The sequence below is a fragment of the Haplochromis burtoni genome, unplaced genomic scaffold (assembly GCF_018398535.1).
Source record: "Haplochromis burtoni strain Fernald_Lab_line unplaced genomic scaffold, NCSU_Asbu1 Contig_37, whole genome shotgun sequence".
Classification (NCBI taxonomy): Eukaryota; Metazoa; Chordata; class Actinopteri; order Cichliformes; family Cichlidae; genus Haplochromis; species Haplochromis burtoni.
Window position 1 is genome coordinate 2043091 of NW_024582398.1, and position 72089 is coordinate 2115179.

Genomic DNA, 72089 nt, shown 5'->3' on the forward strand with positions numbered 1-72089 from the left:
AAATAATATTGACTATGAAAAATAAAATGCTAGAATGATTGTTTTAAAAACTGAAACCTGTCTCAACACTATCTCATAAGTTTACCTTTCCTATGGATTTAACAGAAAAAGAGGTTGCAGCAGCACAAGATACTGTTAGAAATGTCTGTTATCCAATCTTAAAGATCACTAATGCTCATTGATTGCTAATGATCATGCTTTTGTAGAGGATTTCTAAAAGAAAATGTACAGCAATACACAAAAAACTGATAAAAACTCACTGATATTGTTTTTCTTTAAAAGTTGCTTAAGTTGCTCTCTAAGTCACAGCAGTGTTTTTACCCGTTTTTGCATCTGCTGGGGTTTTATCTGTCTTCTTACTGCTGTCTGACTTCGCCTTGCCAGTCTTCTTGGCAGAATGCTCCTTTGGGTCTTCCTCACCATCGGGTATAAAGGAATTTTGCTTCTCCAACACCTGGACCTGGTTGTATTGTTCTCTTATCAGCAGCCCCTGCATGTAGTAATCCTCATCCTCACCGACAGAGCCGTGGCTAAGGTCTGCCAACCCCACAAGGAGTCCCAGCAGGGCCAGGGGGGTTAAGAGCCTGAGGTGTTTTCTTATCATTTTCTGGGGATTACCTCCAGTTGAGAGTCCTGATGCTGTCTCCAGAGGAGCCTGCTGCTGCTGCCATCAACTGCTCGCCTTTCTCTCCCTTCCCACTCCAACAGGAAGAGTTCACAAAGTTTTCAAAGCACTCCTAGTCACTGACGAAAGCTGGGAGCCAGAGGGTCCATGGACGCCTCTGCCTGAGAAAAATGCAGCGAGGGAGGGAGGAACAGAGAGCAGGAGATGAGGAAGCAGAAAGGGAAGAGGCAGGAAGACAGACAATACAGTTCTGTTTAGGATGCCACGAGGCATGGTAGAGACAGAAACTGACACATTTGGGATCAGCTGTCATATTCATCTCCTCCTACCTTCTCTGATCAGAGAAAAGTTTACTCTATCATGTGCGGGGGAAGCAACTGGGAGACCTAAGCAACCCTTAAACAGTTTTCAATTCTGGATCTTCAAAGGAAAAGCAGCACTAAGTATCCTTCTTGTGCCCACATGAGGTCTAAATTGGCACAACACATGTATCACCAAGCAAACAGGCACCGTGATCCACCTTTTTTTAGTTTGACGAGTCGGTTACAAATGTGTGTGCATCCGATAGTAAAAGTGTATTTAATCAGCGACCATTATACATCCTTTGCTTCAGCCAAGACATGTGTGGACTCTTCAGTAGTCTGCACGTTAACAAGCAGTGGAAATTAACAAAACACAGTCTCTGTGGAGCATTCAGGCATGTTCCAACACAGGGATGGAGCGCTGCCCTGTGTGTCACTGCTTATCACATCATGAAGCTTTTCCTCTTTTTTTTCTTCCCCTCGCTCTCCCTCGCTTTCATACAGCCATGACTACAGCAGCTGATGGAGCCTCACTTTCATAACAAGATGATAACAAAGCCTAAAGCGAGAGTCAAACTGGCAGATTCTTTATTAAACCATAATTTGTCCGCTGAAGAGATTTTTCTTTAGGTAAAATTAGAGGGGGGGGAAAGAGATAGAGAGAAAGGTTTTCTCTTGAGTGTGTGCTTTTTGTGTTAATGCTAAGAAAAGAAATGTCTAGCCTTGGGCTTAAAAGATGTAGTCATAAGGAGCGGGGATTCCACCAAGCATTCGCACAACTAATAGCTACAGCTTCTGACATTTCATCAAGCTGAGGCAAGACAAACTAAGGCAGATATAATAATCCCTTAACAAGCCTGGTGGCCTGCCTGAATGCTGCCCAATTTAAATGTGCTGGTTCATTACACATAACTCATGTAGATGGACAGAAAACTGCAAAGGTTGCCTGGAAATCACTCACACCTGAGACTGAGACAGCCTCTGAACGGAGGCTAAAGTGGGCAGAGGCTGCAGGCTAATCACAGAAGAACAGGATCTGGAGTGGGTGGACAGCTCAGGGCTGGAAGACTCTGTTCAGCTGGCATAATCCTTCGCCAGCTAGGCAGCCATTCACTGCTCGCCCACTTCTCATCTAGACTACACCCATCCTGAGCCGTATGGGAGGAAAGGAAGGAGGGATGAGAAGAAGGCATCCAAAAAGGACTATAAAACTTTACTGCACAGGCTTTGAGACAAATGTCAGCCCTTTCTGCTAAAGCAACCACAACTGTCAGTGAGTTTCTCAAATGCAGGACCGCACCGTGGCTGTGATGCCTCTGCAGACAAGAATGTCTTGTATTAAAAGCTGGTAACATGACAGATCGCTTCTTTGAAACAGCCTCTAGGATTTCAGCTTTGATTCTCAACAAGTTGTGTTGCCCAGTTATTTTTTTTGTAACTGAATCTAACTAAAAGGAAGCTATATTTTGTTTTACTAAATGCAAAATAGGCACGCAAGAATTAAACGACCCCCTTTATCCCTCTGCACATCAGCTGAGTCTTCATCGTTATTCTCCGGCACATCTTTCTTTTTATTTTAACATGGTGCACAAAACACGCTCTTCAAATATTTACCACAGGCGTCAGTGCATTATAATATTTGTGACATCAGTGGACAGATCGTTTTGGCAGTTTCAACAGGTTCACCTTGCAAAGTTTCATATAAGAAGCATTAGAAACATTTTGGGGGAAATGGCAGCTTTTAGGATGAGGTTTGATTAAGTAATAATAATTTAATATTATGAGAAGAGAGTGTGTGTATGTGGACTAAAATGAAGGTGTTTGGAGTCTGCAGAATTATCTAGGTACTACTCCACTTGTCTTTGTGTTTTATTTTCAAGCTCCTGTTGTTTGCTTTGAAAATTAGTTTTCGCTGTTGTTGCTGTGCAGCTTTCAAAATGAAATGCTGATAGCAAAAAGGCCCAACAACCCTTATGTAATCTTCCACTTCATTTGTCAGTAGAAACGTGACCTACAGAACGGATATATTAGAGCGTAGACGCTATTTAATCTTGGTTAACATTTATTAAAGCATGAAATGATTTCCTAAACTCGACGTCAAAGTTTAATATACCTGATCTGGTGCCGGCTGATCAAACAGCTGCTTATCAGGCTGTGAAGTATAGAGCAGCTTGAGGCAGGAATGTTGTGACAATAGCTGTCTTTCTCAGTGAAGAACACCCAAGGTAGGAGTGATGGCCTCTGCCTCTCTCCATAATCTCTCACAGGGAGAAAATCCCCTGGCTGAATTCTCATTAACTGGGCGTCAGTGCCTAGAGTGACAGGTTAGAAACTCAATGGCAAATTTCTCCCTGCTGCTGCTTTGTCACTGTGTAACTGATGAAAAAGGGGACACTGACTTGAGACTGTGAATCCAATGGTACAGTAGGGCATGGTAAGGCCAAGTTTGGTGGACAGTGGTAATTGTAATGAGTGCTTAAAATGGAGAGTGCTTTGCTTTTCGTACAAGGAGAGAACCTTATTAATGTTTTAAAGTCTCACACAAAGAGGCTGAAATGTATGCATGCAAACACTTTCAGTGATCATCCATCAAAAACAACCTTGGATGTGCCACACTGGCTTGTGCCCTATATTTCTACTAAATTCACATCCAAAGAGTTTATCCTGCCTGAGCGGGACAAACCCACCTTGACCTATTTATTTATTTATTTATTTATTTATTTACATGTAAAACAAAATGTGATATGACACATTTATAGATTCAAAACAGGGCATATTGCAACCTTGGGATTTACTGCTTTAAAGTATGTACATTTCATTAGGAACGACTCTCAAATCTTGGCACTACGTCTGACAAGCGGCAAGCTAAAGCTGAAAGCTAAATCACTGAAAGGTAAATGTGTTCCACACAAGGATGAGGCTGGTGCTGTCAGAGTTTGAATGTAAAATGCTATATTAACCCAAATGACGCAGGAATAAGTGCAGTAGAGCTTTGACACACTTAAGGCTTGGAATGCATATTAGAATGATCATATTTAACAATCCATAAAAAAGGAATGTCTGCCACATAAAAAAGTTGAAAAAACTGTGTCTGTATCACTTAATTTTTGGCGAAATTAAGTGGTGAACATCTCTCATCACAGCATAGTGTGACAAGAAGGTAACAGCCCAGTGCTGGGTCTTAGCAATATTTCTTCTGTGTCCATGGAAACTGTGAGAAATGTGGCAATGGTCAATTTGCTCGACCAGCACACATGCAGAGCAGTCTGTTTTGAGACTGGAGGTCTGTGTCAGCTTATGTTTTCATGGTGTCCTTCATGGAACTCAGCTTGTTTCACCACTCAAGATGCCAGCAAATTTTTACTGGTCTGATTATAGCCAATAGATCCAATGCTTAATCTTGCTTTAGGTAGTGGGATCACATCTCACAAAAGATGGTGAGATTTCTTTGCTGTTGTGTAATGCTATAATGAATGAATGAAATGAAAAAACACTCCTCTCTATTTTTCACTTTTATTTGATTTGAACAGATGGCTTTAGCCTCTGGATATAAAGACAGTATAGAAATGCTTTAGAATTATATTAATATTTTAATGGCATGTAGAAGATGACTTGTGTGGTTGCAAAGATAAGTCAGTGACAAAATGAACCTACTTCTCAACTGATTTGTGACCTCGGTAAGCAATTTCCTAATTACCTCCACCAAGGAGGTTATGTTTTTGGTACCATTTGTATGCGTGTCTGCATGTGTGTCACACTTTCTGTTTGAAAACAAGGTAGCACCAAAGGTTTTTATTGAATTCTGTTACATCTTTGTTGGGGTATAGAGTGGGATCATGTTAATAATCCACTAAAATTTGACTTACATCCACCAAGGCCCTCAACTAAGGTCACCTTAATGATTTACTGGTTGAAAATTGACGGAAAGCCTTATAACTTAGAAACTATGCTTCTTACAAGAGTAGTGTATATTGTAAACTAATCGAAAGAGTTAAAATGTCATGTCACATTTGACCTCTGACCCCTTTTTTAAGGTCAATAGTTTGATCTGAAGGTCAAATTCATAATAATGCTATACAGAGCTATTTAAAACAAAGTTTCTTACTGGTATTGTTTGTACTGCCAATATATGGGCATATAGGGAATTATATATGTGGGTTCCTCGGATCTCACTTTACCATTTCATATCTGCCTTTCTTTAAAAAATAACTCCACAATGTATTATATGTTTGTTTATGATGAGGTGATTAAGAAAATGGATAGATGGACTGATGTGATGACATTCAAATGATTCATTTCTTTCCGTTTTGTTTTTATTCATATATTAAATCAAATTATATTTAGTGCAGCATAGTGGCATCTTTTCCTAATCTTTATAATGAGAATATTGCTAAAGGAGAACTGCCCCGTCTGGACTGGAGCATGAAACGTCCTGCAGTTTCTATACACAGCATTTCAACAACTTTGAACATTGCTTTGATTGCTTTTTCATCTGGATTATTTCTAGAAGCTGTCAGCAGTTAATTCTACCCGTAAAAATACACCCCATTTCTTAAAATTAGCAGTTAGTTGGTGCAAAGAAAAGTGAATACTCATAATTCATAATATAATATTAGTATTATATGCAATTATACATTGTTTATAGCTTATTTCTACCATGGTTAACTAACTACAATACTTTCAGGGCTAAATATTACTGACCTCAATTAAAAAATCTGTTAAAGTTACTTCTTCTAAATCCTCAAAGCAAATGTTTAAACTGGAAGTGAATAGTGGTTTGTCACTGTGTGTAGTGTCTGGTTTATTCAGGCCAGCTAAATATACTTGGACATCTGTCTTTCACACTGGGTACAAACCAGTCTTTTGGTTTTCTACTTTCGCATTGACTGTGTTCTCATACAACAGCACTGCGTGGTTACTGTAGAAACTATTACATTTATTTTATTTCTGCAATTACGTGAAATTTATTTCTGTTTTTGGTTTGTTAAGCTCAGAATGTCGCCCCACTGGGGACCTGTAAAACATTTTTATCTATTTATCACATACTCAGACCTCAAGCTGTTCTTCAGCAATGTCAGTTTTATAACACAGTGGCCTGGAGCCTGTTGCTGTGCTGATGTGTTTCAGCACAGCCGCCCTCAGTTTCCTCCCAGAAAAGATTCCCTTCCTGAACACCTGTGTTTCTAATTCTTTGTCTAAATCTGCCCTGGCTATGACTGGGGCAGATTCCAGCTGGATGTGACCAAAATAAGGCCAGATGTTCACATCTAATGTCAGTGATATAAAGAGAGAGTTTTTTGAATGAATGAATGACTGAAACAAACTGGTTTAATATTGCAGCTGCATCCAGTGAACTGATACTAAAGCACTGTTCAAGAGTGGGCACCTCTAAGGACATGTGTCAGTTTTGCTTCAAGACGAGGATCCGCCCAGACACAGATGTAACCACATTAGAATTCTGTGCTGTTCTCAGATGCTTGGCTAGAGTCTGATGTGAAAGCTAATGCAGAGCAACGACCATAGATCCAGTGAACCTTGTTGAACAATGACACAATTTCAAGGGCACAAGAGGCTCAGAAGAAGCAAAGAAGTAACATCTGGTTTAACACATTCTCCACTTTTAAGAATTTGCCCTGGTTAAAAATAGCTGAAGTGACAAATATGCCATATGGAGACTTGTCAACACTAAACAGAACCATATAAGGACAAGGAGGTAAACAAGCATGAAAGGCAGTGGCTTCCCTTATTTGTGGAGAAACGGCTTTCTAACAGTGCCATCGTGTCTTAGCTTAGTTTAGACTATGTGGAGAAAAAAACATAACCAGGCCAATCAGTAATAACAATCTCTGCCAAGGACCATTTCTATTTCTATGTGTGTCCAAAACAGATAAAACTGCATAGCACTGTATATCACAAGCAGATGTTTTCAGCTGAGCCCTTCCAACAAAATCAGAAAGCTGAACAGATCTCACAGGACTGTTCTGTTTAATATTATCAGCTTACTTTTGCATTCTTGTGTATACTATTAAAAAAGTTAACTGATTAATATTGCTATATTTTACCTAACTGAGGCAATGGTTTTATTTTAAAGATTGCGTTCCTCAGTCTCTCTAACGTCAGTGGGCATAACTGGGCCTCACACAGCCTCTTCAGATACAACTGGCAGGCTATCAGAGCACTCAATTAGCATGATGGATTGCAAATGTTTGTTGCATAAACTTGTTTATCCAGTCTTTCTTTCTTGTTGTCCCAAGAAACTCTCTGTGGCGCTCTCTCTTGCAGACAATAGAGACACACAGAACTGCGATTCAAAAGAATATACTTTTTCTTTTTTTTCTCAGCTCATTTCAGGGTATGAAGGATGGTTATGAGCAAGAATATCAGCAGTAAGGTTCCTAAAATAATTTTATACCCAGTTGGTCAAAAGTCTGAAGGTCTAACATTAACTTAAAGGACCACTATAGCATTAAGAATCCCGGAAGATCCGTGACAGTTTAATTTGACAGAAGACTAAAGAGAGCTGAGAGGGACAGCAGACAACTTGGAGGACAGCAAAAGAGTTAAGAGATATTTGATGAGAAGAAACGAAAAAACGATGGTGTAAAACAGGGAGCCCTCGCTGCTAAAGCCCTGCTTCGAAGCTTATCCAAACTGACAGAGAAGAAATGGACCTGGGGAGAAAAGGTCTCCCAAACACATCTAAAGTCCTGTAGTGAATATCATAAATGTGACCTGAAACACGATGTCTGCATCGTCATGCTGCTGGCATACACCCCCAACTCCTCTTTTTTCATGTTTTCCTTTTAGTCAACAAATCATATAAAAGAATGTTTTAACTTCTCATTATCTTCCAACCTTCCTAGCCTGTCTGTAAAACTTAGACACCAGCCCACTGATTTATACACAAACCTTTGCTTCTAACACAAAGTGGCAGTGGGGATCTAACATGTGTGCAGACTGACTGAAAATAAGAGAGTGGATGCGTTTATAGTAAAAGACAAAAAGCATAAAAAAAAACAGTGTAGCAACTTGTCTCATTCACATGTTTTTTGACAACAGGTCTCATCATAAAATTGAAAAATCGTATTTTGATGCTGCTACTATACCAGAGCTATATATTCACTCACAGGACATGAGGATATCTGTTTTATTTGTTACACCTTTCTAGTACCAGGATTCATAGACTCAACAAGGTGCTGGAAACATTCCTCAGAGATTTTGGTCCATATTGACATGAGAAGTTTCTGCAAATTTGTAGGCTACACATCCATTATGCAAAAGTTGCTCTGTTAGATTGAGATCTGGTGACTGTAGAGGTCATTTGAGTACAGTCAATTCATATTCAACCTGATGGGTACACAGCTCATAATCCCAATGTCACAGCAGAACTTGAGACTCATTAGACCAATCTTCCAATCTTCTATGGGGTCCAATTTTGGTCAACCCATGCAAACTGTAGCCTCAGTTTCCTGTTCTTAGTTAACAGAAGTGGCACCTTGTCATGGTGTCTAGGCTGGACTCAAGTGCAGGACTTAGAACTGTGCAGACAGAACAAGGTTTATTTACAGCAGTGGGTGGAATAATTACATATGTACAGTGAGAGGGAGGAAAAAGGGTCCAGGGATTCCAGGTGTAGGTCCAGGGTTGGGGAACAGTCACGCTCACGGTCCTCTTCAATCCGCTTATAAAAAACACACACTCAGTCCAGATGTCCATACCGTTCCTCACTCACGCTCTTGCTCAACCAAAGGGTTTCCAGGGAAGGCAGGCTGGGGTCCAGGTAGGTCTGTGCAGGAGGAGATGGAGAACCAACAATTAGCTGCAGAACCAGGGAGCACAAGGAAAAACATCATAGAGAGCTGGGCTACACTAACTGAAAATAGCACAACAATCCAGCAAGGACCAACACTCCACTGAGGCCTTAAATGGTGTCAGGGGCAATTAGCCAGAACCAGCATCAGGTGAGTAGAAGGAGGGTGAGGCTCCAGGAAGGCACAGGTGTCCAGACGCCACCCTAGCAGAGAAGTTGAGAAACACATCTACAGCAAAAGCCTGACACACCTGGAATGGTCTTCTGCTGTTGTCACCTATCAGATTCAAGTTTTGACATTACATACGTTCACAGATGGTTTTCTGAATACCTTGGCTCAGTTGTTCCTGAGCTTTGACATTAACAAGGAATTATCACCCTGAGAATTACTGGCCACTGGATATTTCTCCTTTTCTGACCATTCCATTGACTGTGTGGGAAAATCCCAGATTAGCAATAACGACCACGCCATGTTCAAAGTCACTTGAATCACCTTTCTTCCCCATTATGATGCTCGGTTTTAATTTCAGCAGGTCATCCTGACTACCTCCATGTATCTGCCATAAGAGGTTTAACAGGTGTACCTAACAAAGTAAGTTAGCGTATATCTGCCTACTACATATTTCTATAGTCATTTTTTTAATGATATTGTTCCATCATATTCTAAGTAAACTACTTTATCATTTATGACACTATTTCATAATTAAACCACCCTGCAAACAACTGAGAGCTAATAATGTTGCATCCGGACAGTATGGAGAAGAAACAATTATAGAGCCTTTGATGCTACTAGCTAACTGTTTGCAACATTTCACCAGCCTGGAATCTGATTTTGTTTTTCCTTCCTGGGATTTTAGTGACCACCTTTCCAGAAGGAGCTGTGGGGAATCATGTCTTCACGCATGTAAGTTTATTTGCTAATATTTATTGGTAATACGTGTTATGAGTTTCTTGGTGGCTTAGCTTGGAGTTTTGTTAATAGCCGCTAGCACTTGCAGGCTGGTGTTGCTGAACCTCTTGCATGACGTAATTCTGGGATTAATATTGCAGTCATTTATGAATTATTACACTTATTTTAGTTAACTTTCTATGTTTTGGTCTCCTATTTGTGCAATATAATATTTATGTTATTGGTTTGTTTGAGTATGTTTTGTGTTGTTTAATTTTGCTGCATATTTCCTGCTGTCTTGGGGTTTTTTTTGGCTCACAACACTAAAGGACAGTAATATGTGTTGACTCTAGGAATGGAAATATGACAGCTTGTGCTAGAATATTTCACCTGATGCTTATGTCATCTAAGAATCAGGCAAATAATAGCTCAAAAATCCAACTTAGACCAAAGCTACTTGATACTCTATATTTAGCTGGATTCCTTCCAACCCTCAGTGTTTATGTGCTGATAATTATGCTGATAATATATTTTCTAGATGTTATAATATCTACAGCTGATATTATTATTATTATTATTATTATTATTATTATTATTATTATTATTATTATTATTATTGTTATTATTATTATTGTCATCCAAAACATCCAAATTAAATTCAACCTTGTGCACCCATTTCTTGTTTTCTAAAGTTATTAAAGAAGAATTATTGCACCCTGGAAAAAGAACATCAATAAAAAAAATCAATAAAAGCCCAAAATTGCCTTTCATGCCCATGATAAGTGTATGTTTCATACTGTAGTCTACATACTGTTACATGCCAGGGTCGTAACTTATGACCACAACCCACATGCACATTAGTGCACTGTATTTCCCTTATAGTCTTTGCTGCCCTTTGCCCTGCTATGCTTGCTCTGTCCAGCTCTTCTGCTGCACACTGCAGCACTTCATAAACTCCACAAACATCAGCAGGATTCATCTGTGGGCTAAATTTCAAAGTTCCCCTGAGCTAAAGTTTAAATTCCTCATTCTCCAGCTTCTGCAGTGCTAGTTTTAGTATATACCTGTGGGAAGTGTTGAGATCAGAACCTAAATGCCAATCTGTTCAATGTTTGGTTATTCATTAAGAAAATTGAAATAGTGTGATTTAAGTGTGCATTTCAGAAAGTCCCTTCTTCAGTTTCTTCTCAGTCACTGTAATCTGTATTCCAGATTAGGATGAAAGATACTTTGATAATATTTGTGAATTCAAAGACAACTGAAATTGGTTGGAGGCTCTCACTAAAGCCAAACTCCTTCAGCCAGTCATATACACATCCAACTCTAAACACAGTATGCAAATGACTTGGAGTCACTATTTTTCCATTCAGATTGTCTTGATTTCAGTGAGGATAAAGTAGCCAAAATTGCTGGCTCTTCGGGGTTGCAGAGTGAAAGGGCTGCATTACCTTTTGAAAAACAGCAGCAAGAAGTAGAACATCTCATGTCATTAAACTGTTAAGCTCAAGTTTCTCATAGCTATTTGGGTCAGGTTGTCTTGAAGTTAAGATGGAAAAATATAAATATTGTCAGGAAAGAAAAATTATTGCATGATTGTTCTGTTTTTTTTAACCCATATTCAAAATTGAGGCACATTTTCTTAAAGCATCACAATGTTTAATAATAATATTCTCATTAATGATGGCGTTAATAATTGCTGTAACTTACTAAACGTCCTGCTAAAATCGAAGTTACAATTAGGTATAGTTAAGTCTTGTCTGCCCTCTGGTGTAGAGAATAGATTGTGCTCGAATTTCATTTTCACAGTCTCATATTTTCGTAATTGAAGTCATGCAACATTGTTTTAAAGATGTGAAATATTGTTTTTTGGGGGAATTTTTCTGGCAACATTTTGCTCCTTTGTAGGTGTGCTTCTGTATAAACTGTGAAATTATTTGCATTGTTAAATTAATTTGAGCTATGTGTTTCAGCAACACTCTGCAGCTACAGAAGTCCAAGAATAAACAATGCTATCAATCAATTTTCCCTCGAGTTTGGGCCTTCCTCCAGACGTTGGCAAAGCGGTGACTCATTCAGCACCACTTATTAAAAGAGTATTTTTTTTTACCCTAGAGAAAATCCAAAAGTGGAGGAGTGGACATTGCAATCGTCTACATGCTGCTTATGATACTGATGACCCGACAAGACAGACTGCATGTAAGACTGTGCAGTGCTCTGTATGATTTGGTGATGTTCAGTACAGGAGCTCCACAGGAGACTGTGCTGTCTTCCTGCTCACCTTGCAAACCTCAGAACTTCTTTGTAAGTTTGATTCATGCCACCTGCAGAAATACTCTGATTACTCCGCAGTGGCTGGATGAGGTTGGAAGTGGAATGAGGAGCAGTACAGAGCACTAGTGGATAATTTTGTGGAGTGGTCTTGAAGAAATTGTCTTCTGGATGCAAATAAAGGACAGAGGACAGCTATAGAGCTTGTGGACCAGGATGCTGATGTGGCGGAGGAGCACCTGGACATCCATGTCAGCAGCAGGCTGAACCAATACAGAGGCTGTATGCCAAAAAGGTACGAACAGGCTCTTCTTTCTTTTCTATAGGAAGAGATGATTTTTCAATGTATACAGCAAAATGTTGGAGATTTTCTATCAGTCTGCTGTGATCAGTGTACTGTACTTTGCTGAGGTCTACTTGGGGAGCAGCATAGGAGGTAGTGACTCCAGCACTGGTTAACTAATGAGGTAGGCTGGTCTGTGACTGTACAGAGCCAGCCCAGAAGCTGTGATGGAGAGAAGGTTACTGAACAAACTGTTATCCATTATGGATTATCCTGACTCTCTGCACCTCTTACCGTACAGGCAGCAGAGCACCTTCTCTAACAGACTTATTAAGCTCTGCTGCAACAAAAACAGATACAGGAAATCGTTCATACCACATGGACTATTATGCATAATACAATATAACTATCTGGCAGGAAGTCATCTGCCAGATAATAAGTCCTTCAATTTAATTCAGAAACTATTTCTTTTAATTTCCTGTTAAAATCTCTGCTAACATTTAACATGAGACAAACCATTGTATTAATTTTGAGGATAACATATATTCCATTTCACATCTGTGTTTTTAACCTTTTAGTCTTGAATGAGGCCAATTTTAAGACTGCAGTTACACCTTCTTCACAGTAGAGGGCGCTGTTGTTTCACTAATCCATTGTGCCCCTACAAGCTCGTTTCACTATGCCATATTTACAATCCTTTTGATAAAGGTACAATCAAAGTAATTTGTTTCTCTGAGTATAGCTATCTTGGAAGAAAAGGACCAAAACTACTAGATCTCATCTTTCAGTCCTGTCGGACGTCTTCCTCTTTAAATTAATTAAACATAAAGAGACAACGTAATATCTTCAGTTTCACTATTTAATTTTTGTACATCTGGTTAAAAAAACAACAACAACAATCAGGGCCAAGAACAACTCAACTCTCTCTCACACACTCTCACACAAAACCACCACACTTGCTTGTGCTATTTTTCTATCTTTGATTCATCTCTGCTTTTATAACTTAAAAAAATAATTTAAATAAAAAAACATAGATTTTATTGTTTTGTTTTTTTAATGGGCACTTGAGAGAGATGAAGTCCAAAGGGGCTGGTTGACACATCAGTGGTATTTTTTTTTTCTTTCTTTCTTTTTCTAAAATAACAGGAGTTGTGATGTTGGGGTGTTCAGAGTTTAGAGTTATTCTCCCAGAGGAAGGAGTCATTCTGCAGCACTTTGGCCAATTTTTCATTGAACGGTGTGTAGAAGTCCCGCAGGATGTCTTTAGTGATGGGCAGCATGGGTCCTAGGTTTTTGTCAGCTGGCCTCCTGGTGTTTGACGCCGGGCTTCTTGTGATTTCTGACTCAATTTCTTTTGTCAGCGGCCCTGTGAAAAACACAGAAACATTTCTTTCACACCCCCTCGTTCTGGTCCACTTATTTTGATTTTGACGCAGCACTAAACAAATGGAACAAAATAGTGAGAAAGGCAAAAGATTCTCTGGAAGGTAATCACACCTTAGATGGTGTTGGCAGCTCTTTGAAGAGCTAAGTCTGAGCTTTGGGGCAATTACACTGTGGGATAAACCAGTGAGTTCAGAGGAAGGAAGCTTCCACAAAGCTGGAAGGGGCTGTTTTTGGCTGTCGTATTCATACACTCAAACCTGTGTGCGTGTGTGGTAAACTGTTCACGATTACTCCTAAGTGGAGATTTTATACTCCCGTATTCTGTATTGACAGATTTTAATTATATCGTTGCATGCCATTTTAAAGTGACATTTGTTTGCACAGGTTTTAGGTCGGCGCATTCGTTTTTCTAATAATCACAATCACCGCTACACTACATATCCATATTTGTATGTATCTAGGGCACTGTTTGGAACTGTACTGATCAGAGTCCCCATGACTACACTTACTCACTTGTTCACTTACCCAGGTTAAGGAACTCGAAGACTTGATGCATTGTGTATTTCCTGTTAGAGGCATGGTCTTCCAACCTTAGGACCAGAATTTGTTTCCTGCTGAAGATGGTCAGCCAGTCCATTAAGTACACAATGTATAAGCCAACTTGCAATCTGACCTGAGGGCACGGAAGAAGAAAGTCAACATGAGATAAGAAATTCCTATGCAAGGCACTTTTTCTTAGCAAAGTGGTGCATGCATCCTCTTCTTTAAGGAGATAAACAGGTGGAGGGAGGAAATTTTAACTGCTTTCTTTTTCGTCTTCTCCATGAATTCGGCTCAGTGATGCTAGATGCTGTGTAGGCATGTAAATGTGTAGTGTTTATTATTTGAAGTGAGAGAGGGAGATAAGAAAGAGGGAAACCTGCATCATCATCACAACCAAACTAAATACTTTACGGCCAAACATTATATAGTATTTCAATTTAGTTTTGCATCATAATAAGGTGATTTTCCCTCTTTTGTAAAAGTGCAAATTGAAATAATCTAAAGATTTAATAATCTTTAAATTATTTTCTGGTCAAAACAAGTATTTTAAAGATCTCAACTTGGGCTCTGGGAACACAGGATAGACGTTTCTTTTAATTTTCTGAGGTTTTATTTGAGACGTAGATTAAACCACTACACAATTCATCAACCCCAGAAATAAATGAGCACACTGATCTTTTGTGAGATCTCATCAAAGCATTTGCTCGTAGCCTAACCCTTGTTGAAATTGATTTTTGGATTCCTTTGTGACAGTTCACTGCAGAACAGTAGGTGTGCACAAAATACCCTGTCCTTTCGCCTTTTTAGCGAAAATTGAAAGGCCATTTAGAATCGATGATTACAAGCCAGCTCAGCAATTCCTTCTTTGTTAAATCAATTTGGTACAACAGTTTAGGTCAGACGTGTTCTCATGCTGGGGTTTATTTGTTTTTTTTCTCTAAGACACTAATCCAAGCTCTAAAACCTTTATCAAGAAACCACAGGCATGAGAGTCTGCTGTAGGGACAGCTGTAATGCTTCTCACATGGGCTAATAACTCTTATAGATATTTGCGGATGAACAATTAGGTCATCGCTAGAGAGCAAACATGCTTATGAAGGGCCATAAAGACTGTTGGAGAACCTCTAAATACAAGACAGCATAAAGGGAAAGCCAACAGAGGACAATCCTCATCCCCATCTCACACAGTCTGCCTCAGGGTGCTATGAGAAAAGCTGACCTAACACCGGCCCGGGCACTGGCTGGCACTAATACGTGGTCCATGAGTAAGAAGCAAGTTCACAGGAAAACGAGCTTTTGTAGTACACAAAGAGGCTTGAGGTGTTGAACTGCTCAGTGGTCCCACAGTGCTGCCAATCCTTTCCATTAAGTCTGTCCTGCAAACTTTAGCGTTTGCTAATGAAGCACGGACTTCTCTCCATCTGTCTTTTCTTACTTTCTTCGTTCCCACCACCTAATAAACTGGTCACTAAGTGCCGCTTTTCAGCGGAGCTTTGAGACAAAAGCAGGAGGCGGGGAACACTCACTGGCATGGCGTTGTTGACGGTGGTGTTGTACACACAGGAGCGCATTGTGAACTCTGTAAGGCACCCCTCAAACAACTGCAGTGACTCTGACACCTTCTCGTGGAAATCCTCTGCAGACTTATTGGCACTACCAAAGTAAAGGTAGTCAGAGTACAGCCTGCAAGACAAGAGACAAATTTGAAAATGGAAAAGACATCTCATTATGTTTCAGGTTTTTGTCTTCAAGCATTTACAAGCTGTAATATCACAGATATATTTCCTCTTCTCTGGTATTTTTAATATGTCTCCTAATTAAACTGTAGACAGTCATCATATTGGTCCAGCAAGAGGAATCCCCAGTGCCTCAGCCTCCTCTGACAGCAAATTCTTTTAGCTTGTTAAGCCAGCCAGATGTTTATTGATGCTGGCGCTGGTCTTGACTCTTATCTCTGTCATCTTAGTGCTTCCATTATACTTCTGTTGTTCTCTCTTAAAATGAAAAAAGATATTTCGATTTTAATTAAGCTGCCAGATTAAGTGACAATTAAATGAATCAAAATAATCATTTGGGGTTCAATTTACTAAAAATTGCTACTCTTGTTTGCTTTCAGCCAGCCCTTGTGAAAAATTTCTCTCTGTAATTAATTTGATCAGTCAGTAATGGGTTCCAGAATTGACAGGCCTTCACAGAGAAACCCAGATGTCCAAATTAGGACCTACAATTTGGTATTTTGTCGTTTCCAGTCAGTCTGTTAATGTTTTGTATTTAGGCTTTTTTTTAAGTTAACCAAAAATATTCACAGTGAACTCAACTCAGTTCTTAATGGTTGACTCTATGACTGAAACATGTTTCTGCTGCCTCCTGTCAAATGAGAATGAAAGGGAATTGTGGCGACACTGATCCATATAAACTCTAAGTTGCAATTTAGTTTGAAATGTAAGATCGTATAGAGGAAATGCGGTACAGGGTGTAAACTGATCTCACCTAATAAAAATGACACAGCTAATCTAATTGAGCATGCAACTCATTTTTTCCTAGAATTGTTTCGGGGGAGAGGTTCCACGGGCCACGATTTGACAGACAGAAGCAATTACAGAGCATGCTTAGACATTCTCAGAAGTAAAAATCAACATTAACAGCGTTAAGAACCCTCCCCACCCCCGTCTAAACACATTATCACACAGGCATTCAGCTGTAAGGTCTCCACATGTCTGATAAAGGCATCATAGTGATACTTTTGTAGCAGCCTGTCTGAGTAAAAGTCAACACATCTCTTGTGACAACAGGTCTTTTGTCTCTTATGAACCTGGAAAATGTCTGTCTGTGTCAGCAGTGTAAACACTTATGATAGGGGTGCAAAGACATGCACATCAGAACTAGATCTGCATCATCGCTAGCAAAGCAGATTTCTCCCACCTTTCCACTGGATCCCTGAGCATGACAATGAAGCGGGCATCAGGCTGCAGGGCATGGATGAAGTCCTGGATAAGGAAGGGAGGCTCTCCCTTTGTTGTGTTGTCATAGAAATATACCCAAGCGTTGTTATCCCACATGGTGGATGCGCTGGCTTCTCCTGGAAAATACAGCCACAGTGCTTCAAGTAAAAACATGCACACATACACAAAAATATTGTGCAGTCACAGACACTTTTAGTTTTTAGTGTAAGGCTCATTATTTGTGTTTTTTGTATATTTTTACCAAATATACACAGTACAGGATCCCAGTTAAATTACATCAAATTACTGTTATATGTGTTATCTTACACCTAATAATCTACAACAACATAAAAACATCACACTAATACACTTTTGTATTGTTATTTTAGCGTTACTATTCTTATCACCATAAACGTATTTTATTGTAAAATGTGATGTTGATTGATATTTAAAAAAAACAAACAGAATTTGGTATCTCGTTTGGCTTAAATGTAAACTGGCCAAATGTTATTAATCACTGAAAGGTGGGTTTTAGATGGTGGACAATACAAAATAAACAGTTTGGTTATTAAGAAATAATGGGCATGTATTGGGAAAACCATTGTTGTTGTTGTTTTTGCAACTATTTTTAAGCCTATTTTCATTTTTCATTTCCGTTTTAGTTTTTCATTACCTGCAAATGATTGTCTGAGATTTAAATCGCACGTTGTTATGAAACTTGAAACATACAGCCTCTAAATTAAAGCTTGAAGTAAAACACGAAAGCAAAGGTCAATAAAATGAGATGTTCTAAAGCAAGTGCTCAATGGGAGAAAAAAGAAAGAAAAAAGACAAACAGCAAGGGCAGCTAAATAGTACAATGACTGCAGTCTTCAAATCCTTGTCCAGACTGGTGCTCATACCAAGTCAGAGGACATTGTTTCTCAAACAATTTAGGACCATAAACTTTATCAAGCCAAGCTGAGAAATGATATCCTGGATTCATTAGACTGTCTGCGCCTTCATTATCCTCTTATCTGTGAAGCAAAGCTGTATTTGGAAGGAACACAACAGGAGCCTTATCTGCCTCCCTTCCTCAGAAAAAAGGGACGATAGCCAGGGCCTATTTTTTTGCGATGAAAACGGTGAGAGCGAAACAGGATCACTGTTAATGCTGTTAACACCTAAAATGATACACACTGTGATCAAGTCTATTTAAAGGTCTCTGTATCCATTAAAAGGGCTTATTTTGGTCCAGAAGGAGGGCTGTACAGGACAAACAAATGCAGGAGCCAGACTGGTCTCTCTGGTGTTTCATAGTGGCTGGGTCTTGGCTGGGGGTTGAAAAGAATCAGAAGCCCAAGATCCTGGCCATAGGCCTGCGCCGTGCTGGGCTCTCCCAGGGCATCGTGTGAATACTGAGTGGGGTTTTGCTCCCCCACACCCCTCTAACTAGGATTATTTATTTGAAATCGCAAACAAAACAGTGCAACATGCTAAGCTGTACCCAATGCAGCGAGCCAAGTGTGAAAAGCCTGTTGTTGAAAATTGAAATCAGTTTTTCTTTGCGACCGAGCAATTTCTTTGACACAGTGTTTAAGCGATGGAGGGGGGAAAAAGACAGAAACAGATAGTTGCAGAGGGGCTGGAGACAGGATATGCAGATAGAGGAAGGAGGTTTGTAAGACTTCACCACCCCACTGCAGGTATTATTGCTGTCCTGACACACACACACACACACACACACACACACACACACACACACACACATTCACACACGCACGCACACAAAACAATGATTCCCTTATACAGCACTTCAGTGAAGTGGCTAAGTGAGGCAGACGGAAGTCCAGTATTATTAAGCTGTTAGAGCCTCTCTTTAAGGCTGAGTCACTAGCTCGTTTAGAAATACCTTCCCTCACTGAAGTGAAAGTGGCTGCTACAGAGCGGCCCCATGCTTCATCCTCACTACCTGCTGCTTTAATAGTAGTTTTGTAATATTGGACACAAGATTACAGGCGAAGTTTAAAGTGAGTGTCAGGTCACCCCAGGCCCAATGCTATTGGCTGCAGCCCGACGAGGGCACAGAATGCTGCAGGACCACGTTCTATAGATGGATCACAACAGATACATGACCCAAGTAATTAATAAGATTCTCAGTAGAGAGTGGGGAACAATAGCTGTTCCCTGAAGCAGTGAAAGAAAACAGGAAGACAGAGGTTACACTCAACAGGAAATGTTTCCGCTTAGAAAACTACCAAGAGATGCGATTAGCAAGAAGTCAGGCAATGTTTTACACACTATCGCCTGTATCTTGTTGGCTTAGCTACCCAAAAACATGTTATTCTGATGATAATCAGTCTGTAATAGTTGGGTATTTTTTTGTGTGGGGAAATGCTGATATGCAGTTTCCTGTCACAATGTGCAACTCAAAGTTTGATTTACTGTGCTTGCATAGCACAAAAAGTGCAATATGATATTCAGTGTTTGCATTCTGCGCAATCTTAGTTCATATTAAATGCAAAATGTAGCTGGGTCACTTTGGAATATGAAGGTTTTGATGACAGTTAGATTTGAACTGGATCAAGGTATGATTCGTTTGAATTATACCTGCTCCTATCACCTCATATTACTCACAGTGTATTTATTCAAGAGACATTTCATTTAAGAGCATCAGTTCTTGTTTTCTTGTTCAAATATTGCAACAGTCCGCTTCAAAACTTTGCCTTTGGACTCAAATAAGCCACATAGATTTGTTCGTCTACTGCGCAAAATTGTATGTCTGCCCTGAGACGGACTGCTGCCCGCACAGACATCTTGTCCTCTAACTGAACCTCTATATCGTTGCACTCAAGTCATTTCTGTTTGCTTGCAAAACTTCCACTTCTAAATCTCTGCTCCTGCTCCCAGCATTTTGCATAATGAGTAACAAACCAATTGCCAAGTGGTTAGTACTTATATCACATGGCTGCTAATCATCTGAGCAATGGGTACCAGGTTTTATGACCTTTCCCTGCTCTTTGGCAGTCCTTGTTAGATCCATTAAATTACTGCAATGGGACATAAACCAGGAAGGTAATGTTGCTCACATCCACTGGAGGCTGCTGTGCAGTAGGCATAGGGCAACTACAGTATATGTAGGTATTCAGTTGTGCTGACTGTTTAATTCTAAAGATTATAATCTTCCATTGTATAACTTTTAAAGCCTTTGTTAGCAAGTTACAGTAGCACCAAGTAGAAACGACACAGAGTGAATTTTCAACCACCCGGAAATTAAACTAGATTTGGGCCAGATGGTGGATTTGAACCAAGGACCTTCTTACTGTAAAGACCACCATGCTGCCCAAAAATATTTTAAGTCAATTTTATAAATCTCGGTCCCAATATGTTACTAAGACGATAATTATCCGTGTTATCCACACTGGCTAACAACTAGTGGTGCAGAGCCCAGTTGGAAAATGCTTCAATAAATTTTAATTCGAAGTGTTGCAATAATATATGTTATAATAGTTTCATTTCTACAAATGGGAGCTGGCTGTCATCTCACTTACCTATGATCATATCAGGTTGGCTGGATCTGCTGGTATTTGCTGTGAGGTTGCCCTGGATTTGGTAAGCAGCCTGATCGAACAAGTCCAAGTAGTCTTCCACTGGGTATCGATCATGGAAGCCCTCACTGAGACGAATGATACCTGACAGAGAAAAAGACGTTGACTTTAGGCAGGTATATTTTAGAATTTTTTGCTAAGTTATTACACTTAAAAAGCTGTTGGAGTGGATACGTTGGCTTTAAATGGGATTCTAGAAGCAAAAGTGGGTGTGTTTTCAGTCCCACCTTCTTGTTTCTCTACATGTGTTTCTGTGCTCACACTAAAGGGGGTCATTAGGGTTTTGTTGTTGTCCTGACTGCAGGATGACCTAATAAAATCCAAGTAAAGATTCAATCCAAATTCAGCAGGGAGTACTGTCTCTGCTCACTTTCTCGTGTTTCCAATTAAAGGCCAATGTCAAGTTAATCCTTAAAATGCAGGACTAGCAAATGTGTTTTCCATCTTAGCTGCTGTGGTGTACATTATAATTATAATTTAGTAGGCTATCGTGGAGATACGGTTTAGGACTTGGGAGCATCCATGCAGCATAAGGATAATGAGGTAACTCAGGCGGCTGTTACTTTCAGCGATGCTTTGATGGTGTCCTATTAAACCACCTTTTCTTAGGAGGAAAAACATGATTAGAAAACTCAAGTAAACTCTCCAAACACCCAGTCTGCATCATTACTCATCCAGAACGGTCACACTTGTATGAGGTGTGATGGCTCTGGCGAGTCTTGATTCAGTGCTTTTCTTTTTTTTCCCCCGTCCCTTTGCTTTTTCATATGAATTAAGCATAGAGCAGTTTTCAAATAGGCTGTGTTTCTTGATGGGAACTGTACACAACAGACACATCTGCTTAAGATTCAAAATGCTCCTCCAAGAAAGTTATGTAGCACGGATCGCATCAAATCACCTTTTTACTGCATCGACCGAGCAGCGCCTCGAGGGGGATCGAAATAAATAAATACAGAACAAGACCATTTGAATTCTGAGAGCTCTCAAAGGATGTCTTAAGAGAAAAGTGCTGATTAGCTGCCTGAAGTTCATGACTAGAAGGAACAGAGAGAAAGAAAGTGACAGCAAAGATGAAAGCACACCCAACGAGGGGGGGACAGTAACTGAGGGGACCTGTGTCCTTGGGATATAACTGCATTTGCTGCTATGCAACATCACAAGCAGCAGAAAACACGGAGCATGAGGCAGACAAATTAAGGCAAACAACTCATCCACAACCCACAGCTTTACGAGCTTCAAATAATTATCAACTCAAACTAAACCCAACACATTAAAATAAGTATTGCATGCAGACTGATCAATCCACCAATTAGGTTTTGTGAGTCTCGAAAGGATTAGGGGCATAGTCAGCAACTGGATAAACTTCAAAGGGATAGATTTGGCTGTGACACTTAAGCCTCTTTTGATATTTGTGGTGAGAATTTGGATGATCTTTTTTCCAAAGATTGTGGCCAATACTGTATGTAGTGCCCTTAACAAGGAGTACACCAAAGCCATGAGTGAATTTATTCAAATCATTAAGTAACCTTTAGACAGACAGCTGCTGGAAAAATAAAATGTCAAATTAGTCGTTGTTGAGTAGAAGAATAGCCCCCATCCCCAGAAATCACGGTGAAAATCGAGCGCTCGTATTGCACTCGTGTTATAGCGTAGCTTCATTTACTAAAAGATAATTAGAAAATAATCTGAGCACTGCATATACAAAATTCAGTATAAAGCTGTTGTGTTATTGACTTCTGATTTTGAAATCAGAACTGAAAACAGAGCCATCGGTCAAAAGGCAGATCGCTCCCCTACAGTTTAACTGCTGTGCTTTGTATTTCTTTATTTCAGGCACACATTAGTGAGACGCACGCGCTGACTCACTCGCTGATGTCCGCATCCTGGGCTGATGAAGGATTCCCATTATTCATGAGTCTTAATGACTCTTTCAGTATCAAAGAGAAACAAAAAAAACCTCATAGGTATGATGATCTGCTTGTTTAGAGACAACAATGCAAGAGAGAAAAAGAAATCTTGGCCTACTTAAGATTTTTACTACAAGCCTTATTATCAGCTAAATTTGTAATTAAAAATATTTCAGATGTAAGAGGAAATCGAGTAAAGCCTTCGTGGTGTCTAAAATCACTAAATCAAACCAAACAAGCGATTTAACATTCAACTTAAGGGTGTCCAGAGAGTTTTCTTCTCACATGAGGTGCATTCAGTCTCACTCCCGGGTCTTGCGTAGCTTTTAATCCCATCTGTGATGGTGTGGTGGTTCTTTTTACATCACAGATGCTCGTGGAGGAAGAACACCACAATGTCAGCCACACTGTTAGAACTGCCATACGACCCAGATGTCTGCTGCGAGGCGGCTCTTACTTCTTGACGCACAGGGTTTTCTCTTTGTTTGTGCAAATGACTTGTTCGAGTTACCACCTGTTCAAACGCCTTGAGTGCCAAAATTATAAGCCGGAATTTTGGCAGTAATTTGTGTGCGTCTAAACAAACAAGCCAATATATTAACAGATAGTGTTAAACTCTCCATGAAATTGGCCAGTATTTTCACTATTTATCCATTATTTATTCAATATTCTATCCAATAAGAAGTAACAACTTTAATTGCCTTTATGCAACAGCTCTATCATAAAATGGAAAGATTTGTTGTGTAATTAAATAAACCTATAATTGCTCTGTTACTCTTTTCAAGGAGAGTGTAAAATTCAAATTTATGCACAGTGGGAACAGCCCAAATGATGCACCTAGAAGCTGAGGGAAGCAAATTTCACGGTAGAGAGATGTGTCGCAAGGAGCGACTGCAACATTAACGTGCTAAACAAGTGCAAAATAACAGCATGCGTGGGTTCAGTGTGCCTGAAGAAGCTTCGGTTGTTTTTATGTTCCTTTCAAGTGCTTTCTACCACAGAGATAAGTCTATGTCACAGATGACAATAAAGTACAGTTAATCTAGATCCGTCTGCGTATAGTTCTAGTTGAGCTGTTAATGAGCTTTGTTAGCACATAAGCTTAACCACACATACCAAGATGAGAAAGTTGCACTGGTAAGAGTCTAATGAAGGTGTAAAAGTATGCAGGAGGGGAACAGGGAATGGTTATAATTCAAATTGCTGCATAAAGATTGTAAATACACAATTAGGGATGTTGATCTGGGTCAACTCTCAGGCAGAAAATTAGCAGTTTCTGTTAATTGTAGTGCTTTTGTTTTGAGTATTAATTTCCCTGTAATTATACTGTAATTGCACTGGGAAAAGCTTATATAGCACCTTTCTTCTTAATTTTGAGCTCTGAAAGCGCTTTCTACTATAAGTCTCATTCACCCAGTGACACACACATTCATACAGTGCTACAGTACATTCACGCAAACATCAGGGGCATCAGGGTTCAGTATCTTTCCCAAGCTTACTTGGGAATATAAAATATATTAATATAGATACATAATATGCTGGACAGCCGGGGTAGAAATTGGTAGAAAGCCTGAGACAGCCGGAAACTGAACTATATGGAACTAAATGTAAAAACAAATACATAAAGAAGGTTGAACCAAAAGTGTGGAATAAGAAACTATAAATGCAGAGAATAAACAAAACTTTTTTAGACCTTTGGTTTTCAACAACTCATTTTTTTGTTTCAGAAAAGTCTTACTCTAACATTATTGTCAGTCAATACCCAAAGAACTCAAATTACCTACTAAAATATGCAGAAACTGTGCAATTCACACATAAAACAATATGATGATAGTTATAGTATAGACAATTTCAATATTATGTCACTTAGTGGTTTTGTGGAGTCCACTGAGGCTATTTCACTGCCAAAATAATGACAGTGACTTGAGCTTAGCATATGTCATGGTCCCAGGCTCCCTTACCGCTCAAAATTACGTGTTCCTTACTCACCAAAACGTTTGCGGGTCCACCAGTGTGGCTCTTTGAAAGTTGTGAACTTCACGTCCGGGTGCAGCTTTAGTCTATCATACAGGTCTGTTGTGCCGCACTTTGGCTGACCAATGATATAGAAATAAGGAAGGCATCGCATGCGGTAGAGTTTCCTGTTGTGATGAAGCAAATGTTCGTGGAAAGTGTTCCTCAAGTGCTGGAAAACTGTTCTGAAGCGCCGCGAATAGCGTCCATATAAGTTTGTCCTGTATGGGTCGGAAGTGATATTCCCAGTGTATTCCTCATACCAGCAGGGGTTCTTGACACCAGGCAGAAATTTGCGAGGGATAACAGAAAACATCTGTAAATGCAGAGAAAGCAGGTTGCATCAGTCTGTTAGGCCATTTAGACATTTCACGCAAAACTTTTTGTAAACTCTCAATTATCATCGCACGGTAGAAGATGAATATGTTTGGGGTTTTTTTGTATAGCCTACAGACCATTATTTTGGTAGGACTAGGCAAGCACTGTGTGCGTTCATGACAAGTTTGTGCAGCTAGAATGTGGTCTCTGGCAAATCAGACTTATAATAAATTAGAAACACAAGCAAGTGGCTTTATGCTAAATTTGTTGAGCAATGTTCCAATAAACACCAGCACACTCTATCATATCTGTACTGCTGATGCTCAGCCACATAGTCCAGCCATTCATACCTTTTTCCTTGTTCTGGAGGCTTTTTTGCATTCAGTCTGGTCTTGAATAGTTAAAACGAACATTAGCTGAATTGTGTTTGAGGGACTGATTTGGCCAGAAGGGAACATTGCAATTTGTGGCGATGAAAACAATCTAACTCAGATCCATTATCCACCCTCACACTCACAAAAAGAGCTTCAAATTCATTGTTGAGTAAGTGTGGAGGTGCAAACTCACAAAATGTTAACTTTCATTCTGGTAATTTTGTAACCAGATTAACCTCTAATCTCATCTCACACTTTCTGGTAGCACTACACATGAGCATGCATGCATTCATTCACATTGTTAAGATGTTATTTTTTTCTTTTTGTTGATGAAAGGCAGCAAATAATCACGTCACTATGACTTGCTTGCACTTTGTAAGACGTGGCTACTTTAAGGACAATTAATGCCGGACCCATCCACAGATGCAGTATTGATTGTCCTGCAGCCACTCTCTCCAATTCATTAGGCTGTTCAATAAGAAATTAGTTATATTGCAAATAGCCCAAGCACAAGCCATTATCATTACGATTAGCAATTAATTGAACTAAGCTTTGAGGTGAGACGAACAGTAAGAAAGCCTCAAGGCCAACATGCTGAAGGACCTCGAGATGGCTTTGAGCTTAAGGGGACCTATGTAATTATCTGGTTTGGCATAAAGAGTTATAGAAGGATTTCAGTGCAGGTTTATCTCTTTATGAATTAAATTAGACACTGTAGCCAATGGGGAATTACACCAGAGTAGCCGTATTCAGCCCTGGGTAGACAGCATGTAGGCAGGAATGCTGATTTCAATCACCTTTTCAACACATTTAATTATAGCACAAGGCTCTTTGGGCTGATTAAAGGAGTAATATAAATAGTTATATAGTACTGAAGTATGAATTTAATCAGTTTTAAATAAATCAATTTTGTGATAGCATTTGATATCCAAAGCCAAAGTCCATGCGTTAAATTGGAAAAAGAATATATAGAATAATTTGGATACTCACATGTGGCTCACTCTTAACCAGTGCTTTAAGCTCCGGAAGCTGTCTACTGCTCTGAAACTCCACCTTAGATGCAATGGATTTGACCACCATTTTAATATGTATGTAATCCTTGACCGAGGAGAGATTAAAGGTTAAAGGTCCTGGGCTGACCAGGCTGCTGAAGTGATAGGGAGAAGGGGTGAGGAGAAGGCCCTTTTTGTCCCCAGTCAGAATGTATGAAGCCGTGATGAGGAACATGACAGCCAGGCCAAACAGGAAGCTGTAGACACGGATCTTTCGGAACCACCCCAGGTTGCTCCATCGTCTTGGTAGATCCCGTTTTACCTCCAGAACTGCAAACAGGTTCATAGGTGTTTCATCCACCTGCAGGAGTAGCGGTCTCTTGCGGTAGTCCTCCACCGTGGAGCCCAGCAGGCTGTACTTGTAGTCCATCTGTGTCATGATGTCCACAGCCTGTGAGTCCCGGGCGTCCCAGCTCAAACACAGGGAGGTGTTATGGAGCAGGAGCCTTTCAGACAGGATGTTTTGAGATGGGTAAATAGCCAGTAGTTGATATCCATAATGGGTTATGGAGAACAGCCCACCTCATCCACTGACTTCTGCTAACTAAATGGAGAGAGACAGAGAAAGAAAGAAAACTAAGTGCGATGACTAGGAGTCAGCATTATCTCACTGTTTTCATTATCTGGCTGAAATATTGTAAAAGAGCAGAATTATTATAAAAAAACTGATTTAAACCTCTCTGATTGTGTGAAATTGTGACGTTGCTATATTGTAATTACCTGCTGTGAATACGAAGAAAATATAAAATTGCAGCAGCTCACAAAATGTCAACATTTCTACCTCAACAAAGCGGTATAATCATGAGAAAAATGTAACTAATTGGAATGACTTCTTAAACTTCCTGTTTCAATCAGACATTACAGCAGCGCTCTACTCATTGTCCATCCTCCCATCCTTCCTGTGCATTGGAATCACAATATGGAAGAAACGATAAGGATGAGAGAGACATTCAGCCCAGAAACTATGAGGCTCTCACGGGGAGGGACATAGATATAAGAGATACGCAGGAGGGATTATATTATCAGAAAATAGTATTCCTCACTGTGAAGTCACTTGGATCAACACTCACCTGCAGATAAAAAAGAACGCCAATGTCTAAAGGGTGAAAGAAATGTTGATCTTTAAAGATAATGCTCTCGCAGTACTACCTTCTGGTTTTATCCTTGAGGTTTTCTTTGTGTCTAAAGGTAAGCCATAATGATTTGCTCTGAACAAAATACAGCAGGATGACAAAAAGGATACTTTTTAAAAGGGTGAGCAGAATGATTTTATAGCTGAAGGCTTTGGAAATGTTTCCCATCTTCACACTTGGAGCTGCATATATATATATATATATATATTATACCCATGCAGTTGAAGCTGATGTATGCCATTCCTGCTCTTGCTCGCATACATCATAAGATAAGGGCACCGTGGAAGTGAGTCATTGCTCGTCCTCGCAGCTGCTGATATTGTCTACCCCCAGCTACCCATTGCAGCTCTGTATTCCAGCAGCTTGCAGGCAGAGCTGATAAGAAGACGGAGTGACTGCCTCCCTGCTCAAGCAATGTCATTTACCCCCCGCTGGGCCATCAGGTTCACCCCACAGCAACAGTCTTTCTAGGAAACAGGTGTCGAAATAACAAGCTCTGCTCTGAAAAGGCTCCTTTCCAACCTACAAGAAGTTCACCTGACAGTACCTTCAGTTTGAAAAAGAAAGACGCAGATGTAAAATATGTTTTTGCTTTACGCCAGCAGAATAATGGATCTTAATCGATAGCTTCTTCAATTAAAGGATTGTACACTGTAATCACAGCACTAAAGTTAGGATGACATTTACAGAATTAGACCTAACAAGCCCACTGATTATTGTTGATGAGCATATCACTCTTCTGTATCACTCTTCTGTATCACTCTTCTGTTTTCTTCCTTTATCAGTCAGTGGGGAGTCATGGCAAAGACTACAAGGATGAAGGCAAAGAAAAATGGTGCATGAGGGTTACATATGAAGAGAGATCGAGACAGGTAAAACAGATGGATGGAAAATGCAAAGGCAAATAAGGGACGGTGTCATTGACACAACAATGTCACTCTCAAGGGAAGTTGCATCTCAATCAATCAGTCAGCTAGCTGTAGCAGTGGGTGACTGGCAGCTTGACAGATCTGCTATACTCATAAAGCAAATATGTTGCTCCTGTCCATCAAGTATGATGAAATAGCTTAACTGGAACTGAAATATGTGTAGAGGGCAGTGGACAAAGAGAACACAAAGTTGCATCATCTACCTTTTTCAGCTGATAAACCTTTAAATCTGTAATAATTAAAGCGTGGATTTGAAGACTATCTGCACTGAAGGCCACCCGTCACATTCATTTTTCCACCTTTAGCATCCTTAATGCCTCTGAACACTGCCTGTAAGAAAGTAGCTGAAAAGTTTTTTTGCAACTAAGTTTTAAAGCATTAGTAATAATTCTTTCAATAATGTGTAATTAATCTATATTTAAGCATTAAAAAGGCAAATATTTTAAAAGAAAAAATCTCAAACTATTATCTGGCCACTAGCTATTCAGTTCAATTCTTCCTATTAAATTCAGTGTACTGATACTGTGTTGCACCAACAACAAAAGTCAACCAAACAAATTTAAAGAGGAAACACAAAAATCTAGGTATAAATTTACTGCTGATATCTATCTGTACTGACATCTATAAATAAGAGAAACACCCTTCAATCATCAATATTATTATGGGTGTTGACTTTGCATAGTTTGTTCACCAGCTTCCCTTGGCAGCACACATGTTTGAAATGCCACAGACACAACAACCAGCTGAGCAGAATCGCGTGAAGCATAAAAAAAAAAAATACAAATAAATATTATGGAAATCTGTTTATGTTTCATGTCTTTAAAAGAAGAAGAAAAATGGCATAAGAAATATTGGATTTTTTTTTTTTTTTAATTGACAAATATTGGTACAGTATCTGTCCTAAGAGTCCTATTGATCGGGCTCCAATGCCCTGCAGCTTGTGAGTAGTGAGACTAAACCTCTTTTGAAGAAAGAAATCTCATCTGTAAATATGTAAATTATGTATTTAGCCTTTACTCAAATGTAATGCAAATGACTGTATGTGTGTTTTTTAAAGATAAAACTTGATATCAGACTAGGCTGAGATGTTTTAGTTATGAATAAAAAAAATTGTGTGCATCTATCTGAATAGAACAGATTTGAGTGCAATATAGTATAAAACCATTTGCGTGCGTGCTCTAGTATAAAACCTGTTGAAAAGCTTTTTGTGCGTGCATCAGTACTTCATTTTCAGGTCTTTTTCAAACCACAGAATAATAAGACTGGATAAATTTGATAATATGATTTCTTGCTTTGTAAAATTAATAATGATCACTAAATATTTAATAAATTATTAATACAATTTAGTGATCACTAAATATTTTATTATTAATACAATCAATATCACCAGTAGTTTCAGATTTTATTTGAAATTGGCACTGAGAAATGAAATATCACTCATGTAGGGAGACCGCAGGTCAGGAAACTGGTTTGGCTGGAGAGATCAAACACATAACCACACAGATAACTCAAATTCATAATAACTGTAATTAACTTTGAATACATAAGCCTCAGTAGTAGTGGTGTACGTGCTGCGCTGACGGCTCCTTCCCTGTGTGGTACAAATGGAATTGGCCACAGTCTTAATAACTCATGAAAGCGAGGCCTCTCCATACTATCTACCCTGTCAATTAGGGACATATCAGCACAGCCAATCAGGCTGATTTGTTTAAAGTCTGCTGTCTGCTTTCCTCCAAGCTTCCCATCCCGGCTCTGGAAAAAAACAGCCCTCCTCACACCAGCAGTTAATTGCTATTCTCTTTTGTACTTTCCCTTCTTTCACAAACAATTATTTTCTTTGTGTTTATTTCTGTCAATACAAAAATGTTTCTTTGTGTGAAAAGCCGCTGTGTGTAACTCCTTTTTTGGCCAATCTGAATCTATTGTTGGCGATCACTATCACGCTATTGGCTGTAGCAAATCAAATTTAAACAGGCTATGCTACAGCTTTTCTAATGTTCTGAAGATGAAAATTTGCTTTCTTTGGCATTGATTTTGCACACACAAAAAAAATGGAAAAGTGGTGACACAAAAGCAACATGTCCATGCGTTTTGGTCTCATTCTTAGAGAAAGCGAATGACAAAAACACTCAACAGCCCTTTAACCATTCATTGCTCAAACCACAGCAAGGAATTATTGTTATACCTGGCTGGAGAAACAGTCTGTGTAGCAGAGAGTGCACTGTCCTACTTCCTCAGCTCTCTGATATTTCAAATGGTGGAAATTAATTGCTGGCCTGCTGATGGGCCGTCTTTGTTTTGATTCAAAGCAAACCAGTAGTGCTTTCTCAGGCTACGGAGAACTCACAGGAAACGTTTAAAATACCATCGCTGTCTTCATTTTTGACTCATGGAGAAGATTAAAAGGCCTTGTTTCTACTGGGTTTAGCACTAACCCATTTTCAGAGGAAATGCTTTCTCTTTGAAACATTGTGCAAGAAACTCTTGAAGATGTTCTGCAAGATAAGTTGGCCGAGTATATGTTTGTGTCCTCTTGTGTCTCCGGGCGTTCTTAAAATGTCAGACTATCTTTTAATATTCAGTGCTGTTTACACTGCACGATAGCTAAAACTTCACTTATCTGGAGAAGCAACAGGCAGATTAGAAGTTGCACTCGTGGCTGGGATGCAGTGAAGCGAAATGCTATATGAGGTTTTGCACAGGGTCAGTTGATAAGCTCAGGCGAGCCCGATTCATATCACCAGAAAGACTCAATGAAAAATGGTTGAATCCTCAAGCATTTATTAGTCACCGGAAACCCAATCCATAATCAAGTGTTCAATCAGAAATGTGGGTGATGAAGGAATAAATCAAGATAGAAGGAAGAAAGCAAACATTTATATTCTCTTGTAGTGTTGGTCCTTATATAATCTCCCTATATAGTACCGCCTCTGCCAACAAGTCAAGTTGCACTTTACAGCCATGTAAATCCAAACATACATGTAAAGATGCCTTCAAAGACATGTAATACGTGGGCACCGAATATTAGTTTCACAAATTCAAAATGATGAAAAATCTAGACATTTCTTCCACTTCTGTTCTGAGGCTATGGTGAATAATGGCCAACAGTATGATGATGCACTAAAGTTGACCTTTGAATATAGCTCCAGGGCTCGGTTGTGGGACACAAGCCACTGTACTCCTACTGCCGGTCCCAAGTCTGGATACGTTGGGAGCCTAGTGTCAGGCAGGTCATCTCCTGTGGCGACCTCTAAACAGAGCAGCCAAAATAAAGAAGAGGAAGTAATGTTCACCTTTGAATCTGTGGCTTATAAAGTATTATCAATCATGATTGAATCACATAGATTTTCCAGTGAATATGGCATAAATGAGTTGTCTTTTGTCCTGTCTTCTTCCTGTTAAAAGGGAGTTTTTCCTTCCCACTGTCACCAAATGCTTCCTCATAGAGGCTCATTTGACTGTTGGGGTTTGTTCTGTATTATTCTAGGGTCTTTACTTTATCATATAAAGTGCCTTCAGGTGACTTGTTGTGATTCGGTGCTTTATAAACAAAAACTAAATTGAACACAATCACACCAAGTGTAACATGTGTCTATTTTATGAGGCTTTTTTGGGGTTACTATGTGCACCAAAATCTAATCAGTTCAGTCCAAGTGAAAGGTTGTTGCAGATGTAAAGAACATTTAGAAGCTATCAACAATATCTCAAATTTATTAGAATGGATGGACTAATGAATGGATGGCAGAGTAATGTACAGTCTCGAAACAATCCCAAAGACATAATGCCTCTAGCCATGGCCATCGACAGCATGGAGGTATAAAAACAGATGAACATAAGTGGAATATGACAATACCATAAAAATGAAATCTACTGCCAGCTTTCCTCTGCGGCGACAGAGCCAGAGAGCTCAATACCATTGCATTGCTCAAGGTGCAGAGAAAAATAAAACATGAAAACAGTATGACAGAGTGGACTGCAAACCCTGCAGTGGAGTCACTTGAGAGACCTTGAGAACAGAACAGCACATTCTGTCCAGAGAGTCCTTCTGGGCAGCTACCCAGAAGTGCTCTCGACAGGCTGATTCCAACTATCCATTGTTATAGTGAAGAAACGGTTTATCATTCAGGGACGATCCTGTCCACACACCATTATAAAGTCATTTCCCTTTTAGGACCACTTACAAACCGTCCAAAGAAAATAAGCAAAAAAACAGAAGAACAGAGGAGACAGCTAATGAGCCTACTTGCCTGCAGACTCCAGGCAACTTCCTGTTGTGGTGTTTTGTACAAAAACAGCTGATAAGTTGACTATAAAAGCCAATAGAAGCTGAAAACGTGAATTTACTGTACGTTCACATCTGTGAAACCATCTGGTTCTTCTTACTGCCTCACCTCTCTTAACATTTCCAAGAGACAGGAAGTTGAATTTGGTTGAAGTCCACCAAAAACACAGGAAGTACTGGCAGGGGAAGAATGTGATAGAAGTAGTAAGATGGAAGAAGAAAGGAATTGTAGTTGCTGTGTCAGCTGAAAAAAAAAACGTTTTTCAACCAGGCCACTCACAATAATTAAAGTTCAGCATGAGGCCACTGCCAGGGTGGTACAGCCATTAAATGCTCTCTGATATGTGACACTGCGGCAAATGCTTGATTGGTCATATTGGAATTGTGATAAATAGCTGCTGGTGACAATGACACTGCCTCCTTCTGTGCTGGGGCTTTTTTATTCTGCCAGGGTGATATAAAGGGACAGAAGCTCTCTTATAATAAATTATGCATGTGTCTCATATTTAAATATTAATTTTCCATTAACATGTTGTCTATAAATCTACAGATGAGTGTTTAAAAAAATAGCAAGGCTTCAAACCTGAAAATGTTGTGTAACATTTTGTTTTCCTGGTTTAACAACCTGCTTCTGCTAAATTGTGTGAGACTGTGGGTTACTGGAAGTAGGACAGTGTGGGTTTTTTCAAACTATACTAATATCCATTAAACCACTGATCTCATTCTCAGAAGCAGTGACATAATTTTCTTAATAAGAACATGATGTTTCTTACTAATTTTTCTTAATACGGTATTACACAAAATGTACTGACTCGAGCAGCTACAAACATTTCTCTTGCAATAACTATCTCTTATAACAACATCTTTAAGTTATATTAGGTTTCCATAAACTTTGCTTTCCTATAATTCATCCAAACATATAAGTTGTATATAGAGTTGTTTACATAGGTATTTTTTATAATGCCTGTGAAATGCATAATCTAGTACTTACTTACTGCGTGACTTACTTACTTAGTAACTTACACTACTTAGTGATATTTATATATTAGCATCCTTAGGGTAACGTTGGAATATTTTTAGTGATTTCTGTTATTGTAACGTGATGTATGCTAATGTATGTTAGGAGTAATACAGTATATGTATTTGGTGTATATTATCTGATGTTTCTTGTATGTATGTACAGAAATATCCCTCTTTGACTCGATTTTAACAATTTTCTATTGATTTACATGATCAAAACCTTTGGAGGCATTGATGAAACACATGAATATTGATGAATTCTTTCCTCAGACAACTTTGGCTTTAAAGCCAAAGTGATTTCATTTAATTGCTCCTTTATTCAAGAGGTGTCACATGTTTTTAACACCAGATCCCGTTCCGGATACAACACTCCAGGGATTTGTGCCACTTCTTGGGATCTTTTACTTGTTAGGAAAATTTGTAAACCACTACACTATGGAACTACCTAATATGCACATTTATGTATATTAAAAATTGGATTTATAATAGTATACATAAAATTAACACAAATAATTCTTTTTTCTGTTTAGTTCTCCCTTCCAATTTTTTTTACTTGCAGTTACTAACCTGAGGCCATTAACTTACTAATACTTATCAGACATCTGTATGCACAAACACATGATAAAGATGAGAAGGAAAAATAAATGACATTACTTTCTGGTTTGTTGAGTATCCCTATGGCATTAGATGAAAGGAACGCCATCTCCAACACGTGAAAAATTTACTCGCTTGATGTTATTATGTATTAAACTCCTTATCAGATGTAATTACTCATTATTGAAGATACGTGGGTGTGCAGCCCCATGGACAAGGGGGGCTTGATCAGTGAAGTCTAAAAACAGAAATCAACAAGAAGCACTCGGAGAGCTCAAACGTCCCCCAAGGCGGCTCACTCTCTGGATAGTATTTATGGTCAAGGGAATAGTATTATATTTTGTATGCAAATATTTTGATTTCTTTGTTATTTTTTAAATGTACTTTAAGATGTTTGCATTGCAGTAAACATGGGACATTATCAATGGATAAGCTTATCCAGGGAAAAGTCTAGGGGTTCCCAGGCCAGCTGATGCAGTTAGGTTCATACATATTTAGACACTGACACAAGTTTTGTTTTGTTACCTGTTTACTAAAACATATTCCAATTATAATTAGATAATGGACATGGGCATAATATGTAGCCTTTCAGCTTTCATTTGAGGGTATCAACATTCAAATTGGATAAAGGGTTTAGGAGTTTCAGCTCCTTAACCCTCTCAAGGCAGGCGTTGCAGATTTGCAACAGTTAAAAGCTAACAACCTGATTACCCCACATACATATTTTATGAGGTTTTTTTTACTCAGAAGTACCACTGCAGGTATTCTTTTGTGCATTAGCAACAAAAACTTAATTTGAGCCTGAGAGGGTTAACATGTGTCGCCCTTAGCTGTCTCCTTTCAATGTGGAGGAGCAGCGACTATACTCAGAGTTCTCTTGGGAGAAATTTACTTTGGATAAGTGAGGGAAGCAACTCATTTAAGGTACCCCACAATTGCACCTATTACCATTTAGTAATTTGACTGATAATGGCACTAGAGACATTTTTAACCTACTTAGCTTAACAGTTTTGCGCCCTATAGCTTTTGGATTTGACCTCACCATGGCTATGTCCACATATTTTCTATACAATCTGAGTAAACAACAGTAGAGCTAATATGCTGTTGAGTGTTAGAATCTGTAAAAACAGACGGTGAACCTTTTTACCCATATTAATATATTTTTCTAAAAACAACAATGTAAATGTAATAAATGCTCATAACGTGGCAAAAAGAGAATTATTAGCTTTAACTTTGATGTGTTTATTTGAAAGCAACTGAAAAAGGCTGGTGAGTGCAAATAAAGTGAGAACCAAAGCTATCTACTGAACCATGAAATTACTCCTTAGTATAGTTTGGGATTACAAGACAACACTTGGAAAAGTATGGAATCAGAACGATGCCACCTTGAAACGAAACCGAAAAATGGTTTGAAACCGAAAAAAAAAAAATTGTAAGTGAAAACAAAAAAATTACAGTTTCAATTAATTGTTTTTCACTATCAATTTTTTTTCGGTTTCAATACAAGATTTTTCAGTACATTTATTTCAGTTACAATATTTTTTTTCGGTTTCAATCCATTTTTCGGTTTCGTTTCAAGGTGGCATCGTTCTGATTCCATAGAAAAGGGGATTGTATTATATTGCATGTCTACAGTGTGCCACAAAGATGTCTGATAATAGAGTGAGCACCCTGACCTGTCAGATATGTCACTCCTTCTCCAGCACCCCCAAAGGTCTGTGGCCCAGTTCAATCATGTAAATCACAAGCACACATAAGAAAAACAAGGAGAAGATCTGTATTCACTGTGGCTTGGAGTGGATTCATTTGTCATATTACCCAAGGAGAAGTCATCCATCACATTCATCCGGATCACACACTCTGTGGCCCAAAAGATCAGAATCTAATCCCCAGGAAGTCAATCTGACCTCAGCCCGACCAATGAGTACACAGGGTCAAATTAACAAACACAACCATCAGCCGCTCTCACCCCCGAGGAGGGTGGTGAGAAACGTGGCCTCTGCCCTGCATTCATAACTGCTTCTCAGCTGGGATCTCAGACGGCTGGAGTCCCAGTTCAGCACTTTCCACCATCTTATCTTTTATTCATTATTTTAATTTCAGTGGCAGCACCTTCTGAGGTGAATAAGTGCTTATGATGGCGTCATTAAAAAGCAGAGAAAAACAATGGCTCCTATTTAAATTATTGATTGTGGTAATGGATATGCTGTGAAGTGCTGTTCTGGGCTCCAAACAGAACACAAATAATGAGGATAAACTATGCCTGAAAATGATAGCAGGGAAAGTGGCAGGTCATGTGTCTTATGATGGGAGTATACTTTACATCAAACCCAGAACAAGGGATGATGGTTTTATTTGAAGAGCTCTGTCTTTAACACAATAAACAATTAAGGTGTATGTGTGTGGATAAAATGGTGTTTCAAACTTGAGGGGCATATGCAAAACAGTGCAGCGTTAGCACAGCAGTTTCAAATGAATAATTTATCAGGATGAACTTCGATGTGATGTGTCTGTAACTTATTATCTAACTTTAGAAAATTTATACCCATGTGAGTAAAAATAATTCTGAAGAGATCCTTGTGTGCATTTCAGCATTTTCCCTGCTACTGTTCTTTTTCCCCTTTGTTTTAAGCTTTCTAATACTAATCTTCCAGTCAATTAAATTCAGTTTCTCTGTTCTCTTTTATCAAGTGTTTTATGTCTGTCTATGTTCCTTTATGTTGATTATTCTTCTTATTTTTGTGAAATATTAATCCGTCTTGCTGACAGATTTTGCGATAAAAGAGATCCAGAGATCTTGAATACAGCACTAACTTGTCAGTAAGTTGCATGGAATGGGGAAGAAGATGTCATGAAATACTAGTTTAATTCACAGTGACTGGTTTTTCTGTTTGTGGTGGTAGAGATGAGTTCAAAAGAGTACAAACCCACATAAACTATATTACTTATCCAATTCAATTTAACTCGATTTTAATTATATAGCACCAAATCCGCTTTATATTGTAAGGTAAAGACCCTGCAATAATCGAATTACCCCCCTTGAGCAAGCACTTGGTGACAGTGGGAAGTAAAAACTCCCTTTTAACTAGAAGAAAACTCCATCAAAAACATGCTCAGGGAGGGGCAGCCATCTGCCATGACTTCTAAAGTACAGAAGACCATTTTATACCACATGAGGTGCTCTTCTGTATCTTTTAATAGCAAAGAATTTGGGGACAAATAGCACATTTGAATCACCTGTGAGTCACTCATTTTGCAGATGGACACCAAATTTACCTGATAATTATCCTTCTGCTCTGTAGCCTTGGTGATCTCAGCATAGCAACAATTAATGAGGTAGATCTCAACAGAGATGCTGTCAGAACCCATATTTGTGATACCTTAAAGTACCGTAATTCTGACCACAAAATATTTTCTGTCTATCATAGGTACTGTAAGCAGAATGGGGTAGTATATGGCTACAAGTAGTCTGTTGTATCTTTACATGCTGAAGGATGACCACAGGCACAGGGAAAGTTCATAGTATAAAAGATGGACATAGCTACTGTGACGTCAGCCACTGGTTTACAAAGTCTCATTTCGAGGTCTTGAGAGGCTAAAGCTGTCTGCCAGTACAAATATAGTAACTTGAACCTGAACTCCGATGCATAGATAACCAAGGCATTAAGGTGCAGGGGGATAACTTATTTCCTAAAGGCAGTATGCAAACAATGCTATCATGCTTTTCAGATCAGGGGAGGAAATACTTCCAATTTAGGAAAGCACCAGAAAGTCCAGCATCCAAATCTGTTTGGATTTAAATGGTAAAAACAAATAATTAAAAAGGTGAATGTGCTTCAATTCAACAACTTCATCCAATATTAGTCTGAATGTGTTATCTTTTGAGACAGCTGACATTGCTGTTACAAAATCCCCCACGTTCCATAGGCTTAAATGTTTGCAGTGGTTAATGCTATGCAGTGCACATTTAAGTAGGCAGGATAGTCATTTTCTTTTGCTATCAAACTGGGTGTCAAGTTGGGTATCGTGACATCCCTTCGTCCCACGTTGTTTAAAATGAAGGCAAAAGGAATGTGCAGTGTTGTTTTTAGATTATAAGGTGGATGTTACACCTGGGTGGACTGCTCAAGTGAACTCTGTGTGCCTGTTTGAATAACACTGAGTGTAATGAGAGTAGCTGTTAGTGGAGGCTTATGTCTGGAATTTATAATTGCCAGCAATGCATGTTGAATATGCAACCCATTAACATGTATAGGATATTGTGCACCATCAAAATCTGAGCAAACCACCTGTTTTCTTGGAAGGTAGAGTTTAAACATAAACAGATAATTGTCGAAATTAGCTAGTTTCGGTTATTTATAATTTTCAGCCATTGTAGCAGCTGTAAATGTACCTATCTGTTATTTGATCCCAATATCAAAGTCATTGTCCCCAGTGAGTGAATCCCACCGTCTTTGGTGACACAACAGCACATTGCCATTGCAATTTTAAAGTTTTTGTGCTGATATTATTGTCAATTTTTATGTGTATTATACTGTCTGGTAAGGTGTAGATGATTAAAATAGCAATAATGCAAGTTGAAAATTCAAGCCACAAACCTCTATAACATATCGGACAACATCAGAATCCCAACAACGCACCTGTTTTCTTATAAGTTAGGTTTAAAAAAAGACTACTCACAAACAATGCAAGATAAACATAGAAAGTTTCAAACTTGCAATAACACTTTTGTAAAAACTTCAAAGATCTGCACAAGAGACAACACTACAAGCAACTACAAGATGCTAGAACTTGTCCCTTTTACCTAATCTGACCTCTTCTTTCAGACATCCAACTTTTCATTTGTTCAACAATCCACCAACACCTGGTCCTACTCGCCTCCTCGCGCTTTATGAGACCTGACAGGCAAACTCTCTACATGTGGACCAAAGTTCATTCCACTGTTAACCTCCATTCTGACAAGAAACAGACAGAACAGAGGAAAAGGAGTTGTTAATTAATCCAATGGGAATGTTTACCATTTCCAGTGGAATGCCTCTCAACCCACAGAGCGGCATAAAAGATTTTGATCCCTACAGGCTTGCAGAAAAATTCAGGGGAAACTATATTCAGTCAATAACACTTGTATTAAAAAAGAAAACATATGCTGTGGTTAAGACTGTCAAGACTAAATTTAGATGTAAAACAATACTGCAGTTGTATTTTTCCATGCTCAGTGTCTTGCCCAGTGACCCTCTTAACAAACACATCTGTAAATGCTATTTTATACTTTGGAATCACGCTACACTTCAAAAGGGTGAACCACTACTAAAATACGATTTTATGGCGCAGCTGTGCATGCATAAATATATTTAAGGTTTGATTTACACTCAGTGGAATTTGGTGAGAGTCCAGGTTGAGAAATTAAAGGACCTATGCGAAAATTTTCATCATGTTTTCTTCCCCAAAACAAGGCATGAGCATTGAATGTTTTTAGAGAGCAATTCCAAACTATTGTAGTCTTTGACTGGAGCTGAAACGAATAAAGTGTTGGACAGATAATTATCTAAATTAGATTCGATCTCATTCAAAGTGTATTTTGTTGTTTGTTTATGCAGTAGTGTCACTTGAGCACCACGGGGAATGGGTTTTACATTGCCCTATGTAGGAAACGCATTGAGAGCACAGGTGGAGAGAATTAGAGCCAGGAGGAAGCCACACAGATCTTTCAACCGTGTGGTTTTTGGTTCTGATGGTAGTGTCGTGTTTTTATTTGTTTTTGCACTGTGAATTTGACTTTCAGTCATTCTCTCAGATTTGTCTGTTTTTATGTTTGTTTGTTTTTTAAGAATTAGATGATAAAGTGTTAAAGGTATTGGCCATGGTGGACGTTAGTTTTTTTCACCACAGCAGCTTGGAAATTACTTCAAATTGAGTCAAGTGGCCTTTTGGTGCTTGGATCATCACTACATATACAATGACATGGAAACCAATACAAATATTTATGGTAACCCAAGTTTAAGGATCAGAAAATGTTTCCTAACACTCTGATGAAAGCATTGGGAGCAACTTGGCATTCAGTATCTTGGTCAAGGATACTTGACATGCCGAGGTCAAACCATTAATAGATGACCTGCTGTGCTGAACCTCCTGAGCCACAGCCACCCCAATATAAATATATTTAACTAGCAAAAGATTAAATAATAGCATGAGTTCAATGAGTTCCCCTTTTTCCCCAGCTCGATTAAGCAAAGAGGTTTGCATGACTGCCACATGAATGGGAAATATACCTGAAATATTCTTTATTATATATAAATGCATTGTTATATATTTGCATCAGTTTTACATAACATAAATATTGTATCTGCTTAACCTAAGCTTTTAAGCATATGAGTGCAGCCTTGCCCAGACTCCTTAGAGTGAATCAATGTGTTTTCATCTCACCATGCACATCTGAGACTGGACTATCAATCAATATATCAACTGACATGAACAGATATAGTATATACAGAGTTATTTTATATACACTGTGTATTTTGAGAATGAAAAATGATAAAGTCATTGCTTATTCAGCTTTCAGGGACATAATTTTCCATCTTACCACCTTAAGTGAAAACATTTAACTCTTCATTGCTATCACTATTATCTGAGCTGCTTTGCTGAACAAGATATTCAGTGACATTTAGAAATTACCCACCATTTCTAGCATTATGTACTAAAAACAACTTTAACATCCCAGGGAAGGAAAAAATATACCTATGAATTAAGTATTCTTACCGTTCCTATTCATTGAATCAGCCCTTTTTTGCAGATCTTTTGATAAGAAAATACTTATTTGGTGATCAGAAAAAAATGTTTTGGTAGTTAACAGATTTATGAGTTTATCTAATTGTTTTTCTTAATGTATTTGAGCACATGATGAAATTAAAACTATCAAACATGCTGTACAAACTGTTAACTTATTTTTTGCTTAAAATTGCAGCTCCCGGTTCAATTCAATTATCTTAATTCTAATGTAATGTTCGATGACTCTTTTGTAATATGTATGATGGTATTTGTCTTAATTTGTAACTGCTGAATAAAAGAAAACTTGTATTTGCCTAAAGGATATATATAAGTATAGTGATGATATGCTGAACTCATTCAAACTCAAGTAACTACGTACTGAATAGTTAAGAAATTAAGATATAATCTAAATAAAACTGAAACTGATATGTTAAGTCAAATTAGTCTTAATAGAAATTTTACATCCAGCTGAGCTCATTCTCCACTCCACTCCAGTTTCCTGCAAATAAACTTGTTTACTTGTGAGACTCTGACTAAAGCTGGAGGAAATAAAATAAAATCCTGCTGTTTTGAGGATTCCAGAAGCAACTTGACATAATCAGAGAAATGCAGCCTCTCTCTGCAAATACAACTTGGACGCTCTTGATACCCAGCAAGGCGCCATCTCCACTTAGTAAACTGGAGTCAGACAAGTTTTCATCTGCTACTATCTTATGATGAGGAGAAGCACCAAAGGCCATGACGTGTTTAGAGCAGCTTCCTGTTTTATCTGTAATTCACTGATTTCTGAGCAGAATCTCTAGTAGACATATATGGTAAGCCTATGCAATAGTGTTTCACACCTAGTTAGCAGTCAGAGCTTGTCTTGCCAGCTATGAGCATGGTTTGAGTCTTAGCCTATGACTGCCAAGTAAACGTGTGAATTAACAAAATGTAAGCTATTACTAAGTCAGTTGGCTCCCTCACTAGGGAGCAGGTCTGATGTAAACAGTTTTAAGAAGGCTACTCAAGGGCATCCCACCGGATCTATAATAATAAATTGGCCTGTAGGTTTTCAGCTTATAAGGTGCTGTGGTTTATTTTCTCCCTGCTACATTATACAAATGACTCAACAGTAACGAAGGCTTGGACAGGCTTAACAGACAGCCAGGCAGGTTAATTTTCCAAATTAAAGGTGAGCATTAAGAGGTCTCCTTTTTAATAGCTAGGATTAATTCCATGGTATATTTTAATTTATAAGGCTGTCACTATGTTTCACCTCTAGCAGAAGGATTACTTACACTGTAATTTGAGTGTCAGGTAAATCACGGTAATACATCTGTCCTGTTCCTCCTAGAAGTAGATTATATATACACAATTCTACCTGCTTGGCCATATCCTGATGAATTGCAGCAGGCTGAGGGATGCTCTAACTACAACAGCACATCCGTCTTGCAAAGTGTAACAATTTCTCTGCTACACCAAAGGTTCATATTGGCAGCAGCTGCCGGCACAGATATAAAACTCCAGCTCCAAATTAACTTGGCAGGGATAATCCCACGAAATGATAGCTAAAGCGATGGAAATAACATTTGTACAAATTCCTTGTGACCCAAGCCACATCTGTGTCCTCACTGCCAAAAATTCACAAAAAAGTAAACAGCCTTACAGGTATGTCTAACACTTTAGCTGAACATTTCGGACCTGTCTGGTAAACGGAACTCGGTGTTGGCCTTTCAGCTAAACCAGACGTGCTGCCAAGTTGCATGTGCATGCTAAGATGCATCCTCTTCTTTGGGTTAAATAAGCCCCCGAGCTGTTGCTGTTGGTACTTCTAATTGCAGCTTTAACCTTGTGTTAAGGTACATTGCAAGTAACACAGAGTAACACACAACCAAAAGCAAAAGCTTTCAGCATAGTGCGGTTATTTAAAAAAAATCTCATCTCACAGGTGAGAAATGACTGGGACACTGAAAGGTTTCCCAGTTGCTCATCAAAAAAAAGAGTAGCCAGGGGTAATTGGGAAATCAACACATCTATCTGTGGTGCTCTATTTTGTTGAGGTGCCCACAGGTCTGTGCTGAGGCCCATTAGAGTGACATCTGGAAGAAAGATACTGGAGTCACACACAGAGAACCACTAATTCTGTCTTTCTACTGCCCTGCAACCCCAAGAAATTCCATGGCAACATACACACACACATCTATCTATATATAGATATATAGCTATATCTATAAATAGAGATAGAGATAGATATATAGAGAGATAGTGTGATGGTATGCTGGACTCATCCAAACTCAAGTAATTGCGTACTGAATAGTTAAGAAAGTAAGATATGATCTAATATGTTAAGTCACATTAGTCTTAATAGAAATTGTGGTATATATTCGTCTGTTCTTTAAATTTATATTAATTAAATATTTCACAAACATGAAAAATTTCACAAATATGAAAAAATGAATAATTGATGAGAAGTAGTAGGTTTCACAGTAGTTCTCATTTTTTTCATGAAATGTTTGGATTGCTTGTCACAAAATGAAAGGTCACACTGGACAAGTTTTTCAGCACTAAATAATAGAATGACAAATGTTGAAGATAACAGTTTGACAGGCCTCAAATTGTATTTTTGAAAAAAGGAAGATGATTCCAAACAGCTATTACAGGAAATCGTGAATTATCTTTGGTGTGCAGCCAATCCTTAAGAAAATTTGTAAATTTGCCAAGTGGAGAACAAAAAAATTACAAAAACTATTCTTTTTACAGCAGATGAACGTATAAGTCATGTCCTTAAGAAATAGGAAAAAAGATCAGACACAGTATCTGAGAGATAAATCTCACCTTTCAGCTGATCCGCTTTACTTTTGGCTAAAGCCTCAGCAGAAATGATTGATCATGAAGCCCGGAGAACCAGGCTTCATGATCTTCCTGAGAGCTTCCTGAAGACTGTTGAAAGAAAACTTGCCAAAAAAGAGTTGCTTTTAGGAATAAAGGTGGTCATCCAATAATATTGTGAATATAAATAGTTTAAAATATTTCATATACACATGATTCTTGTGCTTCAATCCTGCTTTGCCCAGCCACTGGTAGGATTTCTTGATATCAGCCATTTTTTCTCTCTGCTTTACTAAGATTCTTTATCACTACTTATTTTAATATCATACTACACATCTAGACCTAGTGGTTTCACAAACCTATGTTGTTCAATTATTTCTCAATTATCTAAATTAAATTTTCTTCCTTTTCCAACCCTTTTCAGTTTTTATGTTCTCCTGAGAGATATAAATGTCTCTGCTTTTACTAAACAAAAACAGTTGAAATCACTGAACTTCTTTTTGAATATTTAGTGGAAAACACAATATTAAACCTTGCATTAAATAAATAAGATGTATATCGTGAATGTGGATATTTGCATAATTGCAAATAGTTTTCTCTGCACACATTATCCCTTTGTGCCACAGTCCCATAAATCATACCACTGGCTGCTAAGGGGGGTTGTTCAGCTCGCCAAAATCCATCTACATGGCACAACTGGATACAGATGGTGTGGGAAATAAAAGCCAGTTCAGCTCCCCATGCATCATTAATACAAGCAATGACCCCCAGCTTGGCAGTGTCACGCAACCGTGAGTTGCCAGACATACTCAGCACCTCAAAGTCCCAGTGAGATGTCTCAGTAGCACAAGGTTTGTTGCGTTATTGAAGAAATTTGAAATTGTTTCTCACAACAGTCATTTCTGCACATTAAAACTCGCATGCTGCTTGAAAACAGGTTGTTTTTCATGTGATTTTTTTTCCTTACCTTTAATTTTTCCCACTTATCAGTACATGTAGTAGCTTATAATTTTTTTTTATTCATTGCTTTAAATTTGCAAGGAACCAGAGACAAACCACTGTTTGACTAGCAAACCTTTGTGACTTATGGGATTACACCAAAAAGAAGATGAAGCATGTGACTTGCCATTAAACTTCCCATTGTTTACTGGAGCCAAATGAATTTTGCATGCAAGTCATTCACTTGATAAAGCAGATGAATGTCTGTCAGCATGGTAGCTTAATCACTGGATGCTCAGCACAATGACAAACAGCCTCAGTCCACCACTTCACACAGACAACATCTTCTGGAGTGGTTGCTCCTCCACCGCCACATAAATCCTCTCCTCTGATTCACTACTCTCATCAGGAATACATAACATGACTTCATTGGAGGATCCATCTATCACCGGGCACCCTGCATGCACCGTTAGTTTCAAAGTCCAACTCCCACACTAAAACACAGCCAGAATGTAGCCGGATACTGTTTCTAGTACAGATCATTCAGTCATACACCGAAGCCCGCTGTCACTTAGACGCAAGCTTACAAACCCGCCAGTCTGTTTATGAAAATTTACAAAGGCAACAAAGGATTTCCTGTGACAGGCGAGAAGCTGAAGACGACATCTTTAAGAGCTGACGTCTCTTTTGATAGACTGCTTGAATGGCCTAAGACTTTTAAATAGACATAGAGAACAACACAGCTTCTGACAGCCGGTTTGTTTACGGTGACGCAAAGAGCTCTTTTGCATACTAATGAGATACATGTATGTTTCCACTAAAGTCTGCAAGATGTGCAGTCTTCACAGGACATAGAATTAGTTGAATAATAAACCTCTGACAAATAAATAAAGTCTTCAAATTACTTGTTTTGCTCAAACATTGAAAACACAAAAAAATATTCAGTTTTAAATTAGAGAAAATCTTTGAATACAGAAAATAAAAAGAAGGTGGACGTTTTTTGTTTTGTTGACAATATTCTGTTGACATATAGGGAGGGTAAACACTTTACAGATTTTGAGGGTTTCAACTAGAGATGGACCGATCCGATATTATGTATCGGTATTGGTCCGATACTGATGTAAATTACGGATATCGGAGAGAAATAAAAAATGTAATCTGATCCATTAAATATCAAAAAAGCACCTCACAGAACGCGTCATGTGATAGAGTGGCTGTGTGTATTTGTAGCCTTGCTACCAATCTGGCATTTCATCTCCGAGGAAGTTATCCCAGAGAGAAGTAAAGCAAGTGTGTAAGTTCATCTCTTAATGTTTGTAAAGCATTCCTGTAAGCTTTACAACTGATATATGGAGCGACTGCCTCTCATTCTCTCTCCCTCCCTCTCCTGCTGCTACTTCAATCATGAAACTGATCAATGATCAGCTGATTGGCTTTTCTGTCAAGAGTCCGTCTCTCTTGCTTGTCTATCGCCCACTTCACACCAGAAAGAGGAAAGCAGCGGCTGAACAACAGCAGCACGTTTAAGCTTGATAAGCTGTTAGAATTTATTTACTTTCTACACCAGGATCCTTTTCTACGTAGCTGACGGCTGGTAACTGTGCAGGGGCGGATCTAGCAAAGTTTAGCCAGGGGGGCCGATAGGGCATGAACAGGGAAAAGGGGGCACAAAGACATACTTTTCTTTCTTATTCTCATTTAAAATGTCTAGCTTTTAATAAATAATTATCCAAATCTTACACCCAAAGTTTTAATCTGATGTAAAATGTATAGACGTCCATTACTGTATATAGTAACTATTAAGTCTAATATACCCTAGTAAGCTATAGTACTTTTTCTTTGGGAAGGCACGATCTGTGCAGTCTGCAATTCTGTTGAAGAAAGATGTTGATTCTATTTAATTATTCTTGAAAAATAATTGATTTCTGTGCATTTTCTTTCACACTGCATCAAATTAAAGTTGATTACGTCAATTAAGCATCATGAGGTGGAGGGTGGGGTGTTCCCTTTTTTTTTTTTGCTGGGAGTTTTAGAGCCCTATTAGTTAGGTTGCTTACTCTTTAAAATACCAGAATAGGAAGGATGGAGTAGGTTTAAGTTTATTAGATTGATCAGTATTGCTGAACTATGAAATATTTTGGGTGCAGTGTATTTTTTGCATACAGGTATAACAGAATAGCTTTAGTGTTTTTTTTTAAACTTGAGTATGAACTTATACAAAAAGGAGCAAGATATTTAAAAAAACTGTTTTATTGATTAAAAAACACACTATATCGGATTCATATCGGTATCGGCAGATATCCAAATTTATGATATCGGTATCGGACATGAGAAAGTGGTATTGTGCCATCTCTAGTTTCAACACTGACCAGAAATCTCTTAGCCAAGTGGGTGTCTAACCCACAAAGATTAGTTTTCAAAACAAAACTGCTCTGCGGCCGTGGGCACAGTTTATGAATGCACATTGCAGGAAGACAGGTATTATAGGGTTTTTCCACTGTGGTGGATTTAGTCACACCAAAATATGCCATGAGCGACTGCGAGCAACTGAGTCGCCCTGGCTCTGTGCAACTTTTCACCTTGATGTGTTGTGGTGTGACAGTGGAAAACAACAGCGAGGACCAAGACACGTGCCGACCTTTTCATCTCGCTATGGCTGCTTCTTTTCATACGATTCTCCCATGCAAAACTCCGTAACTGGCCAAACAGTACAGAATCTGTACAACGCTGCATTTCTAATAATGCCTTCACAGCAACCTTTTAAAGGAAAACATGGATGTGTCAGTATGCGTCAACAGTAGCACAACGGGGCTCCAATGACACTGAAAATCTCTAATAGGAAAAATGACACAGATATCTAAAATTGAAAAAGCAGAACTGAAACTATTTAAGCAAGAGGTGAATACTAAATATGGACATTTTCAAAAATGTAAGTTTCTCTCTAATCCTCAGAGCAGACTCATAGACCCTGAGGACACAGCTTAACTGAAAAGACGTCATGTTGTGGGAGTGGGAGGGGTTTGTATTGCTGAGGGTTGATTACATACTGATTCTACAGCATGCAACATGCAGCCAGTGCTGAAGAAAACAAAGGTTTCGTAAAAAGCCTGAAAGGAAGGTGAAAACTTGACAGATTTTTTTTTCATATTTCAATATGTCTAATGATCGGTGCACCAGTGAAAACTTGATATAAAGCATCCTGCAGCAGTGGTTGAATTTTTATTTAAACGAAACAAGACACAGGTCAGATGCTTCACTTGTGAAACACAGTTGTGCTACAGGATGGAAAAAGGCCATGTATGAGAACAAAATGGGTGCCTGTTATCAGAGCAGGGCTGGAATGCATGAGTCACTGAGAAAAAGAAAGCTATATCAAAAGCACTGATCTGTGGTGTGGTGTGAGGTACAATTTTGAGGAAGCCAAGTGAGACAGTAACCCTAAACCACACGATTGCATTTTACACAAAACATGCAGATACAGGATGTGCAGAGAGTATGCAACATACCCGATGCTGACGTTTACCGACATGCAGTGTGCTCTCTTTCCCAGTGCAATCAGGGCACCTTTGCTTACAAACCCTGTTTTACTTGCCTGATGTACAATGATACTGTCCATGCTTCCTTATCATTTAAAGCTAGATCAAATGTTCAGGGCCCAGCATAACAGACTGAGAACACAAACAAGCCTGCACAAGCTGTAAACAGCCACAATCTCTCCAGCATTCAGAAGTATAGTGCTTCAGTGCATTTTACAGACGAGTCCTCAGTGATGAGTGAGAAAGATAACAGGAGGGGAGAAGAATTACTGAAACTGTTGGACAGATTGTTTTTTTCTTTAAATAACTACTAAAATCTGAACAGAAGGGGGGGTAGTTGGCTTTCCTTGACCACCAGGGAAAAAATGCTACAGGGTCTGATCAGAGGCTTTTGGGATGAGACAGAGCTGCTCTGGGACACACTGTTGCCCCATCTGGTGCAAAATGTCCCAAACGAGTTCTCACTGAAAACAAAGAAATGTGGGGCAAAAGGAAGCTGGCAGGAAGACAGACCATGCACCAGTGTTCATTAATACTTCCGCTTTTTAGTTCATTTTGATAAATCATGACACCGCCGGGGCCTCAGCAGAATATGAAAACGTTTCGAGATTTATGGGCTGGATTATCCCGGTGAAAATTACACCTAAATTAAAACTGCATGAATAAACAAACGCACCGGCGTGGCAAATGCATGTGACACTAAATGCACAATGGCACGATTCACATGAAAGTCTTCACTTTTCTCTGCTAATAAAAGCTGCCCCACTGCACAAAACACTTGGGTTCATCTTGTGCACTTGCACTAATCCGGTGTGTAATTCATCCTTCGTCCAAACATTGGGATACGTTTCATCACTGTCAGTGTCTAATGACTTTAAATCCATGACTCTGAAAAGACCACAGCCCTTTGCATATTTTCTTTTAAATTCTCTATGGTAATTGTAATGGTAAAGGTCACTTAAATTGAATTCCTATAGAATGCATCTGCTGTTGCTGTGTCTATTGCATCCCCTTCTCCTGAGAAAATTCCAACAAAGATAGGTTAGCATTTCTTCTTTATCAAACTCACAATATATAACAGCCTATAGCTTGGGTGTAGTTTATAAAACTACATCCTTGGAAATATACTTAAAGTTAGCATTTGTCATTTGCTCAACAGAATGCTTGATTTTGAATACATAAGAAAATGCATTAGGAAAAACAAACCCTGCTTAAACAGCTTTAGCTTGTTATTTACATTCCTGTGATCTATACAAATCTCATATCAACTTAAATGAACTCGGGCCCTTTTGAAAGATTCTTGGTGAAAGTAGAGGCACTTGGAGCCAGGCAATTATTCATGGACTAAACGGTGGGTTGAAAAACAAAGGAAAACGCACAACTCACCACTGCAATGAACAAAGATAGGTCTAAAAAAGAGAGCTGCAAAGTTCAGTACAAGCAGCTTCCACTTCATAACCAGCAGAAAAATCATTTACATCAAGTCTGAGCCATCGATTTTGTAAATGAGATATAGACACGTAACGGTTTGGAGATGACAAATTTTAAGCCTTAAGTTTGTTTTTTTTTATCATAAGTTCTGCATTTTGGCCATTGACATCGCTTCCACTCCTTGCTCAGATGTCATGGGCGGGAAGTGGAAGTGAATCTTTACCCATTACGAGGAGTCACTTGTCAGTCATTTATTGGGTAACAACTTGTCATAGTCATTTTCTGCTTATCATGTGTTTTACGTCAATTTAAACCTTTTCTTGGAAAATAATTATAGTGCGGCAATAACCCTTAGGGAGTGAGAACGTGTTGGCAATAAATATGGCTTGAAACTTGTAAATAAGGCCAAAAATAAAGAAATGTATACAAAAGAAAAGTATACTGAGGTCATAAATCGGGAGAGAAGTAGGGTTATTTTCTCTTGAAGTTCTCTCTTCCTGGCTTCTGCTGATCTGCTCATGCATTCCCCATCGTTTTTCAGAAACCGAGGAATCTTTTACATACAGACTGTGATCTGCTTAGCAATAAGATGATCGCCACGTCATATTTATATGCATTTTTCTGCCGACGTGATGTTTCACATCAAAACTGATCTTATCCTTTCTGTGAAAGAAGCGTGATCATCTTCAGGACCGGAGAAAAACCAGTGTTTGAAGCTGTTAATCCCGCTGTGCTCACATTTACACGTAATCAAAGCCTCATTGAAAAAAATCTTTCTCCTCACACTTGACAGAAATATTATTCATTCATAGCTCTGCTTCTTCAAGATGCGAAATGAATGCCTCATCAGCCCAGTATGAAGAGAGACGTTGACGCTACACCAGTCAGAAGTTTAATATGATAGATCAACTTGGGCTGGCCAGAGTAATTCATCAAAGTGCTTCAGTCACTCCAGAAATCTGTTGTGGGTAGAAATCTTTAAAAAAGAGCTCAAACAAAAACAGTGAGGCTGCTAGAGGCCACGCACGCTACCCTCAGTCGAGGCATTTAAATCATTTTAATCATCCATCCCACTCACTGTATAATAATATACTGCAGTGAGAAAGAGAATCCCCACCACACTTACGCCTACGACTCGGCTTCCCACATAGACTGTGTCAACTTACAAACAGCTACACATTGTCACAGACACACACACACACTGTATATATCCTGCCGCGCCAATGTAAACAACATGACATGATATATAAGCTTTAAAAATAAGTGTTCTTTATGGATGATAGCAATTATTAATTTCATCACTGGTTGTTCTTTAATTTATTTTTTGAATGAGTGCTTAGTAGTTCATGATATGTATTTTAAAAAAAGATGACGTCTTCTCATTGCTTGCACAGTTAACTGCCCTTAAATCCCACAAATATGAGATGTATGGTGACACAAATCATTTAAGTTGATGGTCGCTATAGGATGCGTGGCATTTCTGCTTGATAAATGTCTCAGCTCTTTAAACACTTCATTAATTCCCTGGCATTCATCTAATCAATGAACTGCTCCAGCCAGCACTAGTGCTCTTGACAGATTTCCCATCACCTCTGCATTGTCCTGCTACTTAAGTGCTCTTTCGCCGATTAAGTTCTCTCAGCGTTTGAGACCACTGCAGCCACTTTGCTACCTGTGCTCAATTAAAAGCTCAATTACAGTAATTAAAATCCCTTGTAGTAGCTACTGTGCACATTAACTTAACCAAGCCGAAAGTTAAGGGGGAAGGAGGTTAAAGTGAGGTGATTCACACCGAGGGCCATGTGTCAGCCACTAACCAAGCACATCACATGACTCCATAAAGCACCAGCATATTCTAATTTAAATGTCTACCTCCTGCAAATTCTTTCAGGCAGTTAAAAATAAATGTGCAGGTGTTTTCAGATCCTGCTTGACTGTGAGGTGCGCCTTTACGCGCAATCGCAAAAAGATGCCGTCTCACTCCCAAACACCCCCCGGTCAGGCTGGCTTCGCGGCAGGCATCAGTGGTCGGTCTGGTGTTGTTGGACAAAGAGAGGACCGCTCCGTCCCTCCAGAGGCTTCCCCTGCTCTCATTGGTCAGCAGGAAACCTTTTGTTTGGTCTCTCACGGTTGAAAATCCTGCATCTCATGAATGGAAGCCACATTTTCTCGCAGGAAATGTAACCAAAGACCTCGCTGTGGTTACTTTAGAATAAAAGCGACCGCTTCAATGATTGCGACTCGAATAAGATTTCCTCGATAGTTTTGCGAATGATCTCCACGATGTTCGCCCACGATTGGCGCTCTTGTCGGTAACTCTCAGGAGCGGCGGCTCACTCCGCCGCTTTAAAATGAGTCAAATCTGGGGTTTGATTAGAATACATAGTGACCTATTCATTCCCTTTAGGGAGAGCGGGCGCCTCTGCGCTGAAAGGAGTCCGTTATACTTATGATGTCTCCGTAGCTATACACTGTGCGCGCACAGTCAAATCAGCCATAAACTTTTCCATTTCTGCACCCGCTCCCTTCAGACACACAGCCAGAGAAGCGAGTGCATAAACTATTTTGAACTGGCGCAGACAACAGGTTTCACAGCAGAAAACTGATGTTAAAAAGGTTAAACAGCCGTGAAAATACAGCAGGCTGCTGTGTGAAATAAAACCTACCATGAGTTTCTTTATTTGTGCCGGCAGCGCTCGCACGTCCGGTCGGATCAAACAACTTCTCATAGCCGGCTCATATTCCCTGGTCAGTGGTCACGAGATTTAAAGGCATTTGTAAATCCATACAATTGTTCTGTTTTCTTCTTCTGCTTCTTTCCTTCACGTGCGGTTACATGAGAACAAGTTAAAGCATGCGAGCCAGGCTGTGTGACAGTCTTTCTTTCGCTTCTGCCTCTCGCTCAGGCTCCCGACGCGAACAGTGGGAGTCAGTCTCTCTCTCTCTCTCTCTCTCTCTCTCTCTCTCTCTCTCTCTCTCTCTCTCTCTCTCTCCCTCAGTCTCTCTCTGGTGTTGTGTGATGCTTGGGTGAGAGGTCAAACGGATGACACGCGGGTTTCCTAAGAAGAAATGTAGAAATCAGTTCTAACTGTAGAGTCTGGGACCTTAAGCAAAAATTCACAGAAAAGGAGCGATGACCCTGCAAAGAGTCATCACTATTGTGTTATAAATAAGCTGACACCAACAAAATAAATTTGAAATAGAAACTGTTTAGATTTCCAAAGTTACTTACTATAATTTTCAATGTAACATGAAATGTACAAATAATAACATAAAAGACGATTTAAAGAAGAATTCAAAACACAATTATTTAAATAACTTAACTCTAGAAATGGCAGAGGTGGTTCTGCCGGGATCTTCTTTGTCTTTACATGCCAAAAATCCGTGATGCATTTGCTGTGGTGACACTTGGGAAATAAGAGCGCATTTGAAATGACCTTCTAGACTGGAGAGGACATGTTTATTTCCAAAACAATGCCCTACACCACGCAGACTGGTTATAAAGTATTGACATAAATAGTAGCTTTTCAGCTCTGCTGCTCGTGTCCTAAATCCAACGAACTAAGTTAACAAATGTCAGACATCAAAGTAAACAAAGGAAACGATGCAATGCTAGACAAAGTTATCCTATTCAAGTGCCTCTTCCCCAAGGCGGGTTCTCTAACTAGGTTCATTATGAGTGATTTACATCAGCAAGTGTAAGCATGTTTAGATTACTATGAATTTAAAAAAATAATCAGTGTTTTTTAATCCAACTGAAATATATAAATATGTATAAATAAAATATATCCTAAGAATAAAAAGAAAAATAATTAAATGGCTTACTCTAGAAATGGCAAGAGTGGCATTTCCCTTTTAGACCTAAATCCCTGGTTTGATTCTGGGAGGAGACACAAGCATCCAGTGTAAAATATGTGACAGGTGGATCAATCTGTGGTGACCCTTGGGAAATAACCCAGAATCTGAAATTGCCTTCTTCACTAGAAACAGCCAACACCAACACTAAGACCACGCTCACTGTTTATGAAGTGATAATACTGTAAAAATTGTCTGATCGTACTAGGCTGCTCATCCAGCTAATTTAACTAGCTAAGCTTTCCATGATGCACTGAGCGTTTCTCCTTCATTTATCTGTTTTCAAACTCTGTCTGTTTATACACCACTAATTATTTCTAATGATTAAATAAAGCAAACTCTGTCCTACAGTTTCCCTTTTGTCCTGTTTCTCTCTGCTCTCTTCTCTTTCCCTTCATCCCCCAAACCGTCACAACAGATGGCCACCCCTCCCCGAGCCTGGTTCTGCCTGTTAAAAGAGAGTTTTTCCTTCCCACTGTTGCCAAGTGTTTGCTTATAGGGGATCATGTGATTGTGGATGGTTCTTTTGAATTATGTAGGGTTTTTTCTACCTTGCAATATAAACCACCTCAAAGCAGTTATTGGAGTCAGATGGGAGGTAAATTGTCTGGTACTTATAAAGCATCTTTCATTCACCCAACCACACTCATTCATTTATCTGACATGATGCTAACTAACATGATAACAAATGCATCAGGGACAACTCAGGGTTTAGTATCGTGCCCGAGGACTGGAGGAGGTCGGGATCGACCCATCCACCTTCCGATTGTTAGATAATCGATTGCATGAGCCATGACTGCCCCTAGGTCAAGGTTCTGCTATTGATAGCTGTAGTTTAAAGTTTGTCCGTCCTAATTATTGGCTAGAATAAACACTATAAAACGTAAAATAACTATTTATCCTGGTAAATGTGTTTACATAGTCAGCAAATGCCAAAAGATTAAAAACTACAACAAGATGTGGTCGCCATAAATTCTATAGTCACATAGAGCAGAGTGTACATTGAAAGGGTTTTTTTCAGTATCATGATAGTTCTGTTTTGTTTTGTTTTTTAAAAAGTGGATTTGCTATGAAGTGTTATAAAGCAGATTTACACGGAAAACCATTTTGCTATTGCTGCTGAATAATAAAGACTGTATAAATGAACCAAAAAAATAATTAAGAAATGCAGTTGCTGAAATGTCCACTTGAGGCAAGATCACAAAAGCAAATCTGTCCCCACAGCGTCTCATGAAAAAAAAGGCCCAAATTTGTCTTATCCAGCTTCCTTATTCATTAATTTATATGAATAAGGAAGCTGGATAAATATTACCTGATGATTTATGGGGTTAAATATGTGTGCAGTGCACTTCTTCCTACTCCTTTTCGATATGTAAACCAAATCAGAATAGGTGGAGCAATTTTGGAGTGTATGTAATGGGAACATGTGAAATAACCAATTCTAGGTTATGTAGGTTACTCGTGCCAGCTCTGCATCTTAAGAAAAGGGCAAAAAGTTTATGTTTTCCATATTTCTGAGTCTATAAAACACAATGGAAGTACATGGAATTACTTGGAGGTTTAGACATTGCACTGATGAAAAATTTCAGGCTTGTTCTGATGGGTTTTTCCCATTTATTTTCCTATAACCTAAGAAATAAAAACGGGTTTTAAGAAAATGTGAAAGCACATATTTTTTAACATGTTTAAATATTGCATTGGCATAGACCAACAGGGACAAAAAGCAGCGAGAAACTGATTGTGCAAAAATGTTTTGATCTTTTGATGAGATTTTTATGACATATTATTGTAGTAAATAACATAGAAGTGGAATAGTAATCATAGTAGTGAAAATAATGTGTTATAAAGCATCATAAACCTGCTACTGTTCAATTCATCACTGGACTGCTGTGAGGCTTTTTTCTTCAGAGACGGGAGTGACCGTGTGTAAAATGGGATGCCTTTAAACAACAGCATTCTGTTTGCCCCAAAGAAAAATGAATATAGCATGATACACTTACTTAAAAAAAGAAAAAGACACAAAGACCACAAGTGACACATTCATGTTCTTGGGCTTATTTATTTAGTTATTTTTAATCTTGGTGTTTCAAGAACAAGCGTGCATTCTTATATGATGAAGACCAACAGGGAGATGCAATCTCAGCCAGAGATGTGGGAGATGATTCATCGTGACGCATCTGGAGGATTTAAAGCTAAACGGGTAATAGCTTGACTGTGGTGACCGTACAGCACATGGACACACTTCTATCTGCAAGCAGCTGGGTGGTGGTGGTGGGGGTCCAGTTAAGAGAGCTCTCAGCTGGAAAATGTGTTGTCTCATATCGTGTTTCACTGATGCTGCCGTAATTCTGTAACTGCTGTCACTGAGTCAGCAATCACATCATCATCGCAATCATTGCACTGGATACCATTAAGCCTTCAGACGCTGTCTTCCACATGCTGGTTTCATAAGCTTCCAACGTCCATTACTGCTAATAGACAAGATACCCAATAGGTGTTATAGATTTTCAAGAATTTCATCTTCTCGCAATATGAATTTTTCCTGACTGCTGGCTGCATTTCGCTCATGGATAATATTAATGCAATCCACTTTGTTTATGCCTGGTCGAAATCAGAGAAAAAAGGAAACAGATGCAAAACAAACAAAAAAAAACCAGCTGGTTTTTGTTTGTTTTATCTTTCTGTGTTGTTTTTTTTATTTTGTGTATTAGGTCACATGTAACTCTGAGGACAGGGCAAAATATGTGCGTTCATTTGCAAGCAGCTTTTTCTTTGAGCTAGTTCAAGTACTGAATGGCAAGGTATTCGTACCACAACCTGATGTAATTCAGTTTGTCAGTGGTATTCGATTTATTATTTCATCACACACATCCTAGGATTGCTTTTTTAAAATATTGCTTTGCCAAAGATCAAAGTTCTAATTTTTGGCAGCGTTGCTAGAAATGACTAGCTCCTTTATAAGCATTAACATGTCACTGCAATATTCAATTAACAGTGGGGCAGTGGAAAGCAGTATCTTTAAACCTTCAAATTTGATCAAAGGACTACAAAATATTCCATGAATTCAAGTTCTCTTCACATATTTTCAAAATTGGAGCCAAGGTAGATCAAATTGAAAAGCTTCTTTTTTGCAGTTTAGTCAAATATAACTTTGTTGCACTTTCTGCTTCAGGTGTGCAGTAGTTCAGTAGCTGTCACACTTGGATTGAGATGAGAACATTTCTTCTATCCCAATTTAACTAAATTCAACAAAGAGTCTCTGAACAGAGCGAGACGCTTCATGGTTTGTCTGTTAAATATCTACCGTTGAGTCATTCTATGACCCGCAGCACTACCAAATCTTAACATGGTCTCTTTTGTATTCTGCATAATAGGAAGGGTTTAATTTGTTGCAAAGAACTCAGCAGGACAGTCAGATGAGATTTGAAGCAGAGGCTTTTGCGCAAGCCTGTTGGTGAGAGGGGGTGGAAATGATGTCTGATAAAATCATGAGTCATGATAATTGAAGGATAAATGCTGAGCTCATGCATAAATGATTGGGTTTCCATTGAATACAGTCTGTTTCCAGTATTGGTCATGAAAGGGGGGGTAAACTGTGTTTATTTCGTGCTCTGTGAAGATGTGTTTGTTGCTAAGTCTGGTTTAAACTCCAATGGGGTCAGGCAACTTCTGCCATGCCGTTCTTTCCAGCCTGCGCATTACTCATCTCTTTCATTTCACGTTGTGTGAGTGAAGGCTGAGCAGTGATTACAGCCTGACCCTGGCGATATGTGTGCGCTGTTCAGCACTAATATGAGGACTAAACAAAGACCCTGGGATGCAATTTCAAAGATTGAATAATGATTTTATTATTTCTCGGTGACAGTCGTGCCCTCAGGCATTATGTTTTTGAGTTGGTAGTCCCATTCACAAAAAGGCAGTATTTCTTTATTCAACACAAACATTCATTTGGACTCAAGGATGAACTGATTAGAGTTTGATTTGGTAAAAGGTCTAACTCGGGAATTCGTTTTAAAAATGTTTCATACAAATGCCTCATAGCTAGAATGATAAAAGGTCAAACCTCAACCTCACACTGACACACACTGAATCTTCAGCAAATTTCTCATTACCCTAATCTTTGGTGGCCACCTATTAAGGTCCTCCCTATTAAAAGCTTCACAAGCCACTTTGTTAGGTACACCTGTTCAGTTACTACACAGGCATCTAATCAGCCGATCACATGGCAGCAACTTGCATGGTCAAGATGATGTGCTGAAGTTCAAACAAGTATCAGAATGGAGAAGAAATGTGATTTAAGTGCAAGATAGGGTGGTCTGAGTATTTCAAAAACTGTTGATCTACTGTACTGGGATTTTCCCACACAACCAACTTGAAAAAGAAAAAAGAGAAAATATTCAGTGAGCAGCAGCTTCCTGGGTGAAAATGTTGTGTTGATGCTAGATGTCAGGGGGGAAAGGCCAGACTGCTTCAAGCTGATTGGAAGCAGAAGAGCATCTCTGAACGCTGAACTGAAGCTACAATTTACATTATTTCAGCAAAAATGGACAGTAGAAGATTGGAAGAATGTGGCCAAGTTATGCAGCAGAGCATCTCTGAATGCACAACACGTCAAACCTTGAAGTAGATGTGCTACAGCAGCAGAAGACCACATCAGATGTAAGCTGAGAACAAGAAGCTGGACCTACAGTTTGATTAGGCTCACCAAAACTGTGCAGGAGAAGACTGGAAAAACATTAGCTGTCTCCATTTCTGTGGCAACATTCAATTGGTAGGGCCAAAACTTGGTGTAAACAACACAAAGGCATGGATCCATCCCGCCTTATATTAATGGATCAGGCTGCTGCTGCTGGTGTAATAGAATGGTTGATATTTTACACACCACGACCTAGCTGAGTATTGTTGCTGTCCATGTCCATCCCTTTATGAGCACAGTGGAATCATCTTCTGCTGGCTGCTTCCAGCACAATAACGCACCATGTCACAAAGCGCAAGTCATCTCAAACAGTTCCTTGAACATTAAAATGAGCACACTGTATTTAATATGCCTCCACAGTCACCAAACCTCTATCCAAGCACCTTTTGGATGTGGAACAGGCAAATCGCCTGTATGTTTTAAGCACAATGTTGAATCTATGTTACCAAGAATGAGGGCAGTTTTGAAGGCAGAACGATGTTCAATTTGGCTACTAGCAAAGTGTAGCTAATAAAGTGAATTATATGTCATACACTGCAATAAAATTTGTAGTGCTGTCACCGTTAATCTCATTAAAATTATGTTAACGCCATAACCGCATTAACATGGCAAATCTTGGTTAGCGAGTTAGCGCAGATCACCCCGTGCCCCGCACGGCGCTAACGTGTTAACAAGCTAACCGTGCTAACGCGTTGACGCCATGCAACCCAACTCACGGGCCGATCCACGCTAACTCGCTAACGGAGATTTGCCGCGTTAATGCAGTTATGGCCTTAACGTCATTTTAACAAGATTAACGCTGACAGCTTTAAAAATTTGTCATTTTGCTGAAAACCCACAGTCATTAGGGTTAATCAGTATTGGACTTTAGACTAGTATGTCCAAAATCCAATATATATATAAAGTATTACCCCAGAATATGTTTGTTTATAATTATTTGTTAACAATAAGACAGATGATGAGCAACAGTAGCCAAAGTAAATTAGATGGCACCTATCTTCTTTGAATTTATTGTAATTTTCCGTTCTAAGCATGTAACACCCCTAACTATTCAACCACTTACATCTTTTCAAAATATTTTTGATGTAATGTAAATAAAATTAATGAAATCAATTTGCTAATCTTTTCCCAATACCTTCTGCCTTCCCTACTTTTCCTGTGGCCACAGCTCTATCCCTTACTGCTCAAAAGATTCCCCAAACATTGCTAATCTTTAAAAATAGGTCAGAAATATATAGTTTCCATTTTTTAAAGAAATCTTTTCCTAATCTTAACCTCACAGTGGGCCTTAGTGTCTCTTTATCTCCACCATACACCCTGGCAATCTCCCTAAAACTTGCATGTGGCACAAAATGGAGCATATTCTTAATTTAGAAAATGTTCCTGCTTTCCTGAACACAGTCCAACAGCTGAGATTACATTGCCCTCTAACTCTGTTTGGTTAAAAAAAACACGACTTGATTTGATTTGGTGGAAGTCAGTGTTGTACACTCGTATAAGGCTTTCCAGAAGATGATGTTTGTGTCAAGTTGGCTCACTGATGTGTTTTAGCAGTTTTTGAACAATAATTATGGTCTATGGCAGAGAGGAATATAACCGTAGGATTTTCCTGATGTTTTTCACGTCTTACGGCAAGTTATCAAAGTCACAGTCTGCAAGTGATCACTTTTCTCAGACATGTTAAAGATAAAAGAGAATTTATCATTTTTGTAAGTGTGGGTTTTCATGTTTGGGTTTTTCTTGTAGACTTTTAAACGACCTCTTCAGTGATGTATACTGGAAAGTGCTTTGGATCAAGACCATGTGAATAAATCACAGAAAATCCCCTAATGGCTTTGCACAGAATGGGGGAACAGTTGATGATTTTCTCAGGAAGCAGGGTTTTTTCTGTGGTCAGATGACTAAAGCTGATGTGGACCCATAGCCCAGATCAAAAGAACAAATATTACAGCATGTTTTAATCTGCTTTATGCTTGCTAAATCATTTGATTCAGCAATCGCAGGGAGACATCTGTACCTGACACTGCAGTGAACATTGCTGCCTCAGCACTTCACTAAACCAGGACTTTGGGCCAAAGCTGCCACAGTGCATTGTCTTCCTCATACGTCTCTGTGCATTAGGAGGCTGCTCCTTTTGAATCATCAAATGAATGAAAAAATGTAATATTTCTGTTGCAGTACTCAATAAATTGCATCATGTGTTAACTGAGCTGAGCAAAAAGAGTCACTGCAGGGAAAACAGACAGATTTTCTTAAAATACATGTTTGATTTATGAGCGCCTGTTTGTTTGTCTAGTAGAAAGACCATTTTTTCGAGAGGAGGACATTTCTCTGGAGAGGGCCAATAGAGAAAATCCTGCAGTGCTGAACAGGATCCCATACATCAGTTTAGCAGGCAGGGTCATCACCCATTGTTTTTTTATAACAATACAACACACTTCCCAGAAATACATACACAGAAATGAATTCCACATGTGCCAGGATAACCTCATGCAGGCTGAAGAGGGGTTTTTTTTTTTTTTTGACATTATGACTGCAGTTATCACTTGGAAAAGATAATTAAATGGCATTTGTTTAATTAATTAATGCTTATTATTTTTTATGCTTCTGCTTTCACCTTTAGGAAGAGGGGACAAGGTCCTTGTTCAGATTCTGCACTGCAGTGCTGTGAGTTGTTGAGTTGACTCATTTTTAATGTTGTTTTTAATGTTATGGAGTCTTGAGCATTTAACTGGACAAAATAAGGAAAATTAAGACAACATATGAAGAAAAAGTGTAAAACATTACAATCAATCAATCAATCAATCAATCAATCAATCAATCAATCAATCAAAAGAAGCTTTAAAAAAGAACCACTGCACCTCACTTTAAAAGTGTTTTGCTTCAAAATAAAGTGATAGCACAAAAACCGTGGTAGTCACATATCACAAAGACACACTGATTCATTTAAAAGGTTTCAGCAAGGTGAATAGAAACGGTCTGATTGTCTCCATCTTAACCTTGAGCCCATTCTCTTTCAAGACTGACTGTATGTTTGCTGAAAGCACTGAAATAATACACCCGAGGTTGGAACGTACAAACAGTGCAGATAGCACTCAGTCTGAAAGTCTGTAGAAGGAAATATAACGTCCCTTTTCTCTTCCATTTATCATTCATACATCATGAGATGTATTTGCATGCATGTACACTCAATGACCGCTTTATTAGCTATATTTAATTAGTACCGTATTCAACCCCTTCGAAAACTCTCCCTATCCCACCACATCCCTAAGGTGGCTTGTTGGATTGACATAAGGTGACCGTGGAGGCAGTTTTAGTGCAGTGGGCTCATATGGGGTGGCTGTGGCTCAGGTGGTAGAGCAGATCAGCTGCTGATCGGAAGGTTGGTGATTCAATCCTTGGCTTCCCCAGTCTGCATGCCAAATATCCTTGGGCAAGATACTTACCCCAAGTTGCCCTCCGATGCATTCATCGGAGTATGAATGTGTGTGAATGTAGTTTAGTTTGCACTTGTGTTTAGAAGTGAATGGGTGAATGAGGCATGTTGTATACAGCACTTTGTATACTGTATATTTCATGTTGTTTATAATAAATTCTGATCCTGCCATCTGAATGATCTGGACTCATCAGACCAGGCAATGTTTTTGCAGTCTTCTGTTGTTCAATTCTGTTGAGCCTGCAAGCTGTAGCTCCAGCTTCCTGTTCGTAGGAGTGGAAGCCAGTGTGGTCTCCTGCATAACTTGGTTCTAAACCCATGACTGTACAAAAGACAAGTGGTTAGTTGAGTTACTGTTGCCTTCCAGAAGCATTTTGGCTATTCTCCTCTGACCTCTGGCATCAACAAACTATTTTTTGCCCAGAAAACTTCCGCTCGCTGGATATTTTTTCTTTTGGATCCTTCTCTATAATCCCTAGAAATCCCAACAGAACTGCATTTTCTGAAATAGTCAGACTAGCCCATCTGGTACCAACCCGGCCACGTTCAAAGTCACCCTAATCACTTTTGTCCTCCTCTCTGATGATCAGTTTGAACTTCAGCAGGTCGTTTTGAGCAGCTGAACAAGCGTGTCTAATAAAGTTGGAAATCAGTTTATAAAAGATCATTTTTCATAATAACTGTGAACAGGAACCTTTTAATAAAATGTCAATGTTATTGGCGGTATCAGTTGTTCAGGTTATTGCTGGGACTCTGCATTTCCACATGTTGTAATAGAAGATTAACTCTATTTTTGTGGGCAGGAAATTCTTTCACTATCACCCTTGTGTCTTCCAAAATTTAAACATGCCAGATGATGTGAAACAAACATCACTGGTTTGGCACTGAAGATTTTAATGAGCCAACAAAGGAATTCAAATAGCAACTCAGACAAAAACATGAACTGGAAAATGGCTGGAGGACAATGAGGTACATATAAGTTTTTTTCCTCATTTGCATCTTCTGGGTATTTAATGAGGTTTAGAAAGGCACCATCATGTAAATAAACTGTAGACACTAAGACGGCAATGATGAAGTAATTATTACAAAGTAATGGAAACACGTCAATCAGATCCGCATTATTTTCAGGCACTGGCTAAGCATCTTTCTTCACTTGTCTGACAGTCAATGGCAACCCCATTGTTGCCGGTTCGGTAACCAAAGACACGGCTTGAGCAGCATACTTCTGTAGTGTTTATGTCTGAAATGAGTGGGACCACAGAGCTCTTTTGAAGTATTATGAATTCTGCACTGCGTCGCGGTGTGCCAGAGCATGGATGCACATGTTATTTTTCATTCCGCTCACTTCAACTCTTTTCCTCAGTGTTTCAGATGCACAATGAGGGGTGTGCGTGTGTGTGTGTTCTTTTTCATATGAAGCAGTTTGGTTGCGTGTCTTCACCTTTGCATACTTTTGTCCTTATGTAGGAATTCATGCTGAGGACCTGCAGTCTCAAAACCACATTTTTGTCTTGTCATTGTTGTCAGTGGCACTGCAGTTGTGCGGCTGTTTCTGCCAATCAATATCAATTTTCATCCAAATAAGTGTGATTAGAGCTGATTAGACAAGCACAAGGCTTTACTGATGTTCTGGTTATAGACCAAACACAAATAATTAGTTTAACCCAAAAGATTTGAACTCTGCATTACAGGATAGGATGAATGTAACATATTACAACAGTGTGATCACATTTGTCTTCGCATATGACAACACGGGGGTTTTGGTGGGTTAACAAAGCAGAGAGCACACAGAGATGCTCGAGCCGTGGCCAAAGGCAGCTATTTCATATATCAACGGCTGCTCGTGGAAGCTAAATTGGATTCCGCAGCTCTGTAATCATCAGAACTTTTCAAAGAGCACAAGGTCATAAAGCCTGTAAATTTGTCAAGGAAAATGTAATGCACAGATTGAGCAGGAAGACAACTTCCATTAAGGAGGTTTTTGTATAGTTAGGAAGCACAGCCATGAATAAAACTGGACAACCTCAGGGAAACAAAACAGCCAATAAGATTGTTTATTCACTGATGATCTTTTTTTTTGAAACAATTGAACTTCTGATACAAGAGCCAGTATAATTGTCTACAGCTTGAAAGTGAATGTTTGGTATGGCAACCTTTATTCTTCAACACAGGGCGAATTCTCTTGGCTAAGCCTTTTTGTCATTTCTTTAACTAGTCTTGAAGAATAGTTCTCGAGGCTTCCTGAAAGATATTCAAAGCTTTTCTATGAATGCTGGCTGCCTGTTATTCCTTTCTCTGACAAAATGATCCCATGTTGCTTTAATAATAGTGTTATTGAATGGATAGTGTTCCTTTATGTTTATTTCTATCCAGCTATGCTTTTCCTGCTTTGCCAGTGTTTATGGATCACTGTGACGCTGAAAAACGAAGCCTTTGCAATCAGATGATTTCCACATGGCATAGTGGATAAAAATCTGATAGTACTTTGCTCTGTTCATCATTCCATCAATTTTGAAAGATTCTTACACTACTGACTAAAATGTAGACCTAAACCAGGGCAGATCCACCACAGGGTTTTACAGACGACTCACAGTTTTACCTCTCATATCTCCTCTGTACATATTGATGACTTCAACCAAAAATGTCAAATTTGCATTCCTCACTCTATAAGACCAAGTTGCCACTGATTTCCAGGCTCTTTTTAATTTGGCATTTCTCAACCTTTTGTCCTGTGTAACTTTCTTAATAATGGTTTCTTGACAGTCACCCTTCCAGTGAGACCATTTCTGATGAGGCTTCATAGATGAATCAACTGAAAGTCCAGCTGCATCTCTAAGTTGCTGTGTCAGATCTTTGCTGGATTGGATGTGGCTTTTGGATTCTGTTCACCAGCTGCAGATAGTTTTTTAGGCCTGCCATGTCTTGTTTCCTCCTCCATTTGTGTAGTTTTACTCACACCGTGACCAGGTATTCCTAGTTTTGGTTTATTAATCTTTAGGAATCACCTTGTTGGTGCATAAATACCACTTCATACCTGTAAAACTGTGTTATCTTTGACATTTTTGTACATTCAACTGAAAAAATGGGAACAAATTAAATGTTTTTGCAGCCGTCAGGCAAGTGCATATGGTAATAAAATTACAAGACTCCTTGGAAAAACAAGAAATAAATCAGGAGTTGCCCCATACTGTACAAATATTTAAAACATACATTTGTCTTAACTTAATGTGAAACATCAATTGAGCATTTTGAAATTGATTTTGTTGTATTTAGGGCATCAAATTTAGTAGTTAAAACTGCTGCTGTTTCGGGTATAAACACAAGATTTCCTTCATAGCGAATCCCTTATTGCTAGAAGAAAATAAGACCACAATTAATTATATTCTTACCCAAACCACGATCACTTCCTAAACCTCACCAAGTACTTTTGGTACCTATCCCTAAAAAAGGAAGGAAAAAAAGACTTAAAAATTGGTACTAGTACACTTCTCCATTCCCCCATTCCATACTTTCACTCTCCAAGATTGTGTTAAACAGTCTGGTTAAAAAATCGACTGCCCACTCTCTCAGACATCTCCATATCTCTACTGGTATGTCATCTGAATCCACTGCATTTCCACTTCTAATCATTGTCATAGCTGCCTCACTTCTGCCTTGCAAATACGCTACACTTCCTGATTCACTAACTGTTCTCCATCTGCATTCCTTTTAATCAGCCAATGAAATTAATCTGTATTTATTCCAGACTCATAGTCCATAGTCTTTTCTCTTATTTTCCTCATTCATGAACTCCTTAAAGTACTCCTTCAACTTTCTCAGTACTCTCTGTTCATTCCTTAGCACAGGGGTCGGCAACCTGCGGCTCCGGAGCCGCATGCGGCTCTTTAGTCCTTATAGTGCGGCTCCGCGTGGTTTGGGAAAATAAATTAGAAGTATTTAGATGAAGTGTATTTTATTTATGTTAGTTCTTTTTTAACTTCTAAATTGGAAGGTTATTGTGATATTGAAATATAAAAATAAAATTATATTCTATTATTTTTTCATCGCTCAAAATAAGCGTCACACTCGCGGAAGCCGGTGTACCCGCCTAAACGCCGTGCATTTATCGAGACTTTCAACCCCAGGTAGGCCAATTTTGGCTCTTCGGATCCACATTATGTCAGCAGCTATTCTTCACCTTGAACTCTGTTGAAAACAAACACCGCTCACGCCTCACAGATGACAGCTTACAGTAAAGATGAAAGCCCCGATTTGCAGACGCTGTGCGCAGAGGTTCAGGAGCAGAAGTCCCATTGTAAACATATCACGGCAGACCCGACGATGTTTCCATGAACACGCTTTTCAGCATCTCTTTATTGACCACTTTTCACACACGGTTGCTGTACGCATACAGCCGGCTGTAGCTTTTCAGCTCACAGCCCGACACACACCAACACAACAGCATAGAAGCACAGACGTTAAGGCGGCGAGGCGTGATTGCGGGTGCCGCTCAGGTGCGTCCGCCTCCCCTGCAGCGGCGCTGCAGACCACGCCCCGCCACACACATTAACCAGGTAAAATACATATTTAGGCAGAATTTTGCAAATATCTATTTTTCATTTTTTAGCAGCATAGTGCTTTTTTTCCAATTATTTTTTAAAAGTCAGGTCAAGGCTCCAAAAGCCCAAAGGCGATATAACAGTTTTTGTTTGCTACATGGATCATTTTAGTTCAGCTGGGTGTCTTTCCTTTTGTTATATTTCTTTAAGAGTTCAAAATGTGTTAATTACATAAATAAAATGTAATTTTCTCTGTAGCACTTCATGGATTTCATAAGCAACACACCTTAGTTGTTCACACAAAGCATAAAGGTAAAAAACAATATATACAGTGTTATCTTCATTTTAGATGTCAAAAAGTATTTGCGGCTCCCAGTGTTTTCTTTTGCGTGGAAACCGGGTCCAAATGGCTCTTTGGGTGTTAAAGGTTGCTGACCTCCTACCTCTAAACTACAATATATAAAACTTTCATCATTTAATTATTGCCTCTACCTTCACTTGCTCCCTGTTCTTGATTTTCATACTTATCCCAACAGACAGTCACCTTATGCTGCCGAGCCACCTTCACCCCTAACACCACCTTGCAGTCTCCTGTCTCCTTCAGATTGCCCCTTCGCCATACAATATTCTTGAAATCTGTGTTGACCACAGCCTTTTCAATGCTTTATGCAAAATCCACTACCACCTATTATTCAATATTCCTCTCCTTAACACCATACCTATCCAACACCTTCTCATCACCCCTCTAATAGCTACAGATCCATTGAAGTCAGCTCCAATCACCACTCTCACCCTGGGGACACTCTAGCACTTCATCCAACTTACTCCAGAATTCCTCTTTCGCTTTTAACTCACAACCTGTGGGGCACAGACACTGACAACATTCAACATCACCTCTAGTATTTCTAACTTCAAACTCATGATCCTGTCTGACACTCTCTTCATCTCCTCAGTGCCCTTTATGTACTCTTCCTCCAAGATTACCCCTACTCAATTTCAGCAGCTTGAATCTACTTCCAGTGCTCCTGGCCTTGCTTCCCTTCCACCTGGTATTTTGTACAGACAATATATCTACCTTCATTCTCTTCTTCATATCAGCGGAGACCATCCTATGAATGACCCAAAAACTATTCAAGAAATATCTGTCTACTAACCCACTATGATTCGTTTTTGCTCTCTGAAACATTTACCATTTCAGTATTTGAATTAAACATGGTAAAAACAAATGAAAGGTGATATGGGTCATCAAAATGACAGACTGTGGGTTTTCATGGAGACATATACTGCAACTTTAGACTACGAGGTTAATGTTTTGAGAAAATGTACCTATTCATTCAAGAACCAAAGTAAACCTCTGTGGAAAAGATTAGTTGGTTTGTATTACTGGAAATACATCCTGCTGGACTTGCCTTGTGGGATCTGTCAAATGTTATTCTGTTAGAGAGATATAGAGGTCTGTGTATCCATTTCTGCTGTCAAATCATTTGGATGTGACTGTGTTTATCCCAGGTTGGAGAAATGGAAAAGGAGGATATCGTCTAGCTGGCTCCACTCCTCTGGTCTGAAGTGGGAACACAGGTGAGTAAATCTCCATCAGAGTACTAGTGGCTGAGTCATAATGGCCATGAGACTGATGGTGGTGGGATTAAATTGAATGGCTGGTATCCAGTTTACTGTCTGTCTGGCCGTGTTTCACAAACTGCAATCCGTCAGTGACACACAGCGAGACAAATGCTCCATCCAGGTGCTAGCCTGTGTTCTTCTGCCAGTGGAGTGACTTCACATTCTCCATTAACAGTGAATCCCTTTCATTCACCACTGGAAGAATGTAGAAGGAGGGGAGGATAAAGTGGACATAGAGTACCCATCACATGAATTTGGCAAAATTGAGTATTATGCTCACATATAAACTGGAAAACTGAACAAATTTCACCGTATTGGGTTTATGAGGATTAAGAGGATTCTGGCTGCAGGAAATGATTGTTTTCATTAAAGGTCCTCTGCGTAATATCCAGGAAGCCATTAGGGCTCAAGCTGCTTGAAGCGTGTATTTGCATCCCTTGAGCATAACATAACCGCTTGGCTGGATAGTTTTAACTACGTTTCTTTTTTCTTAGCTTACTTGAAAATGAACACAAATTCCTAGCTACCCAGCCCAAAAGCTAGCTGGCTAACATCGGTCGGTTGTTTGAGGACATTAATGGTCAAGTGCTCCATTCTGTAAGCTGACCTTACCTAGTGTTACCTCACCGCTGGAAAGCAAAAGTGAGACATTAATGCAAAGTGCCCGGGAGGAAATAGAAAAATGTCACTGAAAAGAACACGTGAAAAGCACAAGCAGACTCTTTAATGGTCCATCTGTTCACAATTTAGACATAAACTGATTAATCACTTGGTCTTTTTCCTATGACACATCTTCAAATTGCTTTTTCAGCTAGCTAGATCTGAAAGATGTTGAACATCTTTATAGCTTCTCTCCTCTCATCATTTCAGTAAAGCTTAAAAATTTGTCTAGGTTAAAAATACAGAATTAATTCCGAGACAGGATTTTCTCAGACAGATCTTATTCCCTGCTGGGGATCACATTTAAATAGAGCACAAATTAAAAAACCACCACAGGGGTTTGTTTCTTATCGCCACAAATGACTTGTTTCATTTTGACATTGTGCTCTTATTTTGAGACAGAATGAGTAATGCAAAGATAAGAATTCATGAACGCTGCACGGAGAGCTGTCTGTAATCTTCATATCAATGATTCCTCTCTCCTACAAATTCCCCCGCACACCCACCTCCTCTCAGCCGAACATTATTGTGATGGCTTGCTGTTTCACGCTCATTCAGGTGTCGTAGCAGCCACACTCACAGCAGCAGTACACAGTCTGCTGAGTGAAACAGACGTGGGCACGCATCCAAGGTCATTATTTGCCTCCAAGTTGCTGTTTCCTAAATACAGGTTTCTGCACCAAGTTAAACTTATTGCCACCATCACTCTTTGTTAATTAATGGGTGCTTTAGCTCACAGCTTGGTAAGATACACAGTTGATCACATCTATTATGATTTCTAGAAATTAAACTGGAATGAAAACAACATTTAAGTTAACAGAAACTAAAATAAAATTCCAACTGAAGACTGGACATTACCAAAAATGGCTTTGCTTATATGGTGCAGAGTGCTTTAGCTTCACCTTGAAGTGTCTAGTTCTCCACTTTTTGCTTTTATTTCTTCTACCTTTATGACATAAAGTCATTAAATTGTCACGATTTTCATTTGGCTTAATTCATGTCCTCAATTTGTGTCTGTTGTCAGTGGCCATTGATTTCTTATGTCACGCCACAGCTAAAATATTGACCATTTTAATGTTAAGTACGTGGAAACACCCAAATTTAAAGCAGTAGAATCATAACGCAGATCTCTGGATATTGGCTCCTTTTTCACTCATTTTCAGTCCAGTCCTTGTACCTGTCTAGCCTGTCAAAATAACCACATAACCTGTTCCCTTTGAAATGGAATCAGAAAAAAATACCAAAAATGAGAAAGTTTAACAGTCATAAAATAGCATTTTGTACCAACAAAGTACCAAAATCAAGGTTTCTAAAGAGATATCAGATTAAAATTCAAATAATTTGAATAAACTGGACAATTTGAGGACAAGAGAAGATGTGGCAGGCCAAAAAACATACTGCAGGTGAACAAAATTATAATTGAAAGTCATGTCCTTAAGAAATAGGAAAACGTCAGGCAACGACCTGACACACGATTCATGCCGTTAGCCGAGCCATCTACTGTTCACCGAAGCCTCATCAAAAATGGTTTCAACTGAAAAGCAGCTGTCAAGAAATATGTATGGAGGATATCAGGAAAAGGGTACAACAGTGAGTGTCTGCAGCCATCTGAAATACGGTAAAGCCTCTGCCATGGTTGTGCGCTGCATTTCAGCCAGTGGTGTTGACATCTTATCAAAATATATCACGGCAACAATTTCCCATTTTCCTGACAAAATATAAAGAAACGTCCACAGTTCTGTGCATCACTTATTTTCCTTTTTTTGTGCTGCAGATTTCATGCAGTCTTGTTCTCAGAGATTTTATTCAGTTCAGTGTATCTATTTAATTGCATGCAACCATCAGCTTCTGCCTTTCACTTCCAAGGGCAGCGATATTCTATAAAACTCAAGGTCATTTTTATTTTATTTCTTTTTGCATTTAAAATGGCACAAAATGACCTCATGCACTTATGGCTTTTTGCTGTATTTCTTTCATTTTATCCCCACAGAGTTTGCACACAGCTGCAGTAATGTAACCATAACGTCCACTCCAGATTGGTCTATTGAGAAAAGTCTTTTTTTTTGCTTCCTCCCCAAAGGTTTGACAAGGTCAGAATAACTTTTTACATATTTAATGTGTAACCCATACACAAAGGGTGCTTTGTTCTTCATTTTTGCCATATAATACAAACAAACAATCTTCCTCCCTTTGAATGCTACCTCGATTTACGCTGGAACGGGCTGTTTTTCTGGTGATGACAGCTTCATACATGCAGATATTAAATTAACAGACGAGCAAATAGCAGCTCAAATATAAAGCAAATATTCCTTCAATCTTTTCAATATTTGTATTGTGACATGTCATTACACCCTTCTCATTATTCTTTCTTTTGAATTCCTTCACCCCTGTGTGTTCCCTTTGTCATTTTTCAGACTGCTGTTTGTATAGGCAAAGCCAATTGGATTCTGTCGCTCATTTTCTTTTCATGGCCTTGAGCTGCCAGAGTCCTTTCAGCCAATTAGCTCAGACAGCAACAGTCTCCAACATGAGCTGAGAGGAGGGCATGTAAAAAAAGATTTACAGCTTTAAGAGCCAAATCCACCCTCGCGTCTTATCTCATCCCCCAGGGCTTTGGCCACCATACAGCAGAGCTAAAGGCTTTATTGCTGGATAATGGTTGGTCCGAGCCGATTTCATAGGGAAACACTGGGATGATGCCTGCTGTGTCTGACTATGAGAAACTGGGGCATAAAGTTCAAAGTAGGCTCAGCTCTGTGTCCCACGACGCAGACACTATGGGCTTAACCTCCCCGTAACTGCCTCACATTTTCCGAGCAAAAGTGACTCATTTTACATTAAATCTGTTTGTCGTTGCTTCAGTAGTTGTGGGTTAGTTACTATCCTCCTCAGATTGCTTGGATTTAATCGGATGAGTTATGCTTAGTTACTTGTCCCACCCCTGCGCTGTTCCTCCGTTTATTTTCTGCTGTTTATCACCAAGCGTCGGCTCAGATTTAATTTACGCCACTTAGCAGGTGATGTGTCTGAGATGTTTATATTGGAATCTTAACTGCTGCTGGGGAAAAAATCTTTTCTTTTCGGTTGTTTACAATTAGACTAGAAACACAGTAAATAAGCCTACAACCAAAACTGCAGTCTCAAAGGATGAGCAGACACAGCCGTAGTCACTGTATAGACAGCTGTAGTTTTTCATTGCATTTTGCACAGATGCAGACAAATTGCAGAGAGCCTGTGCAGCATCCAGAATCCTACTGTATCTTGTGAAACTCAGAAAAGTACATTTAAAATGGCTTTTTAAAAATCTGGATTATGACAATAAGTCAGCCTGAAAAAAGATGCTTTCTTATTCATCACAACAGACTAGAGGTTGCAAAGACTGTAGCAGAAAACTCAGATATAGGAAGGGTTATAAAAATGTTTTAAGATTTTTTTTTTTATTATTTTCTCTTTACTTATTTATTTTTTGAGAATGCAGGGAAGTAATAACATAAATTCCTGATTCTGATTTGGCTCAGAGGAGGAAACACACTCTCGAGTTT

At 39.0% G+C, this 72089-nt stretch overlaps 2 protein-coding genes across 2 annotated transcripts in view; both read right to left on the bottom strand.

Moving 5' to 3' along the window:
• Positions 1-905, bottom strand: part of cpxm2 (carboxypeptidase X (M14 family), member 2) — a 27246-nt gene extending 26341 nt beyond the window's left edge. The window contains exon 1 of the mRNA XM_014332780.2: positions 322-905. Coding sequence (XP_014188266.1) covers positions 322-604 — 283 coding nt within the window. The 5' untranslated portion in view covers positions 605-905. The remainder of the gene's footprint in view (positions 1-321) is intronic.
• Positions 906-13022: 12117 nt separating this feature from the next.
• On the bottom strand, positions 13023-52664 carry LOC102294723 (carbohydrate sulfotransferase 15). The gene is made up of 8 exons (XM_005919530.3): positions 52406-52664; positions 26238-26843; positions 24532-24871; positions 20579-20719; positions 17029-17185; positions 15633-15789; positions 14089-14236; positions 13023-13543 (listed from the first exon to the last, which is right to left on the bottom strand). The coding sequence occupies exons 2-8, from the start codon at positions 26676-26678 to the stop codon at positions 13344-13346; spliced, it is 1584 nt and encodes a 527-aa protein (XP_005919592.1). The 5' UTR covers positions 26679-26843; positions 52406-52664; the 3' UTR covers positions 13023-13343.
• Positions 52665-72089: the final 19425 nt, after the last annotated feature.

Bases quoted from the DNA above. Each gene is read 5' to 3' on its own strand.
- LOC102294723 (XM_005919530.3), bottom strand. From the start codon at position 26,678: ATGACACAGATGGACTACAAGTACAGCCTGCTGGGCTCCACGGTGGAG. The intron at 20,720-24,531 runs GTGAGTAAGGAA...TTTCTCTGTCAG, and splicing joins GTGGACCCGCAAACGTTTTG to GTATCATTCGTCTCAGTGAG. The intron at 15,790-17,028 runs GTGGGAGAAATC...CTTGTCTTGCAG, and splicing joins CTCAGGGATCCAGTGGAAAG to GCTGTACTCTGACTACCTTT.